This window comes from Apus apus, chromosome 9, assembly GCF_020740795.1.
Source record: "Apus apus isolate bApuApu2 chromosome 9, bApuApu2.pri.cur, whole genome shotgun sequence".
In the NCBI taxonomy this organism is placed as follows: domain Eukaryota; kingdom Metazoa; phylum Chordata; class Aves; order Apodiformes; family Apodidae; genus Apus; species Apus apus.
In genome coordinates this window covers 44,084-114,758 of record NC_067290.1, presented here as the reverse complement: position 1 = coordinate 114,758, position 70,675 = coordinate 44,084, and the positions used below count along the sequence as shown (strand labels likewise).

The window sequence follows — 70,675 nt, the reverse complement described above, 5'->3', positions numbered from 1 at the left end:
GGCTGGGGCCGGGACAGTGCGCCCGGTCGCGGCTCCCGGCTCCCGGCTCCCGGACCCGGCTCGGCACCTCCGGGGGCTCCGGGCACAGCTCGGAGCTCTCATATTGTTGTCTGGGCTCGCCCGGGAGCGGGGGGTTCCCCCTCTGGTCGAACCCGGTCCGGTGCCGACCCGCACTCGCTTTGCTTCTTGGGCCAAGAGCTGCTCCCACCAGCGATTAATTCCTCAATTAATCTATAAGTGTGTGTGGTTGTTTGTTTTTGTTTTGTTTTGTTTCGTTTCGTTTTGTTTTGTTTTGGGTTTGTATCAGAGCTCTCGATGCATCTGAAACCCAAACACCTCTGTTTTTCCAACATGATCTTTAAAAAATATCTATTAAGATGCAGACCTGTGCCTGCTGCCGAGGTGAAGCCCCGTGTTGGGGGTCCCGGTCCCCAGGGGTCTTGGCTCACAGGGCTCTTCCCCCCATCCGCCCAGTCCCCAGGAAAGCGGGGGTGACCCTCCTGCCACTACGGGCACATCATCCCCGCAGCCCCCTGTCCTTCCCCCGGCTGTCCGAGAAGGGCGGGGAGGGGGGGAGGCGTGTCACTCACAGCCATCTTCACTCGCTCATTGCTCGTGCGACTTCAGGAAATCCACAAAGTGGTAAAAAGAGAGTGGAAAACGTGACATCACGGGCTAATTAGGAATGAGCATTGGGGCTGAGGAAACAGCTCAGTCTTGAGTAATACGTTATGTTTAATGGTTGAGTACAGCTTCATCAGCATTTGAACACGCATCCCTCTAGAAATGGTTTTCTGCAAACACCTGGCCTCATCAGACAGTTTGACTACTTAATTATCTTAAAACTCACGTTTAGAGGATGCAGTTAGGGTTGAGCTGCAGAGAACTGGGCTCCAGCCCCTTGCTTTCCCTGCCAGATGAGGTTCATCACCAGCTCTCCCTGCTACACATGCCAACCCCTCCCACAAACTAGGTGTCCTCCATCTCCTCCAGAGCTTTACAAGCATAAGGAAACTATCCTTAAAACAGCTGTTGTCTGAATGTGTTTAATTTTATATCAACAGAACATCCTGCAAGCTCAGAAGCTCCCCATATTTCAGCCTCTCTCCTTATCATCAGCACTGGGTTCAACATACATAGAGGGTCATACTCCTCATGCATGTGCAGTCCCATTCCTCTGACTGCAACACCTTCTCCTTGGCATTCTTTAATATTGCAGAACACCAAAAAAGCACAAACAGTGAGTAAAAACACACTGTGACAGACAGTAAGCCTCTCTATATATTACATATAGGATTTCAAAGTTTTATTTATTTATTAGTTTTAATTTTTCCCTAGTTCACAGGTGAGGGATGCAATGCTTGGAAATACAAACTAGTAACCAGCCACAATGTGATTAAATTTTGGGCTGGACAGCATTTCTTGTGACAGACTCTCTTTTGCAAACTCATTTCTACTGATGAAAAGACCTGCAGGTTCAGAGGCTCCTGCACAGTGGCTGCAACCCCTAAGAACAGCGTCCCAGCTAACAGATAAGCACAATGACACTTCCCCTTGCTGACAGCCTCTGTAACCATCTTTCTCCACCCAGAGCTGCTCTCAAAAAGTGATGTGACAGCATGCACAGGCCCTGGTCTCCAGTCTGCAGTGGGCATACTGTCCATTTCTACATGTTAAACGAGTTTCGGGCAGAAAACAAGGAGTTGCCCTTACCTCTCTTAGCTTAAATATAAGCAAATCCAGCATCTACTGCAAAATTAAGGATGCTCTTAATGATATAATGGTGAGGCATCTGAACAGGCTGCCCAGGCAGGTGGTGGAGGCACTGTCCCTGGAGGTGTTAAAAAAACAGGTGGATGTGGTGGTCCAGGAAATTGATAAGTGGTTAGAGGTTGTAGGGCAGATGCTTGGACTTGATGACCTTGAAGGTCTGTTCCAACCTTGATAATTCTATTATTGTATTATTCTATACCACATTACCCTCTGTGCTGTAAACACTTCACTCTGTGCTGAGGTTACTCACAGTACGCACAGTCAACTGACTGGTATAGGGACTGTTTATAGTTCATAAAATTAAGTTAATGACCACATCTGTGCAGAGCTGGGGTTTTAAGCTTTTAAAAGTGAAGTGAAGAAGCAGAATAAACCCCCTACATTCTTCAGCTTTACAGCTAACTTCCAGTCAGGTTTGGTTCCTGGTTCTCAAGTACTACATCAAATCTGGACGGTTTGGGTTTATAGATCAGCAGGGAGGTGTTTAAGTAATTTAACAAAATAATGGCTAATTGAACCATTTTATTTAAAAAATAACAAGATGTTTTATACATATTAAAATAATGCTAAAGCTGACTTCCCAGTCTCTTGCAAGCACCACTCCAGCTAGTTCAAACCCCATAAGTTAGAGAGCCAATTTCATAAAAAAGCTTTTGCTCAAGGCCAAACAATGTGAAACAATTAAGTGACGAAGGGATCATTTGTGTTAGTTTTTTCTTAAACCCACTTTTGATTTGTATGTGCATATTGTTTTAAAATACAGATACAAAAATATTAAAGTGCCCCTGCAATAGGGGTTAGGAACAGAATCTTTTCTCATTCCCCTAGAAATAAATGGTCCTGGCACAGGAGAAGGGGCTGCAGCCTGGGCTCACCGAAAAGAAAATCACAACAATCAAAAATACTTCATAAAAATGTTATAAAAATGAACAAGCAGGTGTCTGAAATCTCCCAAATGGCTCCTGTTTTGAGAGATTACCCTTGACAACACAGACTGCTACAGATAATGCATCTGACAGGCCAACAGATCTGGGACAGCCGAAACCTGCCATCGTGGCAACATCAGCTCCTGTGGACAGAGGCAAATCAGGCAAACATTACCTGCTGCAAGGAGTGCTCATAACAGAAGGAAATTAAAGATACATGGATTCCCAGACATGAGGCACTCAAGGAACTGAGTCTGATTTACCACCTCATCAGGACAGAATTTTGTAATAAATTGTACCACATGGATTAGGGTTCCTGTGTGCTATGTTCCTAACAGTCTATATCTGTTTTAATATCCATAGCCTGGCTGTGGGTCCTTAAAAACATAACTTGCTGTAGGAAGCTTGCTCATAAATCAGTAGACAGGGTTAAATCTTTAACTCAGGTACATGTGCTCAGGCCACACCTGGGAGGGAACAGGTGACCAGGCAGGGGCTGGCTCTCCTCATCTTCACCTGAGAGGGGGGCCCTGGCCCACAACAAAACCCGGGTGCTGCATGCCTATGTGCTAAATTAACCAAACTGAAAACAAGGTTTGGCCCTGAATCAGGTGACAGTGGTGGCAGTTGTGTCCCCGGTTCAGTGGGAGCAGGATCTGGGTATAAGGGAACGTGGCTTTCATGAGAAATGGCAGAAAGCTGTGGGCTCATTGAGTATTTTTAATGTAATTTCTTATTGCAGGGAGCTCCCTAGCTTCCCAGAATACAAGTGTCCTGGCCAAAATTCCTCTCCCCCCGAATGCTGTGAGCTGACATGCATGAAGATCCTGCCCATCCTCTGTACGACTCCTCAGGCCAGGGCTTTGCCCAGTGCATCCTACACCAAAAGCAACCAGGTCACAGAGGACTGCAAGTAAAATCAAGCTTAATTTTCTCTGTTAACTTCAGAGTGGGGCTCAGGCACGTTGGGTTACGTGAACTCTGCCCATTCCAGATCATATCCCTCACCCTGCAGCAACCCGCCCCAGCTCATATGGCCAACTAGCCTTGGACACTAACAAACCCACCACACTGTGATACTGACACCGATGGAAAACCCATCCCAAAGATTCACTTAGGTTGGGATGGAAGAGAGAAAGGGTACATTTTTTCTGCAGTTGTCAGCTTCCTCCTCCCTTATCCCACTTCAGCTGGAATAAGCATGTTTGTTTTCTACCATTCCTGGACCAGTCTAATTGAGAATGAGACAAGGAATTAGGAAGGTCATATTTTATTAAATACTTCAAAAGAAGCAATGTTAATAGAGGTCAATCTGTACACAGAATATTCCCCTTGAAGGTGTGAAATTTTGAGAGATTAGCTCCTTCACATTCATACAGAGGGGACAAGCTGTATGAAGAAATTAAGAGCCCGTATACAGGCTTTACTGGCAACCTGAAAGTCATAATGAACCTGCAACATTGCGGAATATTTCCTCTCCTTTCCAAGAGATGATTAATGAGAGTTATAGAGCTTCCTATAACTAGCCTTAAGAAAGACAAGCATTCATGCAATGTTAAAGAAAGTGCAATGGTTTCTATTTCTCACCCTACAGGCCTCTCTCAGGTCAAACCCAAACTGTGCTTTAGGTCTTTTATTCTCCTTGCACAAGAGGACTGGGGTTCTCAGGAGCACTCAAGGCCCCCGGCACTGCAGTGGGTGATCTGAATGCTATCTGGGAAAGCCTTGCTCACACGGAACTCCACAGGAGACATACTACCCACTTCAGGCAAGACGAGAACCCATTTTTACCTCTCCTACATTGCAATTCTTACATTTGGTATGGCAAATTTCTATTTACTATGTGCAGAACAGAATTTCAAACCCATATAAGGCCATGACTGCTTAAGAAGTTTAAACAATTTTGCTTTTCATACATATGACACTCGCAAATTTCTGGACTCCAACAATCCGCTGATATTTATCTGTTCGAACGCCAGACGCGTCTCTCTGCCCTCCAACAGCCCTTCCCGCCGCCGTTCCGCAGCCTCTGAAGCCCGAAGCAGCCGCGACGCCCCCCGCACAGCCCGGCCACGGCGGCCACCCCGAGCCCCGCGCAGGAGCGCCGGTTCCGCGCGGAGCTGGGCAGTGCGCGGGAAGGCTCGGGGGGCGCGGCGGGGCGAGAGGCAGGAAGTGGGAGCGGGAGGCGGGGAAGAGAGGGAGGAACTGGAGGAGCGGGCGCGGCGGGAGCGGCGGGAGCGGCGGGCGCGGCGGGCGCGGCGGGCGGGGCTCCGGCCGCAGCCCGGGAGGCGGGCGCCCTCTGCCGGCAGCGGGGCGCGGCGGCGCGGCCCCTGCCCCGCCCCGCCTGCCGAGGCCGCGGGTTGCGGGGCCGGCGCGGGGGGTCCCGCCGCTCCCGCACGCCCCGCCAGAGCAGCGGCGCGGGGAGAGCCTGGGGCAGCGTTTTAATTCTTCATGTAAGCTGGAGATTACTCAAGCCTGCAGTTAGAACGTCCAAAAACCGGAAACGGTAGAATAGAAAGAACGTCAGTACCGAAGAAAGGACTTGATCACGAAACATGAGCTGCCGAGAGAGGAGAGTCTGGGAAGAGCAAGCTTAAAGCAAGGGCGTGTTGCCATGGCCAACAGACGTGGCTACAGGGCCTAAAGCCACAGTGGCAGGTGGGGACTGACCTTTTTGCCCCCTTTCTACAGCTGTGTTACATATTTGTCATTTCTCAGTGGGCCACGTCAGCCAAAGCCTCCCAGCTGCCTGGTGCTTGGAGCTGGACAATAGTGCTCAACACCAGAGTTGACAAGAAAGAAGTGCAAGCACCCCAAAATTAAAGACATATTCAGCACTACAACACTATTAATGCAGAGCTTTCTGCTCATTTTAATAATAGAATCAATTCCTTGGCTTACTCTGAAGAATCAGCTGCAATTAATGTTTATTCTCTTCACATCCCAAATGAAGTTCCATCAAAATACTTTTTTTTAACTGAAATAGCAGTTTTCAGTCCTTTTAAAAAAAATTTTGAAGCTTCTGCATGAACCTCCTTTCTCCTAAATATATTTGTATATTGCTGATATTTGATTGCAAGGGAGGAAGCTGGTCAGTCACTGCTGGGATGGTGCAAACAGCTTTGAAAGTTCTCCCACTGTACTCTGTGACTGAGCACTGCTTTCTAGCACCCACTGAGAGCTGCAGAAAAATAGCAGAGATGTACAACATCCCTGTGTCTTTTGAAAATTCCTCATTTGAAATTAGAAAATTCCTGCCTGTAGAACAGCAACAGAGAAGTTGACTTTGCCACCCCTCACAGCAACAGACCATTGCATGAACACCAGCTGCACCATGCTTGGAGTGTTGCACTGAGCTTCTAGGCACAAACCAAGCATGAGAGTGACCAAGAGCTGTAGAACTGAATCATCCAACAGCCCTTTTTGGAGCTTTTAAACTATGTTCAAACTTCTCTGGTCTTCTTTCAGCATACTTGCTGCTGGTGCTCTGCTGAGGGATCAGACTGGTAACTCACGAGTGGAAAGTCAGGGTTTTCTCTCTGGAGAACTTAATGAATGAGGCTTTTGAGTCTTAAATTATAGCAATCCTCTAACCAGTTACGGAAGAGCCTTTGAGCTTGACGTTTTTATAAACACCAACATTTTTATCCTCAGTGTTTGTTGTTGAAGGAAATCCCTTCTAGTTCTTATGCATGTATGACATATAAAACAATTGAATTAATACCATATGAGGGTAGAGGTGTGAAAAATCATGTCTGTAGCCAAAATAGTTCAGAAAAACTGTACAGCTGAGGTTTAAGATTGCCTATAGTGACTTTGTATTTTGTTTAGACATTGGTGTTAATATTTTATATAGATCTGTGCAGTACAGATTACGACAGTATGTGCTGTGTGTTGTATAATTTATGAACTATTAAACTTAATTATTATGTTTTGGGATTGTGAGTTATAACTAAACAGAATCTAAACTATCAGCAAATGAAGATTTTCTTTTTTTTCCCTTTTTCTTTTTTTTGTCTGCATTAAAATGTTTTGTGGGGTGAAGGGAAGATGGACCCAAAGCCAAATACTTGCACACTCACCCTCAGCAAGCTGAGACATCAAACTTTATAAATTTAAATATTTTTTATATTCTGCACATGCATAATCTATACTGGTAGAATTCCAAAACAAGGATCATCTGGTTTTGTGTTGTACCTGAGAGGAAGACCTTTTGCTTCCTCTGAACTACAGGTACGGCAGAGGAAAGACTAATGGTTGTATGCCACGGAGTAACATCTGTCCATAAAATCCACAGGTAGGCCAGCAGCGTTGGCTAAAAAGTCCGCATTGCCCTCAGAAATGGAGCTACAGCTTCTCCACTGTTTTGGGATTTTTAGTTACTTGACTCAATAAGACACTGATATAACTCATGACAGCATGGAGCTCAGGGCAGAATAATCACAGAATCATTTTGGTTGGGTAAGACCTTTAAGATGATTGTGTCCAATCATACCTTCACTCTACCAACCATGAACCCATGTCTACCAAGTCCAGTGCTTAAACCATGTCCCTCAGCACTACATCTACATGTCTTTTAAACACCTCCAGGAATGGTGATTCAAGCACGTCCCTGGGCAGCCTGTTCCAGTGTTTAACTATCCTTTCCGTGAATAAGTTTATTCTATTATCTAATCTAAACCTCCCCTGGTAATGCTTACCCCACTTTCCTGGTGGATTTGCAGTCACTGTGGAATAACCAGGCTTAGAGACAAACTTTTACTTGCAGGCAGTGCTTAGCTGAAGAGTAATATTTATCAAATGAAAAAGCCTTGTGGTTCCTTCATCTCTGTTCTCATATATGTTCTCATATATATATAACTACCTGATCTAGACTGCCCCAGGCAAACTTCTGCAGGGGAACACCTGCAACTAGTTTAGTTTATGGCCAGTACAGCCAGAATATTTCTGTCAGGCACTACTTTGCAAGAAGAAGCATCAGGAACAGCTGGCTGAGGGACCCCACTGAAGATGTTCAAATGACACTGGAAAGTCATGTTGTTTCACTTCAGCTCTCAAGAAGGGATGAGATTTCTCACTCCCACGCCTGGAGTTTACACAGCAGAATTTAAACATTAAACTTTCTCTGCCTTTACAGGGGAGGAGGGAGGAGCCCAAATAGAGCAAACCTGGAAATCCCAAAGAGCTGACAGGTGAGACTGTAGCCCTCGGGGTGTGTTGGTGCTGGTGATGAACACACTCCCACTCCAGCTGCCAGCAGCTGCTGAGGTAGCCAGCCACTACCTTCTCCCTTGCTTACAGCTCACTTTTCTCCTGTCAGGGCCCAGAAAAAACAAGTCTTGGCCAGATGAGTCTCTTATTCCTGGTGGATACTCAGCATCTGGGGCTCTATCTAGCAGCTGAATCACCATAAGGACTTTTGCAAATTACACTTTTCAATACATTCTGTTTTACTTTGACACGTTTTACTGTTTACAAGATTGACCTGGGAGATGAAACAAAAGTTAATTACATCAACTAATCCGTCAGGAAAATGATTGATTTGATATCCCCTCCAGATGGGTTCTCTTTGCATGGCAGTATGCATACCACATTTTAAAGACAGGAGACAGAACACGTTAGGAAGGCACACTTGAGCCATCAGACTGACATGTCTTTATTATGGTGTATTTATTTTTTATCATGCTTTGACAGAAGTCTCATAAAGTGTTACGCTCCTTCTGTAGGGTCAAAGTCTTATGACCTTCCATGATTTTAGAGAGAAGGAACATAATTTCAGAGGGCATGTTTATTATTTCTGTAAACAGTCTGTTTTCCATGCCAAGAGAACAGTTTTTCTATATGTACTTAGATGACAGCTCGACTCTACTGGCTCGCTTTCCTGACTAAGTCTTGCCTGCCAAATGTTTTTGATCATAGTCTGGCAAACAAAGCAATATTAGTACTAGAGCTGAGCAAATAATCTCCAGAAAACTCCTGATTTTTTAAAAACTTTTTTATTGCTTCCATAATATCCCTGAATCAACTGGAGCTTCCTCAAGTTCAAATATAATTTTAAAACACCCTATTTGTTATTAAAAACAAAATAACTCCATGGAATCAGAAAAGCCACTTGCAAAACAGTTGTGATAAAGTAGGTCCATCACACGTGTTGCTTACATCCCCGAAGAACCAAGTGTCTGTTGTTCCAGTGTGAATGAATGCACGTGCTTCTCAGGTTAAACTCTGGACAGACAGCTTCCAAATCTGTTTTTACTGGTACAAATGTTCATGGATGGCAGACAAGACCATAGCCAAAACAAAGTAGTTTTAAAATCTGAATAGTCCACTTTTGCCATACTGATTCTTGATAAATGCACCAAAGTAACTTATTTTCCCTTCAAATGGTGAAGATGTATTTCAAATACACTTCTCCAAATGTCCTGCTTTCATGCATGACCTGATGCTCTGTTAAGGAGATTCTTGTACAATGTATGCTGGAACTCTTTGCTCTCTGACAATCCATAAATACTCGTAGCATCTTGCAGATGCTGTAAGCTTGAACCAAACTGACTCCTTACCTCCAGGTTCTTGGCTTTTTTTAGGGAGCACTGAGCTCACAAAATCCCTCCGTGTTGTTGGAATCCCCAGCTGGTTTGGGCTGGAAGGACCCTAAAGATCATCCATGTCCTTTCTGTGTTGGGAGCTCCAAAACTGCACACAGCACTCCAGGTGGGGTCTCAGCAGAGTGGAGTAGAGGGGCAGAATCCCCTCCCTGGCCCTGCTGGCCATGCTTCTTTAGATGCAGCCCAGGATATGGTTGGTTTCTGGGCTGCCAGCACACATTGCTGGTTCATGTTGAGCTTCTTCTCATCAACCAGCACACCCAAGTCCTTCTCCTCAGGGCTGTTCTTAATCCATTCTCTGCCCAACCTGTTATTGTGCATGGGATTGCCCTGACCCAGGTGCAGGACCTTGCATGTGGCCTTAGACAATTCCATGAGGTTGGCACAAGCCCAGGAAAGGCAAAATTAACATATGTACATTTCGCTGTTGTTTGTAGACCAGCTTTCTGGAAACCAGCAGAGCTGAACACAAGACAAGCTTTAAGATCTGATGACAGTACTGATGGCACTGAACTAGACCACGTGACTTTTTACTCCTGTTCCTGTACCGTGAGCAATGTATGAGGGATAAAGACTTTGGCTCAATACCCCCTCCACAAACAGCCAATTCCCTCTTTTAGGGGTTGGCTTACTCAGGGATTTGGATGGGACTTCCGACTAAATGTGTGGGAAAATCCTGACTAAACATATAATGCAAACTACCAGGCAGCTGTAGCTGGAATGACCCTGCTGCCCTGATTCTGGCAGCAAATTAGATGCTTTAATGCCCACAGTGGGCCTCAGTAGACATTTGGTTTAAGAAATTGATCAGATTTTGTACAGCTAGGATTCTGAATTTTCACTGAGCATTACAGGAGATCCAGCATCTCTCACCTCTAGGTCAGAAACACCAGTCCAGCCTAATGCAGAAGTCACTGAGAATCCCCTTTAACTGAAGACTTATGATATGAAATTTAAAAAAAAAAAAAGCAAGCAAAAAAAAAAGCAGCGAAAGGCTGTAGACTGATAAACTCTGACCATTAACAAAATGACTACTAGAATGGTACCAGAATGAACTACATCTCACTTAAGATGTTTCTTACTAATGCTCAAGGCAGACTGGGAAGTGTGTATGGTTTAAATTAGTTCTCTGCAAACTATCCTATTAAAATGTATTTTCCTTCATTGTGGCTCATACTAACTTGTAGCTATAAAGGCTACTAATACAGGCTTTATAAAATAAAACATATATAAGCATTTGGTTTAGAAAGTAAAATGGTTACACACAGTCAAATGATGAAAGCAGATTACTGAAATAAATGCAGTAGGTTACACCTTCACTACTGAAATATTACTTCTTTGACATCTCTCTGTAAGGAGAACACATATGCAGAGGGGAGGAGAGGGTCTCCAAGTTCCTGTATCCCCTAATCTGGGAAAGAATTCACCATAGTCAAACCTGTAGACTTTGGCTAGCAATTTTCTTAATAATTATTTTAAAGTACAGCCACTCAAAGCCCAAGACATTCAGACCTTTCCCCATTAGTTTTCCATTGCTGTTGTAAAATGGGGGCGAGGGGGGAGGGGTGTTGATTATTAGCTCTTTGCTGAGGTATAGTTATTATTAAAAAAATTCCTTTAATGAAAAGTGTGGGTAAGGTAAACTACATAAACCCTTTTCTGACAACAAACTTACCTTCTTACTTCTCACTTGACTTCTCAGGCTGTCAGAACTATAAAGGCAAAAGTACAGGTTTAAGGTGTTGCAGCTGACAAATGTGAAGGGCATAAAAACCCAAAAGATAAGTGAAAGGAAATTCAGTACAAAGACAGTGAGGATAAGAAACCTCTACAGAATAGGGAAAAAATGGGTAACATGGCAGAGAAACACGTCTTTTTAGAAATAGGAACCAAATCCACAAAAAAACAAATTGGAGGACAAGATGACAGGAAGCAGAATTGTCTCTGCTGCACTTGGCCTGCCCTGAAACTAAACCCAGTTTGCAGTGAGGAGTTTCCGCCCTCACACTGCTGAATGCCAGAGGACAGAAGGGATGAGCAGGAGATGTCACCAACACCCTGCCCAGGCAAAATGTCTTGGAAAATCTGTGACAGTAGGCATCACTGCTCTTTTCCAGGAAAAGGTGGAAAGTTAAAAAGGTGAATGAGTTCCAGGAAAATACTTGGTATCTAGGAGAGCTACTGGCTCAAGTGAATCTGCATACAAATTTGCTTGTACCTAGGACCACCTCTCCAAACTCTCAAAAATGGCATTACCACACTCCACTGAGGACTTTTCCAACCCCAGAAACAGCCTCTTTAGCTATTTTATCTTGTTATTGACATTGTTTCATCACATCTGCTGATTACCCCTCATAGTCTTTTGTTCCCATCAGTCTGATGTTCATTGCAAACAAGACATATCTGCCTTGTACAATGTGTGAAGTGCCTGCATAAACAGTGCAAATGAAAGGCTCGTAGTGAGAACCTAAATTATCTTTGTGAAGGCTGTGTTTATGCTGGAAAAGAACACTGCTATCCCCAGGTGTCTTGCAAGGGGTGGCTGAGGGAGCTGAGGATGTTCAGCCTGGAGAAAAGGAAGCTGAGGGTGTAGATCTTCTTGCTCTCTACAACTGCCTTAAAGGAGGTTGTAAAGAGGTAGGGATCAGTCTGTTCAATGGAGTTACAAGAACAAGAAATAATGGCCTCAAGTTGTGCCAGGGGAGGTTTAGGTTGTATGTTGTGAAGAATTTCTTCACCAAAAGGCATTGGAACAGGGCCACAAACAATTTGGATGCAGAAATGGAGGTAAAGGGTTAAAGGTAAAGGTTCCATCTTGTTTACAATGCCTTCCTGTATGCATTATCCCAGGCAGCTGTTCTTCAGCTAGCTGCTAGCTTTGAAATGGAAAGGGCTCGGAACACCTTGCTGAAAAGCAAACTTGGGGTTGGCCTAAAATCACGGTGAAAGACACCACCACGTTGAACAGGTGGGAATGTGGAGGAGGTTGTGGGTGTCCCTTCCCTGGAAGCGTTCAAGGGGAGGTTGCATGGGGCTTGGAGCAACCTGGTCTAGTGGGAGGTGTCCCTGCCCATGCAGGGGGGTTGGAACTATATGATCTTTAAGGTGCTTTCCAACCCATACCATTCTATGGTTCTATGATTCTATGAATTCAAAGCCACGCAGGAACTGCTGAGGCAAAGGGCAGGAACCCATCTCGCCCCGACAGCAACCCAAGGAATATAAAAAGGGCAGAATCTTAACAAAGAAGTAAGCGTTTTACAGAGTTGGAAAAAGAACAGCTGCATCGTGTTCATTTGCCACAAGGTGGCATGTGATGATCTAAAAAAGTTCCAGTCAGGTGAGATTTGTTACAGCAAAACTCAGGTCTGGGTTGGGCAGGTTCAGCTCATTTTATTCCTAGATCTATCCCTGAATTAGAATTCACACTTCTTCCAGAAAGGAAAAAAGTTTCCTTTTCCCTGTTTCACTCCTTATACTCTATTGAGTTGCCCTACTAAGCAAAAAATCCCTTTTTCCCAGCTCTGAGAGCCTTCTGCTCAACCTTGGTGAGTTTTCTGCTGGTTCTTGTTCATTCCCTGAACCACAACAGGTATCTTTGAAAATATGACATATCTGAGTATTCCTGCAACATGGATTTCTTCGTGCCCCAGTCCTGAGGGGTCCCTTCCCAGCCCAGCCTGCCGGGAGGAGTAGTGACAGAGGAAGGCTTGTCTCCCTCTGCACCTCTGTGTTGGCACGAGTGTTTGTGCAGCTGCACCATGAGCCAGACCAAGGACGTGGTGTGGTGAGAACCTCACATTTTGCCTTATTTCAGACAGAAAGGAGCAAAGCTGGCATTTATTTTCTAAAAACATGGTAGACCTCTGTGATTGTATCTTTACAACAAGAATAAAGAAAAGTTTATGCTTTCTTCTAATTAATTTGATGAACTTTATAATTATCTCTGAAGCATGCAGGAAATTTGTTTATTCATGTAATTATGTAATGATAAACACAAATTTTGGGAACAGCCATCACAGGGTGTGCTCACAGCCGTGCTCAGCATTCCAGCCTTCAGCCAGCAAAACCCTAAACACATGAGAATTATCGTTGATGCACAAATCACACTGAGTGGGACTGAACACTAAATGCATGTCCTGCAGCTAACTGAAAAAATTAAACCTGTCAACTTCAGCAACAGTTTCTGACAGGTAGCCAGGGGAAGGGATTCTGCATTTGAGTCTTTCAGAGGGAGAGAGAGGTTAGGAGTCACACAGCCAATTTTTATTGTTTATTAATCAGTTATTGCAGGTAATGCAGTATGCTAATGCTGTCAAAAAAAAGGACATATTTAATACAATTCAGTGCTAACAGGCCTGACACGTTTTAAGAAGCTAGCCTTGACTCTCCTATGCTGACAGCTCCTTTAGCTTAGCAGAAAGGAGCTACAGAAATATTTTCAGCATTTCCATTAAATTCTCAAATCTGTTTTAAACTTTAAAAAACTTCAGTTAAATATATATAAACACTGCTAGTGTTTATGTAACTTATGTAATGTACTAGAGACACTAATTCTGTGAGTTAATGTACTAGTGTGGCTAAGAAGACAGACACATAATACTATCAAAAATCTGGAAGTATCTTCAAAACCATAACTTAACTTCAGAAGTGTGTTACAAGGACACTCACTCCAAAAACAGCCTTGTGACCAGGCAGACAGATGTTTCAGCCTAGCACACCCATGTACCACAGTTTATTACTCCTTTAATCAAGAACTATATATTTAACTCTAGCATTAAAAACAAACCATTGCAAACCTATTCTACTCTGTATAAAAGACCCAAGTACCTTTTATGCCTGTTAAAAATGCTAAGAAAAGCCAGAACTAAGCCCCTCAAAACCCTGATGCCTTTTTGGTATCACTTCACAGCCCACTCTAAAACCCTTAATGAGCAAGATGTAACAATCAGCAGTTGGCTGAAGCAGGAGCTTTTCTGGCTGTAAATATGACAGCCTTCAGTGAATTTAGTTGCTATTGTTTGCCACAATCCTTGGTAGGCAGTAGCTACTGGAGACCCAAGGCCTGACTCCTGCCCAGCCAGGCCAGGCAGTAGGTGGAGGTGCACACTGACCCTGTAATCATTGGTGGTCTGTCAGAAAATGAACAGTGAGCCACAGAATCATTCTGGTTGGAAAAGACCTTTAAGATCATCAAGTCCAACCATTAACTTAACTCTTTGAAGTCCAAGTGGTACAGAAGAACCTGGCTTAACTTGGGTGAAGTACATACAGCACAATTGCAGCTCTGGGACAATCTAGTTTCTCCCTCTTAAATGCAGCACCGTTACATTGGTTACTGAGTTTTACCTCATCATTTTTTACTGCCCATTTCAGCAGGACTGTTCCCGATGCTGACTTCCTAAGCCCTTGCAGCTCCTCATCAGCAGTTTTGAGCCATATCTCCTTCTGAGTTGTAGTCTTACACCGCTACCCCAAACATCAAAGGAAATACTGAATAGCACTAAGAACAGCACCAGATGATGTAAGGAAAATACATCCCCCCAGTTTGAAAGCAAATTAAAACAATGTGGGCACTTAGCAGGCCACTGCACACTCACTCACTCTATGCTCAACCCCGTGTTTTACATGGTGCTGTTTCTATGGCTGCTTGTTCATTTTAGATGGCATCCTTCATTACTAAGTCCAGGTGCAGCAACATTCACCTCTGTAATCACTCTTTGTTTTCCTACACTAGTGGTTCTGCTTTTCCCGACCACTGTACTGAGAATTTCAGGGGTAATCCCTGAAAGAAAAGGGTGTACCTCTCCATTGTATTCTGCGGCGTCAGAGGAGTTTTTCCATAAACAAGTCATCCTCGACAAACCCCCGAGACCCCTTCGTCTGACACGGTGAGGGTCACGCCGCAGCGGCGGGAAGGCTGTGCCCGGCTGCAGGGCTGTGGCTGCAGGGCTGGACCTCCCCGGCTCCGCGGCGACCGATAGCGCCGCTGAGCGCTCGGCTGCCCGGGGCAGGGCGGGACGGACCGGGACGGACCGGGGCGGCGGGGGCGGCGGGGGCGGCGGGGGCGGGAGGGGGAGGGGCAGCCCCGCCGAGCCCCGCCCCCCCCGCCCGCCGCGCAGGCGCCGCCGCCTTTTCCCGCGCTGGGAGGCGGAGCGGCGGCCTGAGGCGGCGGCAGCCAGGTGGGTCCGGCGGGTTTGTCGCGCCCCTCCCCTCACGGGCGGCTCCGTTCCCCTTTCTCCCCCAGCCCGTCGGGGCAGGGTGCTCCGCTGCCGCCGATCGTTCCCCCGGGTCCGCCCCCGTCACCATGGCAGCGCTGCGCGGCCCCGGCGGGGAAGCGGCCCTTCCCCGCCCGGCGGCTCCGGCCCAGCTGCTCGAGGGGGTGCGGCTTCTCGGCCGCTCCCTCGGCCGCCGGCCTGGCCCCGCGGGGGGCAGCGAGCGGTCGCCCCGGCCTGGGGGACTGGCTCTGCCCGCCTTGCTCCCCCCCTGCCGGAGGTACGCGAGCGCAGAGTGCTCAGCACGGACAAAAAGGACGTAAAACACACTTCCTGAGCCGGGGAGGTTGGGTTTTGCGGCAGTTCCACGTTCACCGCTTGGTTGACATCCCGAGCAGAGCCGCTCCCGCCAGCCCCGGGGCCTTGTCCGGCACCGGCGGCTCTCAGAGCAGGGCCGGGTAGCTCCTGGAGGTGGGACCGTAGGAATCCGGCCCTTCCTGCCGCGTTAGCTGAACCGCACCGCGGGGTTTAACCTTCATCGGTCTGTCAGGAGGTGAGGACCTGCAATAAGGGCAGGGGAGCGTGGCTTTTGTGGGTGATACGTGCTGCGGAAGATGTTGATGCCTGCTATGGAAGGAGACGTCCTCCTTTGCAGCAGTTGTTATGTTTTGTAGCGGTTACACCCAACCTCTAATCGTCACTGGGTTAATCACCCTCAAAAAACGCAGCTTAGTCCCCTTGGGGTTGAAAGGCAAACGTGCATATGGCACATTGTTCAGTCCGAACAGGATAGTAAATGTTTTGGCTTTTGCCAACAGAGTGTAGCGATACTCTTAAGGAGATTAACAAAAAGAGGAAGTATGGGATACATTAGCAACTAGACTTAAAGAGTTTTCTGTTTGCACAGCGCCCTTGCGTTGCTTTTCTGAGGAAGAGCCATGTGTTCAGGAGGCATGAACCTCAGTTAGTAAAACTGGGTCCCACATCTGTTGAGTAATTAATCCCAAAAGAATATATACAAAATAGATATAAGTATTTGCAGTTACTGCTTGAAAGCAATTTTCCATCTCCTGTTTTCATCAATACTTTACGTGAAACATGCATGGAGCCACATGTAAGATAAGAAAGATGAAATAGGGAGTCATCAGGGCCAGATGCTGTAAGAATATCACCTCAGAGATATAATTAGCAACTTAATCCACTCTCATGTGATTGCTTGAGTGGCAGCATAAACCCACCTCAATAGTATTTTGTCCACAAATAACTTAATCATAAATGCAATAATGCCATTATGAGTATTTTTTTATACTAGTAGTAAAATTAAAAATGAGAGGAGTCATGGGTAGAAATTGTGAAATCTGCACGGATTAAGCTAGTTGCTGGGAAGGAATGTGCTACAAATAATATAAAAATTAATTGCAAGTGCTCAAATAACGTACAAGATTGCATTTATCTTTTAGTACTAGCTCTCAAATGTATTCCTAGTTTGCTGGCAATCTATTCCCACTTTTCTGAATGGAGAATATAGTTTGCTGGCTTACTTTAATTTTTCTTCCTGCTAGTATGTAGTTCAGAATTAAAGACATACTTGTTTAAAACAGCTTAGTTCAACTAGGCAAGGTGAGTTTCTTGTTTACTTACTTCACCAGGTGATTCTCAGTCCTGGGCTGGGTATTTTTCTGCCATGCTGCAGGAGCTGCTCAGCTCATGGCTGCCCAGAGCTGGGTGGTTGGTGCTGGCTTCACAGTGCTCAGCCAGTTCACCCATGCAGGAGAATTAATACCTCTAACTCCTTAAGACAAGTTATTTTCAAAACAAAAGCATTTCAGACACATTTCCTAGGCATACATTTTGTGTTTCTTTCTGAAACAAGGTTCATGCTTCAGAATTACTTAAGCAAATATTAAACAATTAAAAAAAATGACTTCCTACCTTGTATTCTGTGATAACCAGTAAGAAAAACAACAACCAACAAACCCACAGAAATTTGTAAATGTAGCTTGTTAATGTTGTAAATTAGAAAAATACATCAAAATGCACCTATTTCCTCAATTTTCTTTCCACTTTGGAGTATTTCCTGGACTTAATCCTATTACAGGAACATGGAGAAGATACAGCCACCTGCAACCCTTGATATGTACAATTCCTTTGGCCTCTTTGGTTCTTCACTCGAACATTTCCCTGTGTTACAGAGCTTGACCATTTTTTTTCCTTAGCAAAAAGCACATGATAAAATGCCTGTAAGGACTGACTAGCTTAGAGCTATTTAATTTTCTTAACATTTCCTCTTTTTCCTTTACCTAGCCTGCCATTTTTTTGAACAATCAAGTTTGATTGTGCTTAAACCATAACTGCTCTGCATACCCACAGCAGGTCCAATGTTTCTTAGAAATTATGGGTCCATTAGAGCAAAGGTCATCACAAATTGCCTTAATATTTGGGAGCTCTTCAGAAGTTCTAAAATTTATTAAAAGAGGAATTCTTCCTTATTTCTCTCTTTTCCAACAACCTGACAGTTGTTTGAAAGACAGAGCTACCAACCCCAAGTAGACCATATGTGGGTGAGGGCTTTGCAGCCACATGGGTACCACTGTGTCATATATGTAGAAAATGAGCTAGCTCACAAAGCAGGGCTAGATGGATCTATTGTAGCTCTAGGACGACTCTCCTTTCCTTTTTATAACCGTATCTAGTTTAGGGTGCTATTTTTCTTTCATTTTTAAGCATAAAAAGAGGTTCTAGACTATTTTACTGGGCTTGGAGTCACTTAGTACATTGCAAGGGCATCGAGTGACCTGTCAGTAATACTTGATACAATGGATCAGTTTTTAAATTTATTTTTTAATTGAAACTGACTTTTTGGATTTAAATCTTCGTATGCCTGTAACTGTCATTTCACTACATTTCAATTTTATCCTTTATTAGCAATTGTAACTAATTGGAACAAACAGGAAAAGGGGGACAGTCAGCAGTACAGATGATGAAAGGGGACAGGGATCACAGGTGAGCTGCTCTGGGATTTCATTAAGCATCTAAATGTGGATTTATCTCACAACTGTAACACTGCTGCTTTAGTCAAGATCTGCCAAAGATAGGCTTTGACCCTGTCTGTGTGATTGATTTGCTGTGTGATACTGCTTTATGCTTCTAAGAAAGCAATATAGGAAAAAAGAAATCTAAAAGCAAAATTTATAAACAGTCATAAAATTTTCTACAGGTTTAAAATTCCAGAAAGCTAAAGCATTCAGTGGAGTATTTCAATGCAAGCTGAAAATAAAGCAACAGTATTTGAGTTTTATTATCCAAACTGTGAGAAGAACAAAAAGCAAAAGGTAAAGCTGGTAATGTCCAAAGCAAACTAGGAATATAAATACATAATTTGTACTAAGTTAAAATTAACCTTAAAAATAATTAGATTTTAGTATTTTTTAAGTTTTACAATAATTTGATGTTTTGATTCTGTGTCTGTACTAGTGAAAACAGTGCAATCTAAGCAATGGTCAAACATTTCAATTGCATCCAGTTCCTTTTGAGACAAATTAGACAGTTTTCTACCTGCCTAATCTGATCAATTAGTACCAAGGTCACGGGATGGGTGGATTTGCTCAGTCTGCTGTAGCCATGAGGCAGTGTCAGAGAAATAAGCTGCCAGAAGCCTACTGATCCGGTTCTACTTACCTAAAAAAGCTTTAATTGGCAGTCATGGTTCAACAGAATTTTCCAGAGGATTTTGGATCTTCATTTTGTTCAAATGGGAAAATGCCAAGCCTAGACAGATAAAGATTATTAGTTTAGTCAGTAGCATCCCTCCTACTCTGTGCATTCTTTCCTTGGAAATGGCAATTTTTTTCAACCTGATGGTTAACTCCCCCAGAAAGTCATCCTCAGTTAACACAAAGCCTTGTTGTGACAAAAACATGACATAGGCTGGGTGAACAAACATGTTTGGGTACTGGTTGCTGGAACTACCTAAACTTTGCAGATCACTAGAAGAAAATAGTTCTTCAGCTGAATAAACTGGCATTAATGGTGAGAACAAATCTAGGAAGAGTTATGAGAGGCAGCCCAGCAAGCCTCTAGCACCTGCAGATCGATGCAGGGAAGCAGCAGCTGCTGCACCCAGAATCCAAACCATCCAAGAATTAACTCCTTCCCAGAATTAAATAGGTAAATAGGGTTATTATATTATCCATATTAAAGTAAGCACTAAGCATGTCAGCCACAGCTTCTCAAATGTGAGCATTTAGAACTTCCCCCGAAAGAGCATGGTTAGATTAAGATTTTAATTTATTAATATTCCTTAATGAGCCAAAGCTGCTCTTTGTTCTTTAGTCAACTAAAATAAAAAGCTAACTTCCTCCATCTCCTCCTACAAAACATTTTACCAGATGCTCCCTTTGTTAAACACTTTTTTTGTTGTGTACTGACAGACACTTGAAAAAATGTGTCTGCCCATTTACTCATAATTCTGAGACTGTAACTTCTAGAGCTGCTTTTCTAGTGCCTATGAACAATGTGTGCTGCGAGCAAGGAGCCATGCTGCTGTCAAAGTTGTTATTCCTGCAGGGATCTTCCAGCAGGGAATCTGTTTTTGCTTGGAACTGAAACTTCTACCAGTATATTAAAGAAATCCCTACAACATAGGATTTTAGGCTCCACAGTCTGTTCGGGTTTTTAAGTACCTAAGGTGCTGTAGTGTGACTTCCAAAATTTGGTACAAATCTTTTGAGGCCTCATTTTTATTTAACTTTTTTTTTTTTTTTTTTTTGCACTAGTGATGATGAAGGGTCTGGAGCACAAGTCTGCTGAGGAGCAGCTGAGGGAGCTGGGGGTGTTCAGCCTGGAGCAAACAAGGCTGAGGGGAGACCTTCTTACTCTCTGCAACTGCCTGACAGGAGGCTGGAACTTGGGGGGAGGTTGGTCTCTTGTCCCAAGGAACAATGGATGGGACAAGAAGACATGGCCTCAAGTTGTGCCAGGGGAGGTTTAGATTGGATGTTGGGAGCAGTTTCATCATTGAAGGGGTTGTCAGGCCCTGGCCCAGGCTGCCCAGGGCAGTGGTGGTGTGCCCATCCCTGGAGGAATTTAAGAATAGTATGGACATAGTTCTTAGGGATATAGTTTAGTTAAGGACTTAGGTTAATGGTTGGATTCGGTGATCTTGAAGGTCTTTTCCATCCAAAGTCATTCTATGCTAGAAGTGATGTTTGCTGTTTACTAAAATGACAGTGCAGTTCAGTTCATGCATCTGATTTTTCTTTTGTCCCTGCAAGAACAGTAGGAAACTAGAAGTGTAATTTTAAGGACCACTTTGCTAATTTGCAAACATTCTTCTATAGAGAAGTAGTTGGATTCCTCTTCATTCCGATTCTTATTAGCAGTATACAGCAAAAAAAACCCAATGAAGTTTGATGACAACATTGTTTCTGAAAATGAACAAAACAATTTAGCATGTGCTCAGACTCATCTCTCCATTTGCCTAATTAAGGTAGGTATTCAGCTGAGACGATGTTCTTGGCCTTAATAAGGTTGTTGGCATCAGCCTTGAGTTGTCTCCTGTAGCACTCTTTGCTTGTTTAAGCGATGCAGGTATCCTATCCATAGAAGCTTGCACAGATAAGTTGTTTCTAAATAACTGGGAGGGATTTTTAATGATGAGCAGTGAGTAGTGCTTAATTGCTAAGGATTTTTTCATATGGCCATGCATGGAAGTGATAGAAATAGGTGAAAGCCTTTTTTGTCAGCTAATATTTAGAGTTTGAAATTGATTTAGTAAAATAGAATAATATGTTGTATCCTATTTTATGTCGCTTGTTTTATTACTTTATCTAGTATTTAGTGAAATCAACAAAGTCTTTGCTTTGGTTTTTAATAGATTACATCCTTCACATTCAGAGGAACTTATTTTTGTTATGGTTTTGAGATACTCCTTTTAATTCAGTTCATTTATATGCAGTTTAATCTGTCAATGATATTCTGTGCTTTATTGGGTAAGAAAAAAACCTATTTTGTATCCACAGGTAATAATGAAACATTTATCTTTGATTTTCTTTTTATGGTCTTTCAAAATTAACTGTGATTAGTGTAACTTCACAAAATCATCTCTGGAGCTATGTTCTTGTTTCCTGATGCATGTAGACACACATCTATGGTGTGTGGTTGACACGCTGGAGGGAAGGGATGCCATCCAGAGGGACCTTGACAAGCTGGAGAAGCGGGCCCATACCAACCTTACGAAGTTCAGCAAGGCCAAGTGCAAGGTCCTGGGTTGAGTCAACCCCAGGCGCAAATACAGGCTGGGGGGGGAATGGATTGAGAACAGCCTTGAGGAGAATGACCTGAAGGTGTTGGTAGATGAAAGGCTCAACATGAGTTGGCAATATGCACTCGCAGCCCACAAAGCCAACTGTGTCCTGGGCTTCATCAGAAGTGTGGCCAGCAGGACCAGGGAGGTGATCCTGTCCCTCTACTCCACTCTGGTGAGACCCCACCTGGAGTGCTGTATCCAGTTCTGGAGACTTCAACACAGGAAGGACATGGAGCTCTTGGAAGCAAGCCCAGAGGAGGTACAAAGTTGATCAGAGGGCTGGAGCAGCTCTGCTCTGGAGACAGGGGGAGAGAGCTGGGAGTGTTCAGCCTGGAGAAGAGAAGGCTCCAGGGAGACCTTAGAGCACCTTCCAGTGCCTGAAGGGGCTCCAGGAAAGCTGGGGAGGGACTTTTCACCAGGGTGTGTAGTGATAGTTTAAGGGGTAATGGTTTTAAACTAGAAAAGGGGAGATTTAGATTAGATGTTAGGAAGAAATTCTTTACTGTGAGGGTGGTGAGACACTGGTTCAGGTTGCCCAGGGAGGTTGTTGATGCCCCCTCCCTGGAAGTGTTCAAGGGCAGGTTGGATGGGGCTTGGTGCAACCTGGTCTAGTGGGAGATGTCCCTGCCCATGCAGAGGGGTTGGAACTAGATGATCTTTAAGGTCCCTTCCAACCCAAACCATTCTATGATTCTGCGATATTGTGACTGATGATAGGAAAATGAAATGAACAGGAAAAGATTATGGAAGATTCATGTATTAAAACATCAGGTTGGTGTGGCCTGTTTGCCTCAATCCCTTTAAAATCTAGGTAGACCCAGAAAGCACTTTATGGGATTATTAGCTGCATAGTCCCTAAGGCACTCCTCAAACAGTCTTAAGTTAAGAAAAGATAAGTTACTGGCTCCTCCCAGATTACCGTGGCCAATCCAATTAACTTCAGGAAGTACCGTGGCGACATCCTTCAGCTGCTCTGTAAAGTGTGAATTCCCTACAAAGTGTTTCTGGTGGTTGGTACTGCAACAATGAAGGGATCAACAATCATTGACTCTTTTTGCAGGGTAACAGGTAAGCTGTTACATTCAAATTATTGAAACTCTCTTAAAACTCATGTACATTGACTATGGTTTTGACTAGAAGTGATTTAAAATTTGTTGTTCAAACTTCCAGAGTTCATTTTTAAACTTTTCCACTTCTGAAGGCTGTGGAATGCAGCACTGACAATATTCATTCTTCTGTATGTAGTCTCACAAGTCTTATAATCTCTTAGTAAATATGATATTCATGATCAAGAGTATCTGAGGCACCTGTTTTGTTTGTAGAACAGGTAATATACTAATTTTACACCATTTCCTTTAATAACTTTCAGTAGTAATTACTGGCTGCCAGCCTGTGCAAGGTAGTTTAAAATAACTTCTGTTAATTGTTGGGTTAACACTCCTGCAGAAAGCTGACCTGACTTAATAACGTGAGTCAAGGCAATTGGTAGAACTGTCCATCAGTTTAGCTTGCAGTTCCTTGCTATTTATGTCAAAAAATCTATGAATAGCAAATATTGAATCACCAGAGCAACACCTACATAATCTTCTAATGAATTAGATTCTTATGTCTCTTTTGTATGTGATGCAGTTATAATGCTTTGTAAATATCAAACTTAATGATTAAATGACATTCACCTTTTCCCAAAGGGGAAAAAACACATAGAGGAATAACAAACTAGTTGTCATTGTGGTCCCAGTGAAATCACTGGAGTTTTACAACAGCTGTAGTATTGCTCTGATGTGTAAATGACATATAACTAAACTATATGGGAAATTGTTTAAATCACTACCTTATCTTTTCTCTGTCGTATACTGTGTTTGTTCTCTTCTCCAGTTTCTTGCTGTTTGCTCACAGGTAGTAAAGCCTTTCCAATTTCAGACAGACCTGGGGAACTGAGGTGGTGTGTGCTTCTTGAAATACGTGTGCTCAGTGCTAAAACTGCCTTCAAGATTTTCATTAATTGTAGCTGAAGTATTTGTGAAATACCTACATTAGCATGCTTTTTAACTGGTATATACATTAGAACAACAGCCTTTGCATTTAATTTCATATTTCATAGTCACAAGAAGTAACAAAACCCAGTTACCTACCATTTTCACACACCTTGAGAAAGAAATGCTTTGTTACTCATGGCGGTGTAGACAGTCTGTTGTAACCTAAACATGATTTCGTTTACCACTGCTTCCTTTAGAAGTTATTGTCACAGTAAATTTAGATTTTTTTTCCTGTTAGAAACTCTCATGATCTACTTATCATAAAGCATCAGATTTAAAACCTGAATTTAGACACCATGTTATAATATAGTATCACTTAACCACTCCATTAAATAGCAGTCCTCCTTACATGATCATCTTTTTCTTAGTCTTAGTTACCTACAGTATCTTTAGTTGCCTATTTAAAACGTCCTAATTAGTGCAGTTTGCAGAACTTTGCATTTTGGTAATGAAGCTTTATCCCATATGATCTTGTGCTTAGGCAAATACCTTGTTGACTTCTATGAGACTGCTTGCAAAAGCAGAGCTTCTCTGGAGGGCTAAGTACCTGCAGAATCAGGTCAGGGAGTAAATTTTAGAGGTGTTACCTGAGAGCTAACGTGGCCCCTACCTAGATCTGTATTCAACTATGTTCCTTTAATGGGTGGTTGCCTGTAGAGTGTTATGGGGAGAGAACAAAATAACTTCAGAATACAGTAAAAATAACTTCAAAATTTTACATTACAGGCATGAGCATTTGCCTGTATTGTATGAATCTATTTGAGGATTAAAACAGCTTTTCTTATACACCGAGATTTTCAAACTGAAAGCTTATCCAAGATTTTTTCCTGTTAATACATGACTGTAATATTTTGGAATATGTGGTCTGCTCCTGTGCTCCTGGTTACCAAATCCACATGAATCTGGAGAGCTGGGACCTCACTCTTAGTAGGCAGATCCCAGAAATGCAGCAGGAGCTTTACAATGGGGAGACTGTTGGTGCTGGAAGCTGAACTGCTCCAACTGGAATCATTCCAGTGTGGAATGCAAGCTCTACCCTCTGTTGTCAGAACATGTTCTGAATCAAAAGACAGTAATCCATCCATTCAACAACCATTGTAATTGCTAGGGTAGAGGGAGACCAGCATCTTCTCATCTCACCACTTTTTGGCTATATTAGTGTTTCCTGGCTGCAAAAACATTAGGCATTGATCCTTTCTCTCATTACATTCTGCAGCAAAAATTCAGCCCAGTGTTTGGAAGGCATTGATATCCAGATCGTGGAATACTGAAAAAGAATCTTCCTTGTTGCAATACCTAAGATTGTTGCTAGTTTGCTAAGTCGCATTGCTGGTGTGCTGCGTCCATCCTGCAACCTGCTCCTGTGACCCAGTAAGGGATGATGCCTCCTTAATGTTTTTTCTTTCAAACTCTGCCCACCACTTTGTTGCAGAACCTGCTTCCTGGTGCATCCCTGCTCTCCTAGTTGTCCTATGTGCCGCATGGCACTTCCCTGCTCAACCTGCAGCTTTACAAAGAGAAGTGTGTTTATTCCAGAGGAAATGGACATGGACAAGAGGCTGCTTCACTCCTGAAAAGCGAATGAAAGCATGGGGTGATCTCCCCTGGGACAGGGCAGCGTGCCTGTACTGTTTCCTCTGCAAGAAAGTCACCTCTCTGCATGTATGAAGCAGTGAGTTGGATTTGACAGCTGTCATGTTACCAAATACAAGTGAACAAACAGTGCAACCAATAGGAAACACAAAGTGTTATGTCCCTTCTGTTAGAAATTGTTCTGCTCAAAAGTGCTCCAGCCCCCTCAAAAACACATGCAGACATCAAAACAGGTTAAAAATCCACAGCTGGAGGGGGTCTCCTGACATATCCCCCTTGGTGCCTGACATCTGACAATGTATCATGGTTTCAAGAGTCCCTTTTTTCCTTGGGTTGCTATTCACTTCAGTCAGCCAAGGGCACAGGCAGTGCTTTACTCTCTGTTGGTTTCATGAGCATGAGCCACATTGCTCCCTGTGATGAAGTGGGACATCACCTGAGGCACTGTGCCATTTCTTGAATTTGGAAATGGGGATTCAAAGCTTCTTTGCTGTCATGGCAATAGAAATGCATGTCAGAGATAAAGAAATGCATGTCAGAGATAACAGAGTCGATCTGATTAAGGTGGTATCACCACGAGGCATGTGACTCTTTTGCCTCAGGCTGCTAATGAGAACCATGACCTGGAGTAATGCTCCAGGCTTGTTTTTTTCCAGTGTTCATGTGATGAACAAAATGCTGAAGAGGACCTTTTAAAACCCAAGAATATCTGGTAGGTTGAAGAGTGAGCAGAGCGTTGTTTCTTTTAGCCAAGCAATGTTTTTGGTTTTAACATTCTTTTCATCTGTGCAGGTGTGTGATACCCCTTGCCAGTGACATCAACCCTGAAATTGTAGTTCTGTCCTAAACTGCAACATTTTTCATCTGCTCAGGGGAGTGCAATATAACTGTAAAGTGAATTGTCACAATCATACTTAACTCTTTTTAATATAAATAAATATGAAGGATTTTGGCATATTTATCACACTGGAATTTAGGACACATCGGAAGCCAATTTTGCAAACTGAAAGGCACACAGACAAAATATTTAAGTCAGTTAGAACTGGCTTGTTTTACAGAACACGGAAACAGTGATTTGATGTCTCTTGTGAAATAAAATTGAGGGAGGTCTAATTTGTTACACAGCAAATATACAAATACATATTTGGTACACAAAATATATATTTGTTACATAAAAATATGTATTTGTTACACAGCAAATGTATCTGCTGTTTAGAACGATCCTGCTAATATTTTGTAATATTGTAGACCTTCTATGTTAATCTCCATCCCTTCCCTTCTCAGTTAAGAGACCTTGTCAGCCTGAGTTCTGGTTTAAAAAAAATAAAAATAAAAATAGTTTTGGGTGATAACAATATCTCTGATATTTCATCTAGTTTTTTTAATACTTGAATACAAGGAAATAGGAAAACTAAATAGTCCTACTGGTGGTGATTCTGCTGCCCATGTGATGAGACGTGCCATTTTCAAATGTGTGTGTGATATCTGGACAAGCTATTAAGATTTTTTTTGTAAGAGAGCTTTCTGAGAAATGTAAGCCAACAATTTTTGTTAATTCTTCTCTGTTGACTCTAAAAAGAATTTCTGGGGATAAAATGAAGTTACTTTTTCAGCTACAAAGTTTCCTCTGATCATAGAATCATAGAATCATAGAATCATAGGGGTTGGAAGGGACCTCGAAAGATCATCTAGTCCAACCCCCCCGCCAGAGCAGGGTCACCTAGAGTACATCACACAGGAAGGCATCCGGGCGGGTCTTGAATGTCTCCAGAGAAGGAGACTCCACAACCTCTCTGGGCAGCCTGTTCCAGTGCTCTGTTACTCTCACAGTAAAAAAAATTTTCTGATATTCACCTTAAACCTCCTATGCTCCAATTTGTATCCATTACTCCTTGTCCTATCACTGGTCATCACTGAAAAAAGCTTAACTCCATCTTCTTGACACTCACTCTTTACGTATTTGTAAACATTGATGAGGTCACCCCTCAGTCTCCTTTTCTCCAAACTAAAGAGACCCAGCTCCCTCAGCCTTTCCTCATCAGGGAGATGTTCCACTCCCTTCATCATCTTAGTAGCTCTGCCCTGGACTCTTTCAAGCAGTTCCCTGTCCTTCTTGAACTGAGGGGCCCAGAACTGGACACAATACTCCAGATGCGGCCTCACCAATGCAGAATAGAGGGGGAGGAGAACCTCTCTTGACCTACTAACCACACCCTTTCTAATGCACCCCAGGATGCTATTGGCCTTCTTGGCCACAAGGGCACATTGCTGGCTCATGGTCATCCTCCTGTCTACCAGGACCCCCAGATCCCTTTCAACTACACTGCTCTCCAGCAGGTCAGCCCCCAACCTGTACTGGTGCATGACATTTTTCTTCCCCAAATGCAAAACTCTACACTTGCCCTTGTTAAACTTCATCAGGTTTTTCCCCGCCCAAGTCTCCAGCCTGTCTAGGTCTCTCTGAATGGCAGCACAGCCTTCTGGTGTGTCAGCCACTCCTCCCAGCTTGGTGTCGTCAGCAAACTTGCTGAGGGTACATTCTGTACCCTCATCCAGGTCGTTGATGAAGATGTTGAACAACACCGGTCCCAGTACCGACCCCTGAGGGACTCCACTAGTCACAGGCCTCCAACTAGATTCTGCCCCATTGACTACAACTCTCTGACTTCTTCCTTTCAACCAGTTCTTGATCCACCTCACTGCCTGATCATCAAACCCATACTTGATCAACTTATCTACAAGGATGCTGTGGGAGACCGTGTCAAATGCTTTACTGAAATCAAGATAGACCACATCCACTGCTCTACCATCATCTATCCACCTAGTAATTTCCTCATAGAAGGCTATGAGGTTAGTCAAACATGACTTACCCTTGGTAAAACCATGTTGACTGCTCTTGATGACCCCCATGTCCTTGATATGTCTAGAGATAGTGCCAAGGACAAGTTGTTCCATCACCTTTCCAGGGATGGAGGTGAGGCTGACCGGTCTATAGTTACCCGGGTCCTCCTTCATGCCCTTCTTGTAGACTGGAGTGACATTTGCTGTCCTCCAGTCCTCAGGCACCTCTCCTGTTACCCATGACTTACCGAAGATGATGGAGAGTGAACTAGCAATGACCTCCGCCAGCTCCCTCAGCACCCTTGGATGCATTTCATCCGGACCCATCAATTTATGGATGTCCAGATTACTCAACTGATCCCTAACCCAATCCTCATCTACCTTAGCAAACTCCTCCTTTATCTTGACTTCTACTGGGGCTATATGAAACTGGGGCTCATGGGGAAAGCCTGCAGGAGTAAAGACAGAGGCAACGAAGGCATTCAGCACCTCTGCCTTCTTTATATCCTCTGTCACCAGGGCACCCACCTCATTCAGCAGTGGGCCTATATTGCCTCTGGTGTTAGTTTTGTTGACTATGTATTTGAAAAAGCCCTTTCTATTGTCCTTAACCCGACTTGCAAGGTTAAGTTCCAAGGAGGCCTTAGCTTTCCTTGTTGCCTCCCTACATTCTCTGACAACAGTCCTATATTCCTTCCATGATGATGGAAGCCATCCCTTATTGATTTTGAAGTCCACTGGAAAAAAAAAACGGAGAGGTTTTGGAACTTCTCCAAAGACAGTACAATTATATGCAAGTATTCCTGACTATTTATTAAGCGATTGACTTTTAACAGTGCAGAGTGAAATGCTGAAGTAGCTGGGTATCCAGTGTTCCAGATACTCTTTAATCTTTATTAAGATTCCTCTTAATTCTTATTTATATTTTTACATGAGAAATGCATTTCTGAGCATCACTGAAGTTTCCAAAGGCCTTTTGGCTTTCACAGACAAATGTAATTCTCACCTGTTAGACTGATAGAGCAGTTTTAAAGGATTATTAATGTGTGTGCTATTTTGTTCCCAGTGTCTTGAAAAGGACTGAGCTGTACTGGGTGATTTTGATGTGGATAAAGTCCACTAGTATTGTTGGAAGAATAATTTCAATTTATTCAAGTATGTGGTAGATTGTATATATTATGTGAATGAATGAAATGATTTTTTTAATTTATTTAAATATTTACTTTAGAAACCATTATGCAACATTATAGATAAAAGGTGTACAGTGAAGAGCAAGCAGTTAACACTCCACTTCAACACAGCAGAGAACTGTTAACTCCAGCTCTTCCCTACTATCATTATTTTGGTTTTGTGTAGCAAATCTGTCTTCTAAAACTGGTTATGCTGCTGCCTCATACTACTGGTTTAGCAGAATTTGAGACCTGGGGTTTGTCTATTTAGAAACGTTTCAACAGTTACACATCCAACAAAGACATACTAAGTTTGCTAACAAAAATGCTTTTTGTTACACTTGCAACTATTTTCCTATAAAAATAAGAGATGGGCAGGAATTTCCACTCAAGCTCTATGTAAATGGTTTATTTCAACACCAAAGTGACTGATGGAATATGCTGACATTTCTTCAGCTTTCTTTTTGTCTGATAGAAGGTCTTCAGAGCAGGGCTTTGCTTGTATTAGAAATTATATTAAAGCATGAGAAAAAACTGTTCTCTGCTTAGAGTCTTTTCTTCAACTTCCTTGTTAGAGGAGAATGCTCATATATGAGACTTCAAACTTTCCAGCAGACTGAAAACAGGGAGCAGAGGAGGTGTATGATTTGTGGGTAGTCTGGCAAGTGTCAACTCAAATGATAAATGGTGCAATCTAGAAATTATGCTGCCATGATGATGGCATTAACTGTGCTGAAACTGCCCCTTCTAAGATTCCAGTTCAAGACCTCTGGTCATATGTTTACTTTTTAAAAACTGAGAAAATCAAGATGCTTTCAGTTGATTGATTCTTGTCCATATAAAACACATGTAAAATACACAATCAGCCAAACTCTAGAGCTAGAAAGATGCAATTGACTGAGCTGTTGAACTACTAGCACAGTGAAGCTGTTGAATTTTAAGGTGAATGCACAAGGAAAAGGAAGTGCAGTTCATAGTCCAAAACCTTAAGCTTTGGACAACTCTATAACCAGGTGCCAGGTATTCTGCTTTATTTTGCATTTTTGAGCTTCTGTTGTAGGTTTTCAGTTGAACATATTATTGTTTCAACAGGTACTGCAATGGCTGCAGGAGTTTTGCTGCAAAATGAGCTACCATATTCTTCGTTGCTTGAGAGCAGTGTGTATCTTGCAAACATGAGTGCAGGTAATAATTTTTCTTTGCTATGCTGTTCATTAAAAGTGCTTAGAGAAATGTTGAAGAAAAAGATTTTCCTTAGAAAATTAAAAAAAACCAACAACCCAGAAATATTACCCACAAATATAAACATGCAGTGGCTGTTACAAATCCAAACTGCATTACTTTATCATCACTACGATGTGTTAATATGTTGAGCTTTTCTGTAAATTTCATGTCTGGTCTCTTAATTGAAGAAACTGTGATTTTTATGTTCAGAAACTGTGTAGTGCTCTGAAAACACAACAAGCCTTCACCAAAACTCCCCTTTCTAATAAAGTATTTAAACTCTTATGAGATGTAATTCTTTCTGGCTATTTTTGATGAATACTTGCAAGTCCTGCTAGATTCAGTAGGACAATAATGATGTGCAGTGTTTTGTTTTGCTCATTTCTGGCTCTGCTATAATATGATAAATACTGAAGAAAAGTTTCTCAGAAGATGGAGAGAAAAATTATTAAAGATAAGCATTATAATTAATTAGAAAACTTCTTCATGTTTCCTAGAAGAGGTAACACTTGAAATAGCCTTTTCATTTCCTTTCTCCTCCACCCAGCCCCCAAATTAAAAGCACGTTTCAGTAGTTCCTCGCCTTTTGATATCAGCTTTACTGTTGAATTTGAATAATTTTGAGACAACAGCTAACAGAGTCACTTTTACAACTTCCCTGATGTTCCAGGCCTGGTGTCTACAGCAAACTTTACTTTGTCTCCCTAAGGGCTGGGGTGCAGGATCCAAAATTCACACTCAATTCCTGTTCAGTAGCTGGAAGAAACAGTAGATTTCTGCCTGATTAATTTTTACCAATAACCCCTGTAAGAGTTACTGTTTTCATAGTACAAAAAGAAATGTCAAACACAGCCCAAAGGTAGTATACATCCTTAGGATTAACTTGCTTACTGAACAAATGATGGGGAGTTTTCTTGATTTCCCCAGTTTTCTCTCTCTTTAAATTGCAGTCAATGGGAAGACCAAGTTTTTTAGCATTATGGTCTCTTCTCCACATAGTTGCAAGATAATTTTGTGCTTTTGAGGGTGTTGCAGTTATCCTAGCCAGCTCATTCTCTTTCTTAAGACCCTGGAAGCAAAGTGGGAGGCAATTTGCCACCTAATGTCTACCTTCAAAAGCCTAAAGCACTCATCTGGTACATCTCCCCATAATTGGCTTTATCTCAGTCTGTAAGGCTGACAGCTTTGCTTAATAGAAGAGCTATGCCCCCCCCCAAAAAATAAGCCTTTTGTTTTGAATAACAAATTGGGTTTTGTTAGAAGATGTGAACGGTCCAGAGCAAACAGTCCACGATTCATCATGTACTGAAGCATTTCAGTAGGAACACAGTAATCCCAATTATTACAGCACTAATGATGCATTTTGGAGCAACGAAGTGGAGGAGGAGAGGTGGTTGTGGAATGTTAACCAATACGTGGGGGAGTATAATGAATGAACTGACAGGTTTCTGGGGAAGCAGAGCCTCCAGCTACGTTTGGATTGTTCTTTTGAATGCAATATTTTGTGTCTTGCTGCATTCTGAATGCCTGTTATTTACAACTCACTAAATACTCCCATTGTTTTGATTGCTCCCGGTTTTCAAAATTCTCTACTTGAAATGCAACTCTTCCCATCAGCAGCAGAACAGTTTGTCCCAAACAGCCTCGATTCCTATAGAATGGAGCAGCCCTGAGGATATTGGCAGCAGCTCCTTCATTGTTGGTTACTATGGAGACAGCTCAGCCCCTGCTGCCGAGCTGCAGGAGCGCACACGGAGGGATGCCCATCTCGCCCCAACTTCAGCCCTCAGCAACTTGGCTTTCCGACCAGTGCCTCCCCAGACGGGCGCTGGGGCTGGTCAGCCATGCAGGGCTCCCCCCGAAGGCGCTCAGCAGTGAGTATTTTTAGCAGCTTTTTCCAGGGTCGGAGGCATTCTTCCTCCGATCCCCTGCTCCGCATCCTCCAGCGGCGCCGCAGCTCGGCTGTCGAGGTGCTCTCCTCATCCACTCACCGGGTCATGGTGGCCGTGTCATCTCTCAGCCCTGAGGAGCTGGATGCAACTTTTCCTGAAAAAAAAAGTAAAGTATTTTTCATTAAGACTATTGGCAGTTCTGGGTATTTTCTTGGTGTTACATTAATATGCTTTTGCTCTGTTAAATATATATATGCATAACGTAATGGGTTTGATTTTTTTTTTTCACCTGTATTTTATATTTTGTTTATTGATTCTACCTAAAAGAAGGTTGGAGTGAGGGGGGGTGGTGCCTTCTCCCAAGTAATGAGTGATAGGAAATGGCCTCAAGTTGTGCCAGGGGATGTTTGGATTGGATATTAGAAAAAAAAATCACTGAAAGGGTAGTTAAACACTGGAATAGGCTGCCCAGGGAGGTGTTTCAGCCTCCATCCCTAGAGGTGTTTAAGAGACATGTAGATGTGGTGCTGAGGGACATGGTGTACGCACTGGTCTTGGTCGAGTTGGGTTAATGGCTGGTGGATTGAGGTTACGGTTGGACTTGATCCTAAAGGTTTTTTCCAACCAGAATGATTCTGTGAGGTCTTATTCAAGGAATAATAAATGCTTTTCATTCTGACAGCTCAGAACAGATAAAACAGCAGCACATGTACACACACACACCAAGTATATGACCAAATATTTTCAATTTCAGGTAGAAGAGGAGAGTGACTTTTTTTTGAATTGCAAAGGGTCTTCCACATATTTATGCTATTTGTAACTTCATTGATTGAAGGTTGAACTGATGCTTCTATGGTAGAAATGCATGTCTTGAGCTTCCTGTGCTTGCCTGTGTCCTAGGAAGTTCGAGGCGTCCGGCAGCAAAGTACACCAAGGTAGGGGAGCACCTTCGCCATGTCATTCCCAGTCACATGCAGTGCTCCATGGCCTGTGGTGGACGTGCTTGCAAGTATGAAAACCCAGCTCGATGGAGTGATCAGGAACAAGCCATCAAGGGGCTCTACTCTTCTTGGTAATAAGCAGCGTTTACTCTCACTAAATGTAACTGCAGCCATTGTATTTATCAAAAGAGAATTCCAAGTAAAATAATGAGGGTTGTTGTTTGCTTTTTTTTTTTTTCTAAATCAGCTACTCTAAGGTATAAAACATGATAGTTTGATTCAGAATTGCCACTTAAGAATAAACCTATATAGCCATTGTATGTAGCCCAGGAAAGATGATGAAAGATTTCTGTTTACTTACAATAAGTTTGGTTCAGATCAAAAAAAGAGTATTTACCTCTCTGTCATGAATTATAAAAAACCCACACCTATTCTGGGCTGTAGATAGTTATTACTAAGGTTAAAAATGCAAATGAATTAAAATGTGTTCATAATAAATGAAAAAGTAAAAACCTTTACTGAAGGTGAAATAGGTATGTGTTCAAAAGCATATTCATATGCAGTAATATTCACATTAAATGTATCTTTACATTCTTACTGATTTTTTTTTAATGGCAAATGCTGTTCAGCAGCATCCAAACATTCAAGGATCAGAGATCTGATTTCTGATCAAAGTAATTTTTTAATCTCTTCATTGGCCTGGCATTTAAACAGTTCTTGTAATGGTCTTGATACGTAATATCTAGATGAGCTTAACAGGATTTATCACTAACACCACTTGATAGTAGAATGTTTTGAAAAATCATTTCTAGTTAATCAGCAAGGCATTCCTGCCTTCTTGAAAATAACATAACCTTCTTACTTTGGTAGATGAATACCCAGTAAGTTATTAATAACACTATTATCTACTTTCCTAATTTCTCAGGATAACAGATAACATACTGGCTATGGCTCGACCCTCAACAGAATTAATTGAAAAGTACAGCATTATTGAACAGTTTGAAAGGTAACAAATTTAAGTAATTATTTTTGTAGGTATAACTGGTGTAATTCCTGATCCAGTTTCTCTTTCAACATAGCATTGGATTGTTAAGAAAAATATTTTCATTTTAATGATATACAGGTAGAGATTACTCTCCACTAAGAAGAAATGTGTTTCAGAAAATAAGGAATCACAAGAATTTGTCTGCATATAATACTTTGACTCATCTGTTCTTTCCTTAAGATCTGGCATAAAAACCATAATTAACCTCCAGCGTCCTGGAGAGCACGCGAGCTGTGGGAATCCACTGGAACAGGAAAGTGGCTTCACCTACCTTCCTGAAGCTTTCATGGAGGCTGGAAGTAAGTTCACTCCTGCTGCTCTTCCTCATTAATTATTGATTTTGGCACTTAAAGATATTTCCACTTGGATTCTAGCATGTTAAAAACAGCTGTATAAGAAACGTTGCAAAGTGGGATGGAAACATGAAACTTTGCAAATCTAATCAAGAGGGAATAATGCATTATCCAAGATTGTATGTAGGTAGAATGAGGTGGAAGGTTTATATTTAGAATAAAGAAAGGACAAGAGCTGGTTAATTTGTTTTTTTTCTTCTGAGTTACTAAGCATAGAAAACATTAATGGTGTTTCAAATTCTGGTACAATTCATGCTTTCTTACCTAGACTATAAAAGGTTATTTCATTTGAGGACATTTGTATCAACAGTGTTTTTGTTATTTTCATGTTCTGGTGTGTTGCGAGCCGATGCCAGGGGGGCTCCCGGCTGTCAGGATGTTTTCGCGACTTCCCCCACCCCCCCAGTGTGGAGGGGTTTTTGAATAAGCCCGAGGGTCACACGTGGCGCTGCCTCTCACAGAGGAACGGCCGCTGCGGACCGTGTTTTGGAGTGGAAGTTAGAATGCACCCCCAAAGCGCTCAGAAATTGCTGCTGAGACCAGTGTTTACTACACGAATTAATCGATTTATTGAAAGTTAACACAAACTGAAGGATGATGTTTAGGGAAAATGTAAGGATGACAAATGGCTACCAGGGATATATATACGCAGTAGTAAATTGTCCTTCAGGGAAGTAGTGCAAGAAGTACTGTGCCCTTGAGGTGTTCTCTCCGAGAGAGGGTTGTGGATCAAAGGAGAGGGAGGGAGGAGGGAGGAAGCCCGACGACGGTCCTCAAAGAGGTCGCGCTGTGTGTGCGAGTATGGGGAGAGAAAGAGGGAGTTGGATGAAGTTGTTACCGTCCCGGCGAGGCGGCTGCTTTCCAGCCGGCAGGGCTCGGCAGCAGGTCCGTAGGGAGGCCGGCTTCCCGGTAACGGGGGCGACCCCCCAGCAGCAGGCGAACAGGCGGGCGGACCGGGCCGGCTCCAGTCCCGGCAGAGCGAAGGCGGACCGGGCCGGCAGCTGCGGCAGGTTCTCGAAATCCGTGGTTTGGGGGGTCGGCCCCTCGCGGCTCTGCAGCGAAGGCTGGTGCAGCGGTTTGGTTTCCCCGGCAACCAGCAGCAAAACGGGGGGTGGGGATCGGGATCCGGCCCCGGCCCGACGGCTGCGGGAAGGACTCGGTGCTCCAGGGGTCAGAACCCCGGCCCGCTCACCCTGGGCGCTCAGGCTCGACCCCCGGGGCAGGCAGGCCAGGGTCCCTGCGCCGGGCTCCACAGCAGGGGGGTGTCCCACACAGGAAGCGTCCGAGCTGAATTTGCCGCTTTTTTATACCGCAGTGACCCCCCTGTCCAGCCAGTGTCTCTGTCCAGAGCCAATTGGCCTCCATGAGCTCTACGTTAGGGCAGTAACTAGTAGGGGCAATGCACAACTTGTTGCCCATCCTTCCTGCCTTGTATCACACCTGTTGGCTTGCTTCCATTTTTCCTGTGTCTGGTCCCTTAGCTGGGTATGATCAGCAAAAGGCCTTTGCTGACTTAAAAGGCATTTTGTTTAGACTTATGTGGGGAAGAAGAAGAACCATTTCCCACATGGTGAGATGAGAAAAAGGGCCTCTCTTTAAGAAAGAGCTTTTGACTGAAGAAGTGCTTTTGTTTCTAAAAAGAAAAAATTACCTTCTGCCTATGCATAGCTGAGTAATTTTTGTATGAATCACCCTCTTTTGTTACACCTTTTACATTATAGTTGAACTTTAGTTTCACAAATCTTTGCTAGCTTGGTGTGTTTTTCAAATTTGAATAGCAAGCAGTAGTCTGAAATGGTCAAATAGGCTCTTGCAAACAATATGTAGCTGGATTCTAAGACCCATTATGCAATTTTAAGTACTATAATTTATTATAGTACTGAAAATTTCACATTCGGTATGACAGAAAATAACTCTCTCTTTTTATTTCAGTTTACTTTTATAATTTTGGATGGAAGGATTATGGAGTGGCATCTCTCACTACTGTACTTGATATGGTCAAGGTCATGGCTTTTGCCTTGCAGGAAGGGAGGGTAGCTGTTCATTGCCATGCAGGACTGGGGCGCACAGGTACTGCAAGATCAACAGAATTGTTTTTTTAAAAATTAAAAATAAGTATCTGGTCATAAATTATTAATAACCTGCTTAGATTCTGTATCATTGCAAGATCTATAAAACAGTTTAAAACACTAAAAAAAGAGTAAATCCTCTCAATGGCAGGAGGAGGTCAGTTTTAGTATATTTAAAACAGTAACCTGTAATGTTGGAAAATTTTTGAAACTGTATAATCCCCTGTTACATTCACATGGGAAGACTTATTTTTGATGGGATAAAGTCACCTCATTCACTTTCATTTTCTGGTGTTTATTACATGCTTGCAAACCTGTCACTCATTGTTAGATCAGGTAGATTTGGTGGAGCAGCTAAAATTTAATTTACTTCTGTCCCTTTCAAGACCTTTTTCCTGTGGCCTTCCAGTGGAAGCCACCATTGCTCCTGTGATGGAATTCCTTGAGATGCTGCAGTGAGAAACTAGCTCTCACTGAAAGTGTAGTGAGAAACTGTTTACTATCTTGTGCTCCCAAAAATGCAATTCTACTTAAGTAACAGCATCACATAATAGAGGGTATAAAGTCTATAGAAATTTGTATCCTGTAGTTCCACGGAGTATTTCTTTTCACAGAATCAGAGAATGTTTGGGGTTGGAAGGGACCTCCAAAGGTCATTGAGTCCAACCCCCCTGCCAGAGCAGGACCAAAGCTAGGGCTTCAGAAAGGCATCCATACAGGTCTTGAAAGTCTCCAGAGAAGGAGACTCCACAACCTCTCTGGGTAGCCTGTCCCAGGGCTCTGTCACCCTCACAGGAAAGAAGTTCTCCCTCACGTTGAGGTGGAACTTGCTGTGCTCAAGTTTGAATCCATTGTCCCATGTCCTATCACAGGGCTCAAGTGACAAAAGGTTGTCCCTGCCTTCTTGATGCCCTCATGTATTTATAGACATTAATTAGATTCGCCCTCAGTCCTCCTCTCCAGACTGAAAAGCCCCAGTTCTCTCAGCCTTTCCTCATCAGGCAGGTGTTCCAGTCCCTTCATCATCCTTGTAGCCTCCATTGGACTCTCTCAAGTCAATCCCTGTCCCTCTTGAACTGGCGAGCCCAAAACTGGACACAATACTCCAAGTGAAGTCTCACCAAGGCCCAGTAGAGGGGAAGGAGAACCTTCTTAGATTTTAGCTTTATGTTCTTCAACTAATACTTGGGTTTATATTTTCCAGGTGTTCTAATAGCTTGCTACTTAGTTTTCGCAACAAGAATGAGTGCTGATCAAGCAATTCTTTATGTCAGAGCAAAAAGGCCTAATTCCATTCAGACTAGAGGGCAGTTGTTATGTGTCAGAGAATTCACTCAGTTTTTGGTTCCTCTGAGAAATGTATTTGCTTGCTGCGAGCCCAGGTCACACACAGTGACACTGTCCCAGTACCTGACCCGTCAGAGACATCTGCTCCACGGCTATGAGAGCAGGCATCTCAAACATGTGCCAAAACTTGTTCATCTGGTCTGCAAATTGTTGTTGGACTTGGCTGAAAACAGACAAGTGGTTGAGGCAGAATTGTTGGACATACCAGATCTCACTGCGGAAATCGAGAAGACTGTTTCTCAGCTGATGTCCACCCAGCTGGACAGAGAGCTTGCGAGGCAGGACAGTGACACCTCAGACTCCTTCCACACCCACTCGTCCACCTTTGAGACCCAGGATTCGCTTTTCTCTCTTGGTCATGAATGTGATCCTGTTTGGAAGAGAAGGAATGCTGAATCTCTGCAGCCTTTCACTCATCATAAAAGGCGTCTAAGCTATAGTGATTCAGATTTAAGGAGAACTGAGTTTCTCTTAGAACAAGGAGAAACTGCCTGGACGGTACCTGCTCAGATATTACTGTGCAGCAAACAGAAGGAGAACAGCAGTGAGGAATGTTCCACAGAGGAACAAAAGCCACAGTTGGATCTAAGCAAGGAAGCATTAGTGCGTAACACATGCATGTTCTGGAGTCAAGGGAGATTTAATTTGGATGGACAAAAAGATGGATCCTCACTTTATCACAGAAGGAACTCTACCAAAGAAGTACAACGCAGCAGAACCTTTGCTTCGGGTCTAGCATCCATCCACAATACCAAGGATCCTGGAATGCCAAGGCATCATTTTCCCAATGAGAGTGCTCATAGAAAAGACCACAAGACCAATATGTATAGCAGAAGAAGCTATGTCTCCGAGGACTCTGATACTTCTTCTTCTTCTTCTTCTAAAGTGAACTTTTCCATTGGATACGAAAGCCGAAGTGGCAGAGACATGTCAGAGGCAATTCCACACATTGTTCTGCAGTCAGAATTAAGTTTGGAAGCCCGAAGAGTTTTGGCAGCAAAAGCACTTGCAGATATAAATGAATTTCTGGGAGAGGATGAAGTGAAGCAGAAGGTAGAAATGTGGCAGGTAATTTTAAACTTGATTTGATGTTATGGGCTCTGCATATTTCACCTGGGTTAATTCCTAGAATGGCAAAAATGCCACCATGGGCTTTGAACTGGCACAATGGGACACCAGTTTATACCAGTTCAGTAAATGGTTGTATTTGTCAGTTAGGGGCCAGTTCTTTTGCATTTGCACCTGCAAATGTTGGCCTCTAGCAGGAGGGTAAAACAGTGTTTCTAGTAATGTTTATTCATGTTACTAACTAACCAAAACTGATGCAATTATCTGTGGTTGTAACATGGCTGCTGGTGACAGAAAAGTACTACAGGTTCTTTGCTTGAGCTGTGTTGTTAATCAGTGCTTTCTCAGAACTAATCGGGGTTCTGTGTGTAAAAGACTTGAGTAGAAACATACCTGCTTATCCTCAAAATCAAACCCTCCTGACAACACTTGCTTTGACATTGGAATACAAAGCTGGTTCATGTATTGTCGGAAATAATTGGGAGGTTGTGATTTGCACTGTTGGTGTCATCCTAGTTTAAAAAGTCACTTGTATTAATGCTGATGAATGATGATGCTTTGAAAAGAACTAGAAATATGTAGTTTTTGGTAACTCTTGTCTATATTATTTTTAAATGTATTATTTTTTGTTGGAACGTTAGCAGCTGAGTACTGCTGCAATCAGAGAATGTTGACAAAAGTAAACAGATGATGCATTTTCAGCTTTGTTTTGTTTTGTTTTTGAAGAAAGAACTGAATTCTCGAGATGGAGCTTGGGATAAAATCTGTACTGAGAGAGATCCTTTCATCCTCTGCAGTTTGATGTGGTCCTGGATAGAGCAGCTGAAAGAACCTATTCTATCAAAAGATGATATTGACATGCTGGCAAAAAATTGCACAGAATCACAGGATGCACTTTACTTACTGAGAAAGGTAGATATTGTATCTGTCAATTCCTTCTTTCACTGCCAAGTACTTTGTGTTAATGTGTGTTAAACTATTCTTTTATAGCTTTGAGGCAAGGGGATTTGACTTCTAAAAGGCAACTCTTCAATCTCTTTAAAAATCAGAATGAGGATTGTTTTGGAATTGAATAGCATGAGCTGTAATCAATACTATGATGATTAATATTATAAGAAAAACCAAACAGATACTGTATTTGAACACTGTACTATACTTGAACTATACTTCTGTGTGTCTCCTGGTCCAACAACCCTGCTAAAACCAGAGTCAACTGGAGCAGGCTGCTTGCATGACAGATGCTGCAGTCCCTTCATCATCTTTGTGGCCCCTCACTGGACTTGGTCTAGTATGTTGATGTCCTTCTTGTACCAGGGAACTCAGAGCTGGACCCAGCCCTCCAGATGTGTCACCTCCACTGACCTGTTGGCAAGTCTGTTTCAGATACAGCCCAGAATGCTGGCTCCTGTCCCACTTTGTGTGTGCTGGGACACTCAGGGTCCTGCCCGCTTATCTGCTCTCCAGCCACTCAGTTCCTCAGGTGCCTACAGAGATTCTCCTCCCAGAAACTCCTCAGGTTTTAATGTAATAGTCACTCTCAAGTGACCTGCCAGCATGGAGATCTGTCTCCCTGGGAAAAGGGATGGGAATTAGCAGCCACAGAGATACTGTTTGTCCCTTTGTGTATCCTTGTCAGCACTGCCCAGGGGACTTTCTGCATGCTTCCTTTAATGGGGAAGGAGACTTGGCAGGACAGAAGGGGCTGCAGATCATCCTATGTTAGTTGGGGAATTAACCCTAAACGTGCTTAGCATTTTGGACTGAAAAGATCAAATCTCACTTCTTCTATGTCAATTCACAAGTGCTACTTTTTGTGGAAGGGACCTGGAAAAACAGGTCTCCAGATGCATGCTGGACCTCCTAGATATTTCCAGAGCAGTTTGTGATACACTATAAAAGTTTCTCCCATCCTGGGTGAAATAATTATGTAAAGGCTCATGAAGATTCCCTCCCTGAAGGTTTCAATACAGGAAGGCACAGTCAACAGCAATGAACAAACGCTGAAGGGTAAGTGTTTTTCATTAAAATATTATTCTAATGAGCTGCTGTTCCTTCTACCCACCAGGAGCAGTGTCAGACTATCCTTTGTATTTTACACTGTGTGGTGAACTTGCAGATGCTTCCAGCTGATGTGGAGGAGGCCTTACTTGCTCGTGCTATTAAAGCATTCACTAAGGCAAGTAACCATTTGTCCGTGACATTGAATTGATTTGTTTCAAATCGTGAAGGGTGAATCAATAGAGCAGGTGGCTGTGAGGAAAGTCAAGGAATTCCTTCACACTTAGTGTGCTCAGGCTTATCTGTTTGCACTGTGTAATAATCAGCCTACATAAAGGGTAGGAAATATTCTCATAAAAATTAAATTATTTCACTACAGCCTTAATCTTTTCCTTTCATTTTCCTGGTTTTGGATCACTGCCCATTCATGGACTTCAAATTAGAGAAAAGATCATTTTGAAGTAGTCACTGGGAGTAGCTTACCAAAGGCTTTGGTACATTCTGTGCTACTTGGAGTCTTTCCCTCAGATTGAGTAATTTTCTGAAATTATTACAATTCAGTTATTTCAGGCCCTTCATACAGGTTGTGTATAAGCATATTTTGCTTTTGGAATCATGGAATAGCAGGGACAGGTTAAGCTTGCCAGGGCTTGGCTCAGAGCTGGTTTCTTCTCAAATTCAGCAGGTGACATAATCTGAGCAGAATGTTCATCATGCTCTTCTCAATCTATGGACATGTCACCTGTGAAAACTATGATGACATTCCTCCCTCCAGTTTGTTTTCATGTCTAGGCAGCCTAAAATTGAAAATACTCAGCATTAAGTACTCCATCACCAAACACTTTTGTAAATCCTAAACCTACCGTTTTAAAAATGTTAGTCATGTACTTTGCAGTTTGCTGCATTACATCTGTTTAACAACTGAACTGTAATGTCTCTCTTTATTAGACAAGCTTTGATTCTGACAATGGACCCTATGTTTACAATACCTTGAAAAAAGTATTTAAACAAACACTGGAAGACAAAAGAAAAAGGCTTAAGGAAGGAACAGAGAATCCCTCTTGATTCCTGCATAACTATGCTGAAGATTTAGATGGACCTACACAATTTTTGCATTTTCCAGCTACTGTATTTTTTGCTTTCTGGCATAATTTGTCTCACTTCAGGTAACAGCAGTTATTAATAAAGCATTTTATTTCTTTAGTGGCAGTTTTAGTGATGATTGTTCTCTCTACATAGTTGTAAAGAGCAGCTCCTGTGTGACCCTACTGGAGCATTTGGTTTCAGGTACCTGCTTTTATGTTGTGAACTGTTCTCTTGTTTTCCAAGGTATTGATTGGCTTAGAAGCCTCTGTCACTGTCCAGCAGCACCATCTTCGTTACATGATTGCCATAAGTTCAATGCCATGGTACACAAAGGTTTCATGGATTGGGTTAATATTTATGTGTTACGTATGTTTACATTTATGTTATTTGATTTTACATTGCAGAAAATAAATATTGACTGAACTTATTAAACTCCTTTGCCTTTTAGCAATGTTTAAAATAAGACTAAGAGGAATAATGAACAGATCTTGAGGCCTGCTGTTGACAGCAGGTAGGTTTTTTTTTTCCCTTTAGTTCTCTTAAATAGTTGTCACCAATGGGTTCCTAAAAGGTGTTGCAGTAGAAAAATACATAAAGTGCATTCAGTTATCATGGTCTTAATTTGGACTGTTTTGGATAAAAAAAGCTTTCATGTTTTTACCAGAAAATTGATTGTGGCATTTGTATCAACTTCTTGATACAAATGGTGGACAAACCAACTAGGAGAGGAGCATTGCTAGATCTTGTGCTCACCAACAAGGAGGGTCTGGTTGCAGTGGTGACGGTCAATGGCAGCCTTGGCTGCAGTGATCATGAGATGGTGGAGTGTAGGATCCTATGTGGGAGGAACAGAATACCTAGCAGGACCACAACCCTGGACTTTTGCAAGGCCAATCAATTACTGAGAGAAGTCCCATGGGACAGGGTACTAGGTGGTAAAGGAGCTCAAGATTGTTGGTCAACATTCAAGGACCAGTTCTCCCAAGCTCAGGATCAGAGCATCCCAATGGGCAGGAAATCAAATGAGGGAGCCAGGAGACCCACATGGTTAAACAAGGAACTGCTGGGCAAACTCAAGTGGAGAAAGAGAATTTATGGATCATGGAAGGAGGGGCTGGCCACTTAGGAGCAATATATATCCTCTGAAAATATATCCTCTGTTGTCAGAGGATAACTCTGACAACAGAGGATAAAGGAAAGCTAAGGCCTCCTTGGAACTAAACCTTGCTAGGGAGGTCAAAGACAATAGAAGGGGCTTCTTCAAATACATTGCAGATAAAAATAACACTAGGGACAATATAGGCCCGCTGCTGAATGAGGTGGGAGCCTGGTGACAGAGGATATAAAGAAAGTAGAGGTACTGATGCCTTCTTTGCCTCTGTCTTTACTGCTGCAGACTCTTCCCAGGAGCCCCAGATCCCTAAAGCCCCAGGAGAAGTCAGAATTAAGGTGGAGTTTGCTTTGGTAGATGAGGATTGGTTTAGGGATCAGTTAAGCAATCTGGACATCCATAAATCAATGAGTCCCGATGGAATGCACCTGCAGGTGCTGAGGGAGCTGGCGGAGGTCATTGCTGGGCCACTCTCCATCATCTTTGGCAAGTCGTGGGCAACAGGAGAGGTGCCTGAGGACTGGAGGACAGCGAATGTCACACCAGTCTACAAGAAGGGCAAGAAGGAAGACCCGGGTAACTATAGACCGGTCAGCATCACCTCCATCCCTGGAAAGGTGGTGGAACAACTTGTTCTTGGCACTATCTCTAGGCATATCAAGGACATGGGGGTCATCAAGAGCAGTCAACATGGTTTTACCAAGGGTAAGTCATGTTTGACCAACCTTATAGCCTTCTATGAGGAAGTAACTAGGTGGATAGATGATGGTAGGGTGGTAGATGTGGTTTATCTCGATTTTAGTAAAGCATTTGACACTGTCTCGTACAGCATCCTTGTAGATAAACTGAGGAAGTGTGCTCTTGATGGTCAGGTAGTGAGGTGGAACTAGTTGAAAGGAAGAAGTCAGAGAGTTGTGGTCAGTGGGACAGAATCTAGTTGGAGGTCTGTGACTAGTGGAGTCCCTCAGGGGTCGGTACTGGGACTGATACTGTTCAATATTTTCATCAACGACCTGGATGAGGGAACAGAGTGTACCATCAGCAAGTTTGCTGATGACACTGAACTGGGAAGATGGGCTGACACACCAGAAGGCTGTGCTGCAATTCTGCAAGACCTGGACAGGCTGTAGAGTTGGGTGGGGAGAAACTTGATGAAATTCAACAAGGGCAAGTGCAGAGTCTTGCATCTGGGGAAGAACAACCCCATGTACCAGTACAGGTTGGGGGCTGACCTGCTTGAGAGCAGTGTAGGTGAAAGGGACCTGGAGGTCCTGGTAGACAGGAGGATGACCATGAGCCAGCAATGTGCCCTTGTGGCCAAGAAGGCCAATGGCATCCTGGGGTGCATTAGAAAGGGTGTGGTTAGTAGGTCAAGAGAGGTTCTCCTCCCCCTCTATTCTGCCTTGGTGAGGCCACATCTGGAATATTGTGTCCAGTTCTGGGCCCCTCAGTTCAAGAAGGACAGGGAACTGCTGGAAATAGTCCAGGGCAGAGCCACAAAGATGATTAAGGGCGTGGAACATCTCCCTGATGAGGAAAGGCTGAGGGAGCTGGGTCTCTTGAGCTTGGAGAAGAGGAGACTGAGGCGCGACCTCATCAATGTTTACAAATATGTTAAGGGCGAGTGTCAAGAGGATGGAGCCAGGCTTTTTTCAGTGATATCTAGTGATAGGACAAGGGCCAATGGGTGCAAACTGGAACATAGGAGGTTCCACGTAAACAGAAAAAACTTCTTTACTGTGAGTGTGACAGAGCCCTGGGACAGGCTGCCCAGAGAGGTTGTGGAGTCTCCTTTGCTGGAGACAGGAGACATTCAAAACCCACCTGGACACGTTCCTGTGTGATGTACTCCAGGTGATCCTGCTCTGGCAGGGGGGTTGGACTAGATGATCTTTCGAGGTCCCTTCCAACCCCTAGGATTCTGTGATTCTGTGATTCTGTGAAGTGCTTTGAACAAGAGTAAAATTTGACCTTATTAGCTAAACTTTTATAAAGCTTATTTGAAATGAGAAAGCAATTATCAAACATTAATAAGGATGTCATTCTATCTGTAGTTATGTTTAGCAAAACCTTGCCAGGTAAGTGCAACACAAGAATACTAAGAAATAATCAATGAACATTTTCCTATCTGCAATACAGGCTTTTTTATTGAGCAAGACAGAAACACCTGGGCTATCATCACAACTGCAGGTTTTTGTTACAGCCTTAGGATTTGGACTGGAATGCCAGTTTGCAGGATTAACAGTTTATCCTGTTTGAGACATTTAAGCAGATAAAAAAGAATCTGTCCTTTTCCCAAATATGTTTCTTTGGTACTGTCAATGACTCCTACTTAGAGATAGAAACAGACCAGTTTAAAATATATTTAAACTATATATGCTTCAGCTGTGAGATGATTATGTATCAAAGTCAGATCCGAATAAGTACTTCGGCAGAATCATCCCACAGTGAGCACACTTGACAGTAAAATATTGCACAGGAATCACAGACACAAAAGCAGCTTTGTAAAGAGGCAAAACAGCAGAAACAGCATTTTGAATGTTGGCCAGCACACCTTGACAGTCACACCTGGGAATACTAAGATGCACTTGCAGGTGTCTTGGTCTCCCAAGAATTTATTTCAGTTTATTACAGCCACCAGCTTCAAACAGCTAGCACCAGTTCCTGGTGTTACACACTTGGGCTGTAGAAACCCACCCAGTATTGTTCACATCAGTGTCATTAATGAGGACTTTCACATAGCATGAGATCCAGCTAGAATAGTCTTTCTGAAGTTCATGTCAGGTGTTGACATTTGAAAAACTACCTACACGCCACCCATGGAACTGGGGGCTGTATAACTGGGTGCTTTTTGATTTTGTAAAGTTTTTGGTTTACTTTTGCACATTTGCAAATGTGGTTGCAATTTTGGCCAAACTGGCTGGCACATCTGATTTCTCCCATCGTGGGAGAAACCAAAATGAATATTGAAGCAAATATTCAAACTTAGAAACTTCAGCATAATGCATTTGTGACCCAGATGAAGTAAATGCTTAAATAGCAAATAATCCTTTTCTCTGTGGCTTCACTTGCAGTAAACTACAGCAAACTGTCGTGGTTTGGGCCAAACTGACAACAAAGAACCAGTTCCATGGCTGCTCACTCACCCCCCACACACACACTGTACGATGGGGAGGACAAACCCAACTAGAAGCTTGTGGGACAAGACAAGGACAAGGAGGGTTCACTCACCATTTATGGTCACAGGCAAAACAGACTCAACTTGGGGGAAAAAAGTCAATTTAATTTACCACTAATCAGATGCAGACTGAACACAGACACACACAAAAAGCAGGGCTCACACACGTTACCCCATCCCTCCCTTCTTCCCAGGCCCAAATCCCTTTGTTCCCGGTTTCTCTCCCTTCTTCCCCCCAGTGGCACAGGGGGATGGGGTTTAGAGTCAGTTCCCAGGCTGGTGGTTCCTGCCACTCCTTCCTCCTTAGGGAGAAGGATTCCTCACAGTCGTGCCCTGCTTCTCCATGGGATCCCTCCCATGGCAGAGAGTCCTCCACCAACCTCTGCAACGTGAGTCTCTGCCATAAGGTGCAGTCCCTCAGGAGCTTCTCCAGCACGGGCTGCCCACACTCACAGGCTGCTCCGGGAACAGTCACCAGGTGGGAGGTCCTCCATGGCTGCAGATCCAAGTCCTTGGGCTGCACGTCCACATTTGCTCCTCCTGGCGCCTTCAGGGGATGCTCTGCCACGTTCCTCCATGAGTGCAGGGGCACAGCTGCCATCTCCCCATGGGCTGCAGGGAAACTTCTGCTCAGGCACCTTCTTCCCCTTCTTGCTCACCAGCTGCAGGATCTCTGCTTGGGCACTGCTCTCCCCTCTCCAGCTCTTCCCTTGCTCTCTTCCCAGCTCTTTGATCTTTCTTATGTTAATCACAGAGGTGCATCTATTGTCTCTCTCATGGTTCTGGCCTCAGCCACCTGAGCTGAGGGAACTTTTAGTAGGTCTTACAGCAGCCACCCCTGGGGCCCCTCCCCCACTACCAAAACCATGCCAGAACCAAACCAGCACACAAACCTCTCATTTCCACTGAGCCTTACCACAAAGTCCTGTCAGATGTGCGTAGTCCTCAAAGCCCCAACCATACCATACAGGAGAAACTCCTCCACTGCTGCCATGCTGTCCAGCTCCCTAGCATCAGGACTCGTCTTCCAGCATCCTCTCTCACCTCAGGTCCACCAGCCAGCTCACTCTTCACTTATAGAAGGATAATGTTAACTACCAAAATATTGTTAGGAATCCTGAGTAGAAAAGCACACAAGTTAGGCCCTTTGTGGCCAAATGTCTCCTGCAGTATCTGCTCTCATGCTGTGCCACCTCCTGTACTGCTGCACTGAGGGAAGGCTGCCCCACAAGGGCGCCTGGGCTGTGGTGTGGGACTGACACTGCAAGGGATTCATGTACTGCAGCACTGGCCCAAAGAGCAAACTTACCCTCAGCAATGTTGATTTTGTCCCCACCTGGGCCTAGATGACTTCTGTGCTGGGTTTCCACATAATCTAAGGGTGTTGAGAATTTTCACTGAGCAAGCAGTAATGGGGGAAGGAGCTTTTTAGATCCAGGCAGTGACTATGAGACAGTCTCCTTAAGCATGGCCAATGAAATGCACTTTTGTGGGGGTTCTTGGAGCCTTTCGTTCTTCCAGCTTTCTCCCAGGGAGGTGAGTGTGGAAGCAGGGACCTCCTCCTCCCCTTCTCTGGGATTTTGGCTCTTCAAGTGCCAAGAATGCTGTGTGAGGCCTGAAAAGTGATGCTGCACAGGTCCTGCAGACTGGAGTCTCGCAGCAGTTCAGGACTGAGGGAGGAGTCCACTTGAAAAAAATTCAGAAGGCTTCTGTGTCCAGCTTGGGAAGTCGCAGGCATAACCCCTGGCTGTTCATAAGGCTTGTGTATTTATCAACATAGTAGCATTTGGCTCACTGCTTTCAGACAGGCATCTGGAAACCTCATGAGTTGTTCCTCATCTCTTACATCTATCATGTGCTATAGAGGAGGTAGACAATGAGAGTTAACAGACTGATGATGGGAAGAAATCAAGGACACTGGACAAGAATCATCATTAATAGGTGGATAACATTAGGTGTTGACCTTTTGGAATGGGAATAGCTGGTTGCCACAGCTATTCTGTCCCATCTTTTGCTATTTCCAGCGAACTCTTTGTGGACATGACTGCAGCTGTGCTTGGGGCTGAGAATAAAGATTTGGCCTTCAGGTCTCAGACATTTTCTATGTGCAGTGACCTCTGTCAATGGGCTAGAAGGGAGGAGTGCAGCCAGCAGGCTTCAGGAGAGTTACTTCCCGCCATTTTTCCAATTCAAGACCTTTCTCTGAGAACACAGGAGGAATAAAATGGAGGGAACTCTGCTAGGAATTAAATACAAAATGTCTTGAATGGTGGGTGCAGTTGTAGCACAGGGAGAGTTTTCTAGTCCCTGGTACCTTTGGACAGTCATTTGTAATCGCTGCAGTTTCACTGGCAGCCCCTTGTTTTTCTTCTCTCTAGTCCTTCTTTTCCTAGAACCTGTGTCCTGTGAGTTGTGCTGCATGGTGCAGCCTGGCAGAGGGTGCTGCCAGGTTGGCTGGCATGTCCTGGGCCAGGACATGCACAGGGAAACCCAGGAGCAGCAGCAGGACTGTGTGGGCAGCACAAGGTTGTTTTCCACAAGCACTGTAATCAGCCAGTGCCATTGCCAGTGCCTAAAGCTGCTTTAGGTTTGGGTGGCTGGGAGAACTTGCCCTTGGAATTTTTGGCACTCTAAAGGAGTATCTTTGAGGCAAAGTGTAAAGCTCCTCTAGTCAGGAAAACCCGTGTCTGGCCCTGCCTGCCAATGGTGTGGTGCCTGCCAGCACAGCAGCTCTGTCCCTCTCCATGGGGAGAGAAATGGGCTCATCCTGGAGCTGTGGGCTGGGGCTCTGTCAGCGCACCCCAACCCCTGCCCTGGCTGGGCCTCCCTCAGAAGTGGGGGTCGGGGGGCAGGTGGGGGCTGGAGGGCATTTGGTTTGTTCTGCAGGCCAGAAGGAAAATTCACTCCCTCAGGTGCTCAGCCCCGCGGAGTTTCCCCGGGTGCCGTCCCAGTCCCAAGGGGAGCAGGGCTTCCCACCTCACACCTGGTACTCTGTGGACAACCGGCCGCGCCGCTTGCACAGCCCGCGGCCACGGCCGGCCCTGCTCCCGGGCCCGCCCGCAGCAGCCGCAGGCCCGGCCTGCGCGCTCCCGCTGCCACGCGCCGGGCACGTGCTGCCGCCAGGGGGGCGCGCAGGCTCCGCGAGCTGCAGGGATCCTTGGAGACCGTCATTCCTTCCACGTTCTACTGTCCAACATGCGCGAGGGGGGACACACTCTGCCACTAACGCAGCGTCCCCGGAGCCCTTCGCTGGACTCTCCGCTGCACAGCGCCTGGGCCGCCGGTTCCCCGCCCGCAAGGCCCGCCCGGCGCGGTGGCCACGAAGCGGATGGGACGGGACCCAGGAGGAACATGGCGGCCGGCGCGGGGCAGGAGGGACTACGACTCCCATGGGCCACCGCGCGGGGCGGGCACGGAGGCGGCCAATCAGAGGCGGCTGGGCGGGCGGGCGGCGCCAGGGGCGGGGCTACTGCTGAGGCGGCGCGGAGGGGCCTGGAGCGGGGGCGGCGGCGGGAGCCGGAGAGGGATCCAAGGGCTCGGGGGAGGCTGTGGGGCTCGGGAGGAGGCGGTGTGGGGATCCGGGAGCAGCAGGAATGCGGGCCCGGGGAGGCGATCGGGGTCTGAGGGGGAGTATGGCTGGTGGGGGGGGCTCGGGGAGTGTCGGAGCTTTGCAGAGGAGGAGGTCAGGCTGTCAGGGGGCTCTGGGGGCCCGAAAGGGGCTGTGGGCACCCAAAGGGAGTGTAGAGGTGTTGGGGAGGGGGCTGTGGGGATCCAGAGGGGGCTCGGTGGGATCAGACCGCGGGGGCGGGTCGGACGCCTTGCCCAGCCTCAGGCACCCCCTTCAGCCCGTCTGGCCCATTCCCACTCCCCCAGAGTGCTTGAGGTTCCCGGGACGTTGAATCCAGCGCCGTGCCTCGCCCGCAGCTGCCCCCGCCCGAGCAGGGCACTGTGCCCGTGGTGATGCGTGTGCGGCCCTGCGAGCGGAGCGGGCTGGGCCCCCTCCTGCACCTCCGCCACATCCTCGTCTTCAACCCCGAGGAGCCCGCGGCCCCCCCGTGGGCCCAGGCACCGGGGCAAGGACCGGCTCGTCCGGCACCAGCTTTCCCGGAAGGGCACCGGGCAGGAGGAGGTGTTCCAGCACAGCACCCGCGGGCTCCTGCACAGTGTCCTCGGGGGCTACAGCTGCTCCGGTGAGACCCAGCAAACGCCTCTGAGCCCTGCGGAGCTCCTGTCCCATCTGCTCGCGGGCTGGGTGGGATCAGAGGAGCCCTGGATTTATTTTGGAAGGTTCTGGGCAGTTGAGGACGGAGGTGCACAAAACGGCAACGTGGAAATAATGTGGTCTTTTACTTGGTGGCACCAAGCCATGGTGATTGAAGGTGTGGTCAGGATGGGGGGTAATCCTGATGTGGAAATGTCATCTAATCTGGGCAGATAAGTAAGGGGAAGCAAAATGTGAAACATTTTTATGACACCACAGACTGGTTTGGGTTGGAAGGGACCTTAGAGATCATCCACTCCCACCCCCTGTCATGGGCAGGGACACCTCCCACCAGCCCAGGTTGCTCCAAGCCCCATCCAACCTGCCCTTCAACATTTCCAGGATCGGGGCAGCTGAGCAACCCGGGCCAGTGTCTCACTACCCTCATGGTGAAACATTTACTCCTAATGTCCCATCTAACTCTTCCTTCAGTCAGTTTAAAACTGTTTCCCCCCTTTCCTGTCACTGCAGGCCCTAGTAAAAAGTCTTTCTTCAACTATCTTCTAAGCCCCTTTAGGTGGCTGAAGGGCTGCACTGTGACATTTTTTACAGTGAAGACAAGTCATTGGAACAACCTCCCTGGGAACAAGAGTCCCCATGGCTGATGGTTGAGATGCTGCTAGAGGAGATAATTTCATCTGGGCTATCTTTCTTGCAAAAGCCTGGACTGGATGATCTCTCCAGGTCCTCTCCAGCCAGTGGTGCTTCAAAGAGGATGTTGAAAGATTGGGATAGAAAATGAAAGGAATTCCAAGGTCTGGAAGGAAAACACCTTCTGGGGAGAGATGGGGGACAGGCTGGTGGTCTTGTTAAGGGGCAGATTCAGGGATGACTTGTGCATGGCCTCCAAGTGGGTGATGGTTTGCGGACTTGTTCTGGCTCTGCTAAATTAGAGAGGCTGAAATGAGGGGAAAAAAATGTCAGTAAACGCCAGTGCAGGCAGCAGGGAGGGTAATGAGCTTGGCCTTGTCTCCACAAAGCCTGTGAGTGACCCCTGCTGCAGGGGCTGCTGCGGGAAGCTCTGCGCTCTTCTCTCCAGTGAAGAGCAGGTGTTACGCTGCTCCCCTTCATTAATAATTCTTTCAACTATCCACCCTCTCTCTTCCCAGTGTTTGTCTATGGTGTGATGGGAGCAGGAAAAACCTACACAGTGCTGGGCTGGGAGAAAAACCAGTTCTTCCCTATTGCTCTGTGCTTTGCCCCAGCTGAAAGCTCAAGAGGCAGAGGCAGCATCAGAAGAAGTCAAAAAAGCTGGGGAGAGCAGCCAGATGTGGTATGCCAGCCTTTTTGTTCTGGTCCTAAATGACTTGTTACACGTATTTTCTGGTGTGTGGTTTTTTTGGGGGTTTTCTTTCCTCCCCCCTCACTCACCCTTTCCTTTTCCCTCACACTAGTGTGGCCAGCAGGACTAGAGGAGGGATTGTCCCCCTGTGCTGTCACTGGTGAGGCTCCACCTTGAATCCTGGGGTCAGTTCTGGGCCCCTGAGGAGAAGAAGAATGTTGAGGGGATGGAGCACATCTAGAGAAGAGCCATGGAGCTGGGGAAGGGTCTGGAGCACAATCTGCTGAGGAGCCACTGAGGGAGCTGGGGTTGTTCAGCCTGGAGCAAAGGAGCTTCCTCCTGGGTGCCTGTGCAAGGTGGGTTGTCCACCCTCCTATTTGTAGCTATCCTGGGGGTGATCTTTATGGATGTGGGACCAGGCCTTTGCCTGCGGGTGGCAGCCTGCCCTGTAAAATTGGATTTGGCTCCTGGAGAGCTAATCCCATGGGATAATCTCTCCTGGGAATGCCAGCAGTGAAGGTTTCCAGGCACAGCAACTGTGTGAGCCTTCGGTGCACATTGTTGGTCCTGAAGGGAACTCTGCCAAGGCTTTGCTCCTATCCCAGCTCCCCCAGCGCCTGCCCTGGCAGTGCCCTCATGGCACAATCTGCTGCTGCCTCTGCCCTGAGCATCCTGGTGAGATAAAGCTCTGCAGAAAGGTCTCTGGGAGGAGCCAGGAGGTGTGCCTGGAGCTGAGCTAACGAGTGTCTGAAGCCGGGCAGAAAGTCTGTGGATGTTGGTTGGTTCCTTGTAACCAGCAGGTGAACACCTGGCAGCCCAGGTTCTCCCGTAAGAGCTTTCCAGTTTCAGGATCTCACAGCTTCCAACTTTGCCTCTTTACCCCCAGAACTCTGCTAACAGGCTCTCCCCCTCCTGGGGAGGTGTCTCAGAGGTGCTGCTGGTGGTGCTGAGCCTCAGGTGGAGGACCTGGAGTACCTGGTCCATCAGGTGGCTGCTGGGAGGCTGGAGCTCACCATGTCTCCCACCATCCCCTGCCTCCTGAGGCAGCCTTGCCACAAGGGACCCTCACACACCTACTCCTGCCATCATCAAGTTCGTTTTTGTATCGGCATAGTTTATAGATCTGTTATTTTCCTGACACTTTACTCCCTTTTCTGTGTTACAGTAAAGTTGTTGCAGTTTCAACTTCCAACCCTGAAGTCTCTCTTCCTTATTCCCCTTCTGTCTTCCCTTGGGAGGGTTGAGGGGGAGCAACAGAGAGAAATTCTGCCCTTGGGATGGTGGTTTGCCCCAATCACTAAACCAGGACAGAGGGATGGGGCTCGTGTGGGGCTGCTGAGGGAGGAGGGGGACCCCACACCTTGGGGCTCTGCAAGCTCATCTGCATCTGGCTTCTCCTACAGCGTCACCTGAGGAGCACTTGGAGGAGCCACCCCAGTGACTCAAAGATGGAAGACTCATGCTTAATGTGCACCATGTTGGAGGGCGTGGAGCAAGGTGAGAGCCAAGTGTCCCTCCCGCAGCCTGGCAGAGGGAGCTTAGCGTGAGGTCAGGAGCGGTGCAGGGGGAGGTCAGAGCTCCCCAACCATCCCAGGGCAGGGCCCCTCATTCCCTCAGTAGTGGGGCCCAGGCTGGGCAGGGGGCACCTGCTGGGACCCTGCTGCCTGTGATGCCCCCTGCTCTCTGAGGCCTCCAGCCCCTGCCCCTCAGCCAGCTGGGCAGTCAGAGGAGAGGACAATCCCACAGGGACGCTTCCCCAAGCCCTCCAGAGGTGCTCATTCTCTGTGCCATTTGCTCTCTCCCTCCAGTCTGCACGCTGTGTCACTGAGCAGATGGTGACCCCGATATTTCTGGGTCCACACTGGAGACAGACGGGATCTGTGCCCATGAGTTTGTTTGGTGAGTTACGCCAGGGCTTCCGCCAGCTTTGCAACAGGCAGTCCCTGCCACACTCTCCTCATCAGCCCCTTGTCTTCTCTCTTCTCTGAGCAGAGGACGCTGCAGAATACTTGACTTTTGGTGTCAGACATGGCATTGAGCAGGCAGCACAAAAGGTGAGGACTTGAGAAGAACAGGGGATTTGTGCCAGGAGAGGTTTGCAGGAGCTTAGCTCAGACCCCAAGAAAGAAACCCCAGCCCTTCCAACCAGCCCTGGGACAAGAGCCGTGCTCCCCGCAGCTCCACAGAGGCTCCAGCACAGCAGCCTCCTCCACCAGGCAGATCTGTGGGGTGTAACCCTGCAGTGGCCACATCCTGCACCCTGCCCGGGGGTGCGGGGCTGGCGGGGGAGGCCCTGAGGCTGCCACTGATGGGGCTGCTCTGCTCTTCCCAGCCCTGCTTCGTCTGCAGCCAGAGCGGGGCCACCATCACCTGTGCTGGGAGATGGGTTGTGACTGCAGTTTCCATCTGCCTTGTGCTGCAGAGGGTGAATGTGTCACCCAGTACAACTTGTCTCTGTTCAGGTACCTCCTCTCCCCTGCTCCCGCTGACCCGGAAGGATCCAGCACTTTTCACCTCACCCAGCCCTTCCCTCTTCCCCCCAGGGCCTTCTGCTGGGAGCACGGCCCACAGCAGGCAGTGGAGGCAGCCCTGGAGGAGAATGACATCTGCCTCATCTGCCTGGAACTTGTGGCGGACATAAGGGTGTGCCCAGTGTGAAACATGCATGGATCCACGGGAGCTGCACCCAGGTAGGAGCCGACCTCTTGCCCCTGTGGCACGGCAGGCACTTGGCAGCACCAGGGCCTCACTCCAGCTCCTGTTTCTCCTGCAGCAATACGCTATATGCAGTGGATTTACACATTTCCAGTGCCCACACTGCAGAAACAGTGTGACCAGTTTCAGCTGGAAATGTGCATTATGGGGATCCAAATCCCCCTCAGGTTTGTGTCCTTCTGCCCAGCCCACGAGGCAGGAGGTGCAGGCCTGTGCCGTGCCAGGGGCTGTCCCAGCAGTCCTGGCCCTCTGCTGTCCCCTGAGTCTGGGCTTCAGCTTCACAGAGGACTTGCAAACAGGGCAGGGGGGAAGAGCAGGGATGCCCTGTGTCTGTCTTATGCCGGGGCAGCAGGAGCTCACCTGTTTTCCTTTCTCCATCAGGCTGCCATCTGGGGACAGCCAAGCCTTTGCAGAACCACATGTGAGGCACAGCTGCTGTGATGACTGAGAGAGCCTTTGCCCAGGTGGAAGAAGATCAGAAGGTTGTAAAAATAGGGACAATGGTTCAAACTTTGTCTTGGAAGAACACATCCAACATTCCCCTGGCCAATTTTGCTGTTTAATTCAGCCTCTTACGGGGGGGACATAGTGTCTGAGCTGTCTGTAGTGTCTGAGCTGGCAAAGTAAAGATGTGACCTTGAAGGCCCAGCAGTTAGAAAAACATTCCACTGTTATCAGTCTTAGTTGCAACAGTCTGCTACTAGTTAAAAGAAAGCTTACTGAACGAAAAAAAAAATCAGTAGAAGGAAAAATAGCTTAATCCTGGCTCAAACCAGGACAGCTGGGCTTTTAAATGAATGCACTTTTAAAAATAACATTTAAAGTTCCAAGGTTTGATATTTTTTGGGGGGCAGTTGAGCACTGACTTTACACAGAAAAACACATTTGAAATCTGTTTAATGTTTTAAGGGGGGTCGGGGACAAATTTGGGGCCCTCTTCAGCTATTTTGGGTTGAGGGATCTCTTTTTCAGGCTCTTTTTGGGACTATTATGCTGCAAAAAGGTTTTAAAATCTGTTTAATCTTTTAAGGATTAACATTTAAAGAGGGGCAAGCATGGATTTGGGGCATTTTCCCCGTTTTGTGGTAAAATTCAGCGTGTTTAAATTTAAATTATTGATATTTAACTTTATTTAAATCAATGCTATTTATTGAAATTCTTATACCCCAGATTAGGGACCCTGTTTTTAGGGATCTTTTTGGGTGATTTTGAGGCACGTTGGAGGAGTTTCAATGCCTTATTTTTTAATTAATAATATTGAACTAAAATAATAAATTTAAATAAAGTTTAAATAAAAGTTTGCATGTATTTAAAGCAAAAATTAAAAGTGTAAACTCAAAAGTTTAAGTTAAAATAAAATTTAATAAATCCATGTAACCTGACTCAGGGGCTTTGCCCCCATTTCCAGCCCCACCAATTTTTGTGGTGAATGTCCCCGACTTTGGGGTTCTCTCCCCACCCTCCCCCACCGTGAGGGGTGTGCAGAAAGGGAGGGGGTATGGTCAGGGGAGGGGGCTGGGCCAGGGAGGGGCAGAGCCAACCCAAAGGGCATGGATAAAGGCAGGGGTGTGGCCAACAGCAGAGGGCGGGGTCACAGCAGCCACCCACCTCCCTCCCAGCCCCAACTCCCCCTGATTTCACCCCACATGCCTCTTGTTCCCATACCAGGTGCGGCAGCTACAAGGTCACTTATGGGTCAGCTGTGGGGCACCTGTAGGGCACTTATGGAGCAGCTATGGGGCAGTTACAGGGCACTTACGGGGCAGCTGTGGTGTAGTAAGGGGTCACGTATAGGTTGCTGTGGGTCTTTCACCCTCCCAGAAGCTCCACACAGCAAAGGCCAGCAGGGGCTCCACACTCTTTTCCTCCTGGCAGTGGTGGTGAAAACAAGAGCACCAGCACCATGGTGCAGGCATGGGGGTTGTGGCCCATCAGCCTTCTTGTCCTTCTTGCCCTGCAAACCCGGGGTGCCCAGAGGCTCCGTGGAGAGTGCAGCCAATCAGGTACTTGGGTGGGCAAGGGCTGGCAGCCAGCCCTGGGCAGTGTGGCGCAGTGACCACCACCCCTGAGCACCAACTGACCACGTGCTTGCTGGCTTTTCTTCTGAGAAGTTGTTAAGGTTTGGGAGACCCTGGCACAGTGTTGGACATGTCTAGAGAGAGAGAGGGTCCTTGGACCCTGAAAGACTGGAAGGGTCAGTATTCCCACCCACTCCCTGTCACAATCTATCAAAGCCAGGAGAGCTGGAAGCTGGGCCCTTCTTCCCTCCTGCTCCTTTCTCCCTGCTGGGGCTGCTGCTGCTTCCTTGGACTTCCCAGGTGCTCGCTCCAGAATCTGGCTGCATTGGATGCTGTGAGGAGCCGTGGACCTCTCCCCTGGAGCAGCCCTGCCTTTGCCATATCCCTGCCACCATCGAGATTGGTTTTGTATGGAGATACTTACCTGTTCTTCCCCCACGTGTTATCCTTTTACCTTGTTTTACAGTAAATGTGTTACTAGTTTCAGTTTCCAGTTTATTTCCGTATTCCCCTTCTGTCTTCCCTTGGGAGGGTATGGGGGGTAATAGAGAGCAATTCTGTTCTCTGGTTCTTGGGATTCACCTTTACTGTTTAAACCAGAACAGAAGTTTAACTTGCTGCTTTCTGTTCAGGTCCTGTGAGCCCCAACAATGCCAAACTACAAGCTGTGGTTGAGAGAATTCCTGAAGGTGGGGCAGGGGGAGTTGGAGCAAGCAGCAGCTGGTGGGATCTGTGGCTCTGCAGCAGGGACCTTGGGAAGCTGAGGCTCTAGACACTCTTCAGCAGCCACAGCCTGGCCAGGCAGGAAGGGGTGGATCAGAGCCTCGCTGCACTGACACTCCATGTCATGTCTCGCTGGGGAGCTGCAGGGATAGGCCAGTGGCTCTGCTGCCAGCTGGGGTTTGAGCTGACTCCCCAGACCTCTATGGACCTTCACAGACCAGCCAAGGATGCAAGAGCCCCCGAATCTCTCTCCTCAGGCCCTTCTAGAAGCCCCAAATACCTTCTAACCCACCCTCAGGATCACCCAAGGACCCCCCGCCAATTCATTCTAGACCACCTCAAACCCTCCCAGGACCCCCATAACCCTTCCCCCCCCACAGAACACCCAGACCCCCCAGGAACTCCCATAGCCCTAGTCCCAGCTACTCTACTCCCTCTGAACACTCCCCCAGGACCCCTCAGGTACACCCAGCTCCCTAGAGCCCCCCAGTCTCTCTCACCCACCCCCAGAACCCCCTGAGGCCCCCCAATCCCTTCCATACGCAGCCCAGACCCCCCCAAGGGACTTCCATAGACCCCTAGGACCCCAAATCCCTCACAACTTGCCCCCCCACCCCCCAGACCCTCCAGGGACCCCCATGCCCTCCCCGTAGGACCCCTCGACAACAATGCTCTCGATCCCCTCCCATCCAGGTAGTGAAGGAGAGAGAGAAAAAGACAGAGACTTGACTGGATTGAAAACTAAACAACTTTAATTAAACACTAGTGATATAAGAAAATATATACAATTATATACAGATATGTTAAGATATATGCAAGAGCCTCTTGCCTCCCCCCACCCCCAGCAACTCCGACAGCACTCTCCTGAGCTGCAAACAGTCCCAAAAAATCCTGGACTGCTGCTGGAGAAAGTGGAGAGTGATGAGGGTCAGGAGAGCTTGAGCCTGGGGGTCAGTGGTGATGGATGGATGGAGTCTTCTCTGTATGCTGGCCTTCAACAGAAGAGAAGGGGAGAAGAAGCAGGAAGGAAGTTGTCTTCTGTGATCTCTGACCTTTCTCTGAGCTTACGTAGATATATGGGATGGAACATCTCTGGCCAGTTTTGCTGTCTGTCTAATCCAGCCTCCTACCTCGGGGGGGGGGGGGGGGGCAGGCAGGGGGCGGGGGTGGGGTGGGGGTGGTAGAGCTGGGGGGAGGTGTCATAGATCTCCCCGTAGTGCCTGAGCTGGCAGAGCAAAGATGTGACCTCGAAGACCCAGCAGTTAGAAAAACATTCCACTGTTACCAGTCTTAATTAGAATGCTCCGCTACTAGTTAAAAGACAGCTTACTGAAGGAAAAAAAAAATATCAGTAAAAGGAATATTGGCTTCATCCTGGCTCAAACCAGGACACTGCCTCTGGGAAGCCTCAGACGTGTGGAAGTGTTGGTGGGTGCTGATAATAATATTTGAGGAGGATTCGATTTGCCATTGGGAGATGAAAACTTTCCCATGGCACAGTCTGGAGTTGTGCTGGGAAGGACTGTGAGCAGACTTGGAGCTGAAAGGAGCAGGATTCAAACACCAGAGGTGTCTGTGCCACCACCCCTGTCACAGCTGATGAGTGCAAAGTAGAGCTTCCCTGGTCTTCCACCCTGGGAGATCAGTGTTGGGCTGTGCAAGCGGGACAACTGGTGGGGCCGTGGAGGAGCCAGAGGTTGCTGTGGTTCTGCTGGTTTTGTGAGAAACAGCCAGGTAGGGCCAAGAGGTCACTCTGCTTATCAGCATTTGTGGAGCTGAGCTTCAGGTCCAAGGCTGGTTTGTGAGGGGCCACATGGGACCCAGAGGTCGCCGTTATGGGGGCTGCCTTTGAGTACATCCTGCACATGGCCTGTGCGAGGATGCTTGGGTACTTGGTGTTCTCCATGGTCAGGAAGCTGCAGGAGCACCTTGAGGTCCCTCAGCCTCTCTGATGGTTATTTCTCATCCCACCCTCTAGCAGCACTGTACAAATGCTCCTGGCTCGCCCCTCTCATGTCTCTTGCACCCGCCCAGGAATCTTCTTTCTAGCACCACAGAACAAAGGCCCGTGGCTATCTCTCTAGTCATGGTTTGTCTGTATCCTAACATTGATTGTCTGATTTTATTATGCCTATTTCTTTAACAGGAAAAGGATAATTCTTATTGGGAATCTGACACTATGTACTTTTGCCATTTAAAAAGGCCCTTTTTCATTCCATTTTATTCAAGTCTGTCACTCTTTGTGGTTGTTTTGTTGTTGTTCGCGTATGTGTTTGGGTTTTTTTATTATTACTTCTGAAAAAGAAAAGGAAAAACAATAAATCAGACTTTTGTAATCTGTGTGTGCTGATCCTCAGAAGGAGGTTCATTCTCAGTCACAGTTTGTGGTGTCTGTGTGTCTCTCATGATCAGCCTCCCTGGCTGACTTAATGTTGTGATGCTCTGGGGGGTAAATCTGGGCCCTCGGGGGGTAAATGGGAGCTCTGAGGGGTAAAATCTGGACCCTCAGGGTAGATCTGATCTCTGAGGGCCCAAGGACCCAGCCTCAATGCACACGCACTTTTGCATGTTCACCCCCTTGCGCACTGACAGTGAGGGCCCAGGTCCCACAGGGACTGGGACTGGGATGGGTGGGAGTGGGAGGGAGAAGGAGGAGCAGGGCAGAGAGCAATGAACTCAGGCTGGGGAAGCGGCAGCACAGGCGAGGATGGGGATTGAAAAGGAAAAAGAAGGATGATCTTGACTTGATGACCTTCAAGCCGAGCCAAGCCAAAGGATTTGAGGATGCTCCCTCCTGTGCAGTTCCTGCTTTTGCTGTGGGTGAGATGGCGATTTGGGAAGGAGCTCCATGCTTTGCACACCCAGGTTCTGGTGAAGCAAATCAGGTGAGCTGGGCCAGTGAGAGGACTGGGAAAGGGTGTGCAAGGGCTGGTGTGCATGCACAGCACTGGGGAATGGGGCTGGGCCTGACCTGGGTGTTACAGCCTGGGTGCATCGGGCCCTGGGGGAGGGGTCAGGATTCCCTCCCATCTCCTGCCACACTCCATCCAAGCCAGAAGGACTGGCAGCCCAGCCCTGCCTGCTCCCTCTCCCTTCCTGCAGCTGCTCCCGGAGCTCTGGGAGAGGCGTTGGCAGCAGCTTGTGCTCTGCAGGATCCAGATCCAGCAGGTGCTGAGAAGAGCCCTGCACCCTCTCCCAATCCACAAGGGACCCTGGGACACCAGTCTCTGCCTCCTCCAGATCTCCTCCAGATCAGGTGTTCTCTGTGTTTGTATCTACTTTTCTATATTTGTTCCTCATCCTGGGAGAAGTGTTTTTTGTGCCAATGAACAGGCCCAAATGGATCCTTCAGCGAAGCACAGTTTATTTGCACTCTTGCAAGAGTGGGTGATGTAAACAAGCAGGCACACCTGATAGTAAGGTGAATAACGGTTTATATTCCATATTATCAAAGTTCCCTCCCCTGTTTCCGCACTGGCTGGGTAGTCCAGGGTTTACAGCCTATCCAACGCTGTGCTCCATGGGGATTGTTTTGTGTTCTCTTTGGCCATGGCAGGTTCTGCTGGGTGCTCTGGGGCCAGTGCTCCTTGTGCCTGATGACCCTGGGTCTGACTGACAGCCCTCCCAGCTGTGCCAGGCAGAGTGCTATGAGGAGAAGGCGGCTCCACTGCCCCCCAGCACAGCTTCACCTCCCCCAAGTCCGCTCCCCACAGCTCAGGCACCCTCCCCGCCGCCTCCCCTGCAGCAGCCAGGAGGTGTCCTGTCCCCATCCCTTTCTTTGTCCCTGCAGGTGGCTTGTCCTTTTCCCTATCCCCGTGGCTGCCCCCAGAGTGTGAGGCCTGTGACCGTCCCCAGGGAATCGCTGTCTCTGCTGCCCTGGTGGCCCAGACTGTGCTGTTCTGCAGCAAGGAACTGTGACCCCCTGGAGCTTTGGGTGGGGGTCTGGCATGGCACTCCCAAGCTGTGCCCTGCTGGGGCCTCCTCAAGCCCTGGTGGTAGGATCTGGGTGATGGGCCTGGGGGCTGGTTTCAGTTCCTTGGGGGCCTGGAGGGCACTGGGCCAGTGACGGCCAGAGCGAGGACAGCAAAGCGAGATGCTCTGAGCAGGAGTGGGGCAGAGCCCAGGTGCTTTGCTGCCCCAGTGCCAGGAACACAGTCCTGTCCCTAGGCAGAGTGGAGCAGCAGCCCTGGTGTAGCCACATGTGGCAGCCCAGGCTGTGAATAGGCCCCCAGCCCTGAGAAGGGTTTGGTCCGTCCAGCTGCGCAGCTCTTGGCAGAGGCAGGAGCTCTGCGGGACCAACAGACCTTGCTTGCCTGGGGACCCCAGTGGCTGCAGGGGTGACCAGGCTGTGACCAGGTGGGCTGGAGGGGACACGTTGCCAGGTAACCCCGTGACATCACCTGGGTGGCACCTGCCTGGCGATTGTGACATTACATGGCCAGGGTGTACAAGTTTGAGGAGCAGGTTAGGGACAGCCACTTGGGCTGAGCTGGCCTTCGAGATCACCTGTTCTGCTGGCTACTTGCCTGCTTTCACTGGCTACTCGCCTTCCTTGCCTCCCTTTTTTCCCAACATTAATAGTTTCTTACCCACTTCTCCTCAGCTTTCCTCCTCTTTCTGAGGTAATTCTGACTGGGCTCCCAGGGTGGATTTGATTGAGCCAGTTGGCAGGGCAGAAAAGAATGGGCTGGGCTGTCTCCTCTGAGCCCCGGGCTGAGCCCCTCCACCTTTGCAGGCTGGCCAGGGCTCTGGGGGGTTCCTCTGTACTGATCTCTTGGCTGGATAAGGAGGGGGTGGCAGCACAGCCTGAGGTGCTGGGCTCAGCCAGGAGTGACGAGAAGCCCACCCTGAGGGGCGTGGGAGGAAGGGAGACAGGAAAGGAGCAGGGCCCAGGCAGCCGTGACAGCAGTGGCCAAAAGCCGGTGGCTCCTGCCTGCAAGGTGGGCAAGTGTGGGCTGGAGAGCTCGAGGGCCCTGCAGCTAATGCTGGCCACAGGCCAGCAGCAGGTCCTCTGCAGAGAATGGGAAATGCCAGGAAGTCTGTCCAAAGGGCCTTGGGAGCTGCTGTCAGGTGGCAGCTCTGCAGCAGGTGCCAGCCCCACTGGGACACTCCTGGTGGTGGCAGATGATGGTCTGTGCCTTTCGACAGAGGTATTTTTTAATCCTCTCATTGAGCTATGATTATTTATTTGCCATCAGGTGACGGGATTGGCACTGCTATTCTTTTCTGGAGCGTGTTCTGAGAGCTGTTGTCCTCCAGAGATTCCCCCTCTGTTCCCAAGAGGAGTGATGGCCACCATGGAGAATGACTCCTGTGAGTAGCAGCTTCCCCAGCAAGTCTGGGATTTCTGAGTGCCCAGAGGCAGGGTCTGCAGCTGGGGCTGCAGCCCCAAGTGTTGAGGTGCTGGCAGCCTAGAGGGAATTCTGGAGCTTTCCTGAGGAACGTCCAGGAAAACAGGCTGTGTCCCTCCTCTGCCTCTAAGGGCAAGACTGGGAGAGATGACTTTGCTCATAGGAAGATCTGCTGTCAGCAGCACAACCTCTGTGCTTGGTTCTGGCCTGTTTGCATCCAGGGACAATCAGGGATAGGGAAGGCTTGACCCGAGAAGCCAGTTAGGACTCTAGAGGGAAAGGAAGGGGACACGGTTTAGTGAAGGACTTGTCAGTGTCAGGTTGAGAGTTGGGCTCAGTGATCTTGACGGTCTTTTCCAACCAAAGGAATTCTGTGAAGGGGCCAGGGGAGTGGGTACAGGGCTGGACAGAGGGCAGAGCTGCTTCCTCTGCTCTCTCTGGCCACCACACCCCCTCTACAGTCCCCCTGCCCTCCGCCTCTGCCAGATGCCAGCTGGTTCCCTGCCTACGAAATGCAAAAGGAAACCGCGGATGTGATTGTGGACTTTGTCAGCAACCCAGGAAAGGTAACAGTGGCCATTCCAACTGATGGGGGCTCTGCTGCTGGGCTGCTGGAGCTGTGTCCCCCTCTCACCCTCCCCGATGGTCTCTCTGTCCCCCGGTTGTCAGGAGCAGGAGCAGGACCAGAAGATAAAGTTCCTGGAGTGCATCCACATGCTGTGTAGAACCACCAGACACAGTGGCTTGACAGAGGGCCTGGATGTCTTCTGTCACAGATATGAGCTGGCACAGAACATCAAGGTAAGGGGAAGGGGACAAGGCCCTCTGGCACCCTGTGAGGACAGGGCCTGGGCAGGGTGAGGGTTTGGTGGCACTGGGTGCAGGGAGCTGCCAGCTCCCATCCCAGCTGTGCTCTGCAGGAGCTGCTGGAAGAGGAGCCCAGGCACCAGCTGCAGACACAAATGCAGCAGCTCGCCATGCTGGCCATTGCTGAGCTGAGGTACCTGCCCACCCCATAGGGACCTCTGCCACAGAGGACCCTGCCCACCTGCATAGGTTCTGGAGGCACTGCTACCAGCACCAGTGTCCCACTGCAGTGCTCCTCTCTCCTTGCAGCTCAGTGCAGACGGTGCTGGAGGGCAAAGAGCAGAGCCTCCTACAAGCCTGCTTCTCCAGGGTCTTCTTGCTGCCTCCAAAACTGAAAATGAGGAAGATGGACATTGCCCTTTACTCCAAGGTAAGTGCTTGGGGAGCTGCAAGAGCCCCCAGTCCCTCTGGGCTGCTCCCTGGCCACCCTGTGCTGCTATATGACCAGAGATCCAAGACAGGGCAGGAGCTCGACTTTCCTTTCCCACCTTCAATCCTGTGCTCCCTTCCCATGGGCCTGGCCACAGGCAGTACTGCAGGCTGCTCTGCTCGCACCAGATTGTCTGCCCCTGGCTCCTTGCCGGGGCTCTGGGAGTTCAGCTCAGTCTCCTGGTGGTGAGGGCCACAGCAGGAGACACTGCCACAACTCTTTGTCCTCCTGGCAGACCCTGAAAGCCATGGACACCATGCTAAAGGAGTTGCTGCAGAACATTCCTGCCCCCAGATTCAATGAACTGCTGCAGACGATCTTCCAGGTCTGGCATGTGCAGAGAAGTGGGACAGTTCCTCACCCTGGGGGGCAGGGATTGTCTGCTCCTGAGTGGATGGTCCCCACGCCAGTGCCACAGAGACTGCAGGGGGGTGTCCACCTCTCTGGGGTAGCCAGGGGCTGCCCACCAGGCTCTTCTGGAGCACAGTGGCTGCAGAGAGTGTAGCACCTACCTCCAGCCTGGCCACAAGACTGGTCAGGGCATTTGTCTCAAGCCTGCAAGGGACACTTTGGGCAGGACCCCCCTCCAGCCTTTGCTGGAGAGCAGAGGGAGCCTTGGTGGGCTGTGCAAGTCCAGCCCAGGAGCTGAGCATTGCTGCTCCTGCTGGAGCAGGCATCTGCTCCCAGGGCAAACCAGTGGCTTCTCTCTTCCCAGCTGCTCCTGAACTTCACCTCCTCTGAGGAAGCCTGTGTGCGTCGGAGGAGTGTGAGGAGGATTGGGAATCTGGTCAATTTTCTGACCTCATGGGAGGTAAGGACCAGGCACCCTCCAGCCAGGCCATCTCCCCTCCCTGCAGCTCTCCCTGCTGCCCAGCTGCTGCTCTGGGAGCCCTCAGCACTTCTGCTGTTCTGCCTCCCTTGCCTAGGCTGCTCCAAATACGCACAGCCAAGCCTCCAGTGGAGACTCCCAGATCCCAGTCCTAGGAAAGCTGCTGGGACAGCTCCTCCTGCTCACGTCATTCAAGGACAGAGAGACCCGCAGGATGGCTTTGGTTGCTCTTCGTTCCCTCTACACACTCATCCAACAAAAACGTAAGAGAAGCTGTGGTGGGATGCAGCCCTCTGCACACCAGCATCACCCAGTATGTCTGGTTGCCCACCTGGGCTTTTTGACAGACCACTGTGGGGCTGGGTGGAGGGACCACCATGTTCCCAGCACTGCCTCTCCTCTGCTCCTGACCCACATGCTCTCTCTCAGGCTGTTGCTTGTCCCACGTAGCCAAGTTGCTCCTCCAAACAGGAGGCAGCCCCACTCCTCCTCCTCCCTACCTCCCCTGAAGAGCTGGTGCCCCTGCCCTGCAGCTCTCCAGCCCCCCGAGCCCTCCCCCCAGCACCACTGTTCCAGCCCATGCTGGGTCTTACCACCCCCTGTGTTTTTTGTCCCCTCAGTGATGACACTGCCAGAGGAGGACGAGGAGCTCAAATGGGAAGCTCAGGCCATGGCCGTGTGCTGTGTGACCAGTGCTACAGACATCATTGAGGTAAGGAGCTCCCTGAGCTCCCCTGCTGGGACTCTTGTCCATGGCCTCATCAGGGGACTTGTGTGAGCAACAGCACCCAGGAACAGTGGGGTTGGCCTGGCCTGGATGTCCCTAGGGAGAGGGTTCCTCCTGTCTCCAAGCAGGGACCATGTGAGGGCTGAGGGCCAGTGCCCCAGCACCAGCTCCAGCCCTCCTGGCCACCAGCCCAGGCCTGGTTGGCTGTGAGGCCAGCACCCTGTGCTCATGACCCCAAACCTCCTCCCTCACCCTTGGGGCCCTCTCTCCTCACTGGCCCTCTCTCCTCACTGGCCCCCTCTGGCCAGGGCTACTGGCAGGGCCCAGCACAGCAGCCACACCAGGGCACTCAGTGTGACATTTCTTCCTTCTCTGCCTTCCTCCCAAAGATGTTTGCAGAGCAGCTCCAGCCTTTGGAGAGGACAGATTTAATCCTCATAACCATTGAGGCACTGAGAGACTCCAGCATCTACGAGGAGCAGCTGGCCAGCAGCATAATGGATGTGGTCACGGGAGACCCTGACTTCTGGCTGGTGGACGTGAGTGGCCTGTGGCTGGGTTGCCCTGCCCTGCAGCCCTGGCAGGCCTTGTTCCCCCTCCATCCCACCCTCCCAGACCCTTGGAGGCACCTGAAGCCACTGAGGGCAGCAGGGAGGGCTGGGAAGAGCAGCTGAGGAAATGGCGGCACCGCAGCGGCAGCACCCCCCATCCTCACCCATGTCCCCTCCAGGTGCCAAGGATCATCAGCTGCATCCACCAACATCTGGGAAGCATCAACAAGGTGTCAGCCCAGCAGAGGGTGGAGTCCCTGCTCCTGGCCATGGCTGCCAAGTGCCCTAGGGAGGCAGTTAAGGCACTGCTGAGGGTGGCTCCACCAGGAGACAGGTACTAGCCCTGACAGCCCTGAGGGGAGAGGGGCCTGGAGACCCCCCTGGCTGCCAGACTCATGGAGCTCTGCTGCTGTGGCCGAAGCAGCCCTGCTGACAGAGCACTCTGGCTTGCAGGGCTGCCCTGGGCATGTGGGAGGTGATGTTCTCCACACCTCAGACACTGCAGAAGGTTCTACCCAAGCTGCTGACCCAGCGCAAGGGACAGAAGATGCTTTTCTGCACTCTCAAAGAGGACATATATTGCCTGACTGTGAGTTCCCAGGAAAAGCCCCCCTGCCCTTGTCCTCAGCTGCTGGTGGGAACCAGGAGCTGCCCGGTGCGGGGAGCTCCACCAGCTGCCCACCCCTCACGGCTGGGTTTCTTTCAGCTGCTGGACAGCATGAACCTGCCAGAGGAGGACTTTGCTGAAAAGTACCAACTGTGGAGGTTTCTGAAGCATGCCAGGGGTGTGATGCTCTCCCTGATGCTCAGGGGCCTGGTGACACTGTCAGCAAGACCTGGTGTGGTGAGCAGGGTCGCCCAGGGGAGCCACGGTGGCCGCCGGGGGCTGGGGCAGGGGCTGTGGCGGTCGCCTTGGCTGGGAGTCAGTTCAGCACCCTCCCTGCCATGTGGGGCCTGGTGGCTGCCTGGGGAGCTCTCCAGGCATGGGCCTTTTCACAACATGGACATTCTTTATTTCATGCAGGCAAGAAAAATGCAGGTGCTCCTACCAGACCTGATGGAGCTCCTGCAGGGTGGCAGCAAAAATATCAAGATGAAGGCCCTGGTGCTCTTCCTAAATGTGATGCCTCAACTGAAGAGGGAGGAGGCCAGCACCATCACTGTGGAGCTGGTGGACAAGCTCCTGCCCCTCTTTGATCATGTAAGGCTGATGTTAAGGCCCACAGAGGACCCTGGGCAAGGACAGCTGCCCTGCAGCCCAGCCCTGTGGGCAGCACTCAGAGCAGGGGCTGCTCCTCTCCCTTTCAACCCTGGACTCTTGTGGGAGGGCTTCTGCAGCCCAGCTTGGCTTCTCCCTGACAGCTGCTCTCAGAGGCCTGAAGCTCATGGTGGGCAGAGCTGCTCTTGCTGAAGTCCTGCTATGCTTCTCCCTACCAGGGTGTCAGTGAGGTGAGGGAGCTTGCCATCCTCCTCTTCACAAACCTGGTGAGGGTGGTGGTGGGAAAAAAGAAGAGGCAGATGAAGAGCAAAGTGCGAAGGGGCCTGCTCCTGCTTTGCTTTCACCTGAGGGACAAAAGCCAGTGCGTGGCCAAGGTACAAATTTCAAAGCTAAGCAGAGATGTAGGAATAGACCCCCAGATGTTTGGGCCAAGGCATGTTTCAGCTTCTAGGGGCAGGATCAGCCCAGGTGGAGGGGGACACGAGGTCTCCTTCCCCAGGTCATGGTGCCATCTCCCATCTTGTGCTGTTGTGCAGGCCTCCAGCAGAGCCCTCCTGGCTGCAGCAGAGCTCCTCGAGTGGAAACAGCTCAGGGATGTTGTGGAGATGAAGGAGATATGGAGAATTGGAGACCGCTTGGTGAGGACAAGCCTCGATGCTCAGGCTGAACAAGGGCTGCCCCCGTGTCTTGGCTGTGGGCTCTGCAGCTGGGCCTGCCCTGCTCCAGCCTGGAGCCCAAAGCCTGGAGCTGCCTCCTTGTTCCCTGTCCCCAAGAACAGAGCCCCAAGGGCTCTTCTCTGGGCCCCTCTCCCCTCCCCACACCCAGCAGGAGGGAGGGGTCTCTGCACCCCTCACTCGCCTCTGCTTGTGGGTCCCTCTCAACCTCAGTCCCACGGGGCTCCCGGCTGGGAGATGGGAATGGCCTGGGGGGGGGGGAAGGGAACGGCGGGTGCTGGGAAGGAGGAACTGGGACATGCCCATCGCCTTGGGCTCTCCCCAGCTGCAGCAGGGCAGGAGCAGGGCCGAGGAGTACTTGCACCAGAGCCTACCGTACCTGCAGGACCCTCGGGCCATCGTAAGGGAGGAGACCGTCAGGTTGATCGGTGAGTCACAGCGTTCGGGGACCCCTCTGGCAGCCGGGCCCCAGGCCCCGCCTCTGCCCGGGCAGGGGGAACAGCCCTTGGCTGCCCGAGCCCCGGCTGCCCCGGGCAGGGCTCTGGCCTCCCTCTGCCCCCCTGCCCACGCAGGGGCCTTGATGGCCGCCCTGCCCAGTGCCCCCCGCCAGCTCCTCCCTTCCCCGGGCCAGCCCTGCCGAGGGGCAGCCGGGCCGGGGCTGTGCTGGGCAGGGGGGCAGCGGCTCTGACCACGCTCTGTTCCCAGGGATTGTCGCGCGGAAACAGAGCAACGAGAAGCTGTCAGAGGTCATCAGTGGTGAGCAGGGGCAGGGCTGTGCTGGGGTTGGGGGGGCAGGGCCAGGGCCTGGGCAGGGGGCTGCCGTGCCTGGCCCCACTCCAGGGAGACACCTTAGTGCAGGGGGAACATGTCAGGGGCACTTGTGGCATTGCTGAGCTCTCTCCTGGCTAGGGAAAGGGGCTGCCGTGCTCTGGAGGGGATGCCTGGGGGTCTGTGCAGACACCGCGGGTCATCTTGGCTCTCTTTCGGTCACAGCTCTTCAGCCCTTGATGAAGGACAGTAAAGCCTCTGTCCGTTGCCTAGCCGCTCAGACCTGTTACATTCTGGGCTGTCTAAGCATGAAGGCGAGATCAGGACGCTCTGTGCGACCATGGAGCTGCTGGCGCCGCTAGGCCAGGCTGAGGTGCAGCTCTGCTCCAGATCGGCAGCGGTGAGCAGGGGCAGAGCTGTGCTGGGCCCTGCTCCAGGGAAACACCTCCGGGCAGGGGGAATGTGTTGGGCCTGCAGAAGAGCCCCTGGGCGCTGTGTGGAGGAGAAGGAGAAGGAGAAGGAGAAGGAGAAGGAGAAGGAGAAGGAGAAGGAGAAGGAGAAGGAGAAGGGAAGAGGAGAGGGAAGGGAAAGGAGAGGGGGAGGGGAAGGGGAGGAGGAAAGATGGAGCGAATGAGGCATGAACCTCCGTTCTGGTTTGATCAGGAGAAGTTTTATTCCAGGCAAAAATTAGTACAGACGAAAGTCACCTATTGATTACCAGACAAAAATCACCTATTGTTAGTACATTACCTAATTTTATATCCTAAGGCCTGTTCCCTACTATGTTGCACGCGCTTAGCTAACCAATCAGTTAATTGTCCGTGCAGTGTCCACCAAAGATTACATAAGCAGTTTACCTATTCATTGGTCAATTAAATCTAAACAGGTGTCCACCAATTATTATGTCCATCACTTCATCAGGGAGTCTTCTCATCCTGTCCTCCTTTTATCAGCAGTGGAATTAGTTGCAGAGACACTCCTTATCTTAGTTGAGAAGCTTCTTCAAGGACTCTGCTAGTCTATTGTTAGGAATAAACTACAGATAAGCTCGAACAAAAGAATTTCACAACTAATTAGCAACAAGTTTAAATGATGGATTTACAGCTTGCAGCTGGCCTCTTCTATTAGCTTAACCCCTTAAGGACTCTCCACAGAAGAAGGACACAGCTTCAGGCTGTGAGTTCCACTCTGGAGAAGGGCCAGCAAGGAAGAGCTGCACATCCCCTGCTCCAGCCTGTGGGACATCCCTTGGCCAGTCTGGGCCCTGGCACTGGGGTTTGTCCTCACCAAGGTCTCTCTAGTCCTCCGTGGCTCCTGTTCTGGACCACTCGCTTGAGCTCTGCACAGGCGAGGAAGACTCTGCCAGAAGCCTGCAAAGCAGCAGAAGGTAGGAGATGGCACCACAGCTGGGAGAAGGAGACCTGTAATCCTCCTCCTCTTATCAAGACTGCAAGCTGTCCCCAGGTTGTTGTGGGAAGACGCA

The 70,675-nt window shown here is 47.6% G+C and overlaps 1 protein-coding gene and 1 long non-coding RNA gene across 7 annotated transcripts; both read left to right on the top strand.

Annotated features, from left to right (window-relative positions):
* Positions 1–15,449: 15,449 nt before the first annotated feature.
* Positions 15,450–42,605, top strand: PTPDC1 (protein tyrosine phosphatase domain containing 1). 5 transcript variants are annotated; one of them, XM_051627482.1, is made up of 10 exons: positions 15,450–15,486; positions 30,558–30,650; positions 33,482–33,653; positions 34,448–34,528; positions 34,748–34,866; positions 36,853–36,990; positions 38,194–39,404; positions 40,131–40,316; positions 41,470–41,580; positions 42,351–42,605. In XM_051627482.1, exons 2-10 carry the CDS (start codon positions 30,566–30,568, stop codon positions 42,465–42,467), a joined length of 2,220 nt encoding a protein of 739 aa, XP_051483442.1. In that variant the 5' UTR covers positions 15,450–15,486; positions 30,558–30,565; the 3' UTR covers positions 42,468–42,605. The 5 variants fall into 5 exon arrangements, 4 of the variants coding, with proteins under 4 accessions (XP_051483442.1, XP_051483443.1, XP_051483446.1 ...); XM_051627483.1 differs by lacking the exon at positions 15,450–15,486 and adding an exon at positions 15,869–16,072; XM_051627486.1 differs by lacking the exons at positions 15,450–15,486; positions 30,558–30,650 and adding an exon at positions 32,369–32,747.
* A 7,965-nt stretch (positions 42,606–50,570) lies between these two features.
* LOC127388430 (uncharacterized) lies at positions 50,571–56,401 on the top strand. 2 transcript variants are annotated; one of them, XR_007890377.1, is made up of 10 exons: positions 50,571–50,967; positions 52,148–52,311; positions 52,433–52,676; positions 53,724–53,817; positions 54,129–54,219; positions 54,313–54,374; positions 54,653–54,782; positions 54,864–55,010; positions 55,094–55,202; positions 55,417–56,401. It is a non-coding gene; the product is annotated as an uncharacterized LOC127388430 (long non-coding RNA). The 2 variants fall into 2 exon arrangements; XR_007890376.1 differs by lacking the exon at positions 55,094–55,202.
* The last annotated feature ends 14,274 nt before the right edge of the window (positions 56,402–70,675 follow it).

What these genes read in the sequence shown, in the direction of transcription:
- PTPDC1 (XM_051627486.1), top strand. Translation starts at nt 32,534, where the DNA reads ATGCAGGGCTCCCCCCGAAGGCGCTCAGCAGTGAGTATTTTTAGCAGC. An exon ending in AACTTTTCCTGAAAAAAAAA is followed by an intron (nt 32,748 to 33,481) that starts GTAAAGTATTTT and finishes CCTGTGTCCTAG; the next exon opens with GAAGTTCGAGGCGTCCGGCA. An exon ending in CTATTAAAGCATTCACTAAG is followed by an intron (nt 41,581 to 42,350) that starts GCAAGTAACCAT and finishes TCTCTTTATTAG; the next exon opens with ACAAGCTTTGATTCTGACAA.